Here is a 60,948-nt window from a genome sequence, read left to right as displayed (position 1 = left end):
GAGGAACAGACAGTGAGCCTGTCTCTCAACAACAATAATAAATTGTGTGACCTCCCGTCACAACCTCAGTAACAGTGAGTCTAATGCTCTATATGTTTGTATGTCTTATGATGTGTGTATTGTAAATGTCTGTAGATGTTTTAACACTGAAATGTATCAGTCGTGCCAGTAAAGCTCCTTGAATTGAGAGAGAGGGAGCAGGAGGGAGAGGGAGGGGGAGAGTAGCTCCTGTGGGGGGGTTGGCCAGGCTGCTATTGGCTGGGAACAGCAGCAGGCTCCTCCCCAGTGCTGTGGGATAGTGAGCCTGAATGGGAGAGAGAGGAGCAGGAGCACGTGTGTGTGAGAGAAAGGAGACAGACCCAAGCTGTCAAATGGTGCAGAGCTGCTGTGAGCTTAGTGCTGCAGTGTGATTCCAGGTCTGAAGGAATCTTTCCTTCCTCGCTCTGCAGACAGTGGCGGCTCTGCTGGGATCTCCTGAGGCCGGGCTGACAGTGGGATGTGCTGCTGACAGAAGGGCAGGGAGCCGATGCAGGAGACCAGCTCTTGCTCTGGCTGCTGCAGATTTCTGCTGCTTCTCTTGGGATTTTCCCTCACTGCTCTGCTGCTCGTCTCCAGCCTTTCTGCCAGCGGCTGGGCTTTCCCTCACTGCTCTGCTGACTGACTCCAGCCTGCCAGCGTTTGATCTTTCCTTCACTGCTCTGCTGCCTGACTCCAGCCTGTCTGCCAGCAGCTGATCTTTCCTTCACTGATCTGCTGACTGACTCCAGCCTGTCTGCCAGCGTTTGATCTTTCCTTCACTGCTCTGCTGCCTGACTCCAGCCTGTCTGCCAGCAGCTGATCTTTCCCTCACTGCTCTGCTGCCTGACTTCAGCTTGTCTGCCAGCGCCTGATCTTACCCTCACTGCTCTGCTGCTCGTCTCCAGCCTGTCTGCCAGCGCCTGAGCTTTCCCTCACTGCTCTGCTGCCTGACTCCAGCCTGTCTGCCAGCAGCTGGGCTTTTCCTCATTGCTCTGCTGCCTGACTCCAGCCTGTCCACCAGCATGCGCAAGTGACCTGCCCCCTGCTCTGCCGGAATATCATCTCTCTTCCTTCTCCAAACTTTCTCCTCCTGGCGCAGTGGATCCGTCTGCAGTAGTCAGCAACCTTGGCACTCAGGGAAGGGGTTGGGATGACACACTGATACTGTCTATCGTGCTGGAATTGCACTGATACACAGGGAAAGGAGAAAACGTGCTACAGAAAATCCAAATGGGATGCTTGGCCAAGCAAGAAATTGGCACATGAGCTGAGCTCACTAACACGATAAGTTAACTGAAGAATATCTCTGCCTGCATGGTATTTCGGAAGTGGGGTGTCTGGCTCACTGTACACCCAAACACATACTGTAGACACATATAGTACTGCACACAGACATCTCACACACACAGACACTCACATGCAGTCGTGCACACACACAGACACACAGACGTGCACACACACAGACACACAGTCGTGCACACACAGTCACTCACACACCCTTATACAGTTGTCACGGAAACTCACACAGTTGTTGCACATACAGACACATAATGGTTAACAGACAAATCAGTACACAGTAACAGTTGTTCACACAGCAATGAACAAGTACAAACACAACTGTAAACAGACACAAATTAGTGTACACGCACACTCACAGTAGTGCACACACAGGCACCCACAGTGAATCTGCGTCTCTGGGTCAGATCACACTTGTGTGTGCACATTCTCTTGGCCCATGGCTTGATCTCAGGTGTTTGGAAATCGGACCTTGGATGGTGCTGGAGAATCTGCCTGGAATTCTGTTGGACCTTGTGAGGATTGTGTTTGGTTCAGCTTGTCTTGTCAGAGGTTTTGAGGAGTATTTTGGTCTTGAGGTGGACCTGGCTGGTCACTCGTGTCTGGACTGTGCTCCAACTCATTGCACACCCGTGTCTGGACCGTGGTCCAGGTCATTGGTCACTCGTGTCTGGACTGTGGTCCAGCTCATTGGTCACTAGTGTCTGGGCTGCACTCCAGCTCATTGGTCACTCTGGTCTGGACCGTGGTCCAGCTCATTGGTCACTCGTGTCTGGACTGCTCTCCAGCTCATTGGTCACTCTTGCCTGGGTTTGGGCTGGACCTGTTGACCATGCGGCGCTCCAGCACGGACGAGACTCCATACCGACGCAGCCCCTCTCTGGACAGCAAGCCGGGGTCCCCACCCCCCAACCCCTTCAGGCGCTACAGCAGCAGCTATGGGAGCCCCTTCAGCTTTGGGCTCCATGCGGCCCCCGGGCCCCAGACCACCAAGGGACGCTACACCTCCCCCAAGGGCAACAAGTACGTAGTGTTCTACCTGGACCTGTCCTTCATCCTGCTGCTGGAGCTGCAGCGTTGCAGACTGGCCAGGGCCTGCCTGGGCACCGTCAAGGGTCTCATGGTGCTGTTCAACCTGCTCTTCTGGGTGAGTCAGGGAGCGCTTCTCCGTCTCTGTCTGCATCTCTGTGTGTCTGTCTGTGTTTCTGTGTCTGTGTGTGCATCTCTGTCTGCATCTGTGTGTCTGTGTGTGTCTGTGTCTGCGTCTCTGTGTGCATCTCTGTCTGCGTCTGCGTCTCTGTGTGCTTCTGTGTCTCTGAGTGCATCTGTGTCTCTGTTTGTCTCTGTGTCTGTGTCTCTGTGTGTGTCTCTGTCCATGTCTGCATCTCTGTGTGTGTCTCTGTGTGCATCTGTGTCTCTGTCTGCATCTGTGTGCATCCGTGTCTCTGTCCGCATCTGTGTTTCTGTGTCTCTGTGTGCGTCTGTGTCTCTGTCTGTGTCTGCGTCTCTGTGTGTGTCTCTGCGTCTCTGTCTGTGTCTCGATATTAAGTTTCAATTTTCAAGAAAAAATCACAATGTTATACGGTGTTAGGATTACACTGGCACATCCTCTGGACAATACTGTGGTCTTACCAGCTCCTTCACCTGACCTGTCTCTGTGTGGACAGACTGTGTGGAGTGGGGTGACTGTGTGGACAGACAGTGTGGAGTGTGGTGGCTGTAGACAGACTGTGTGGACAGACAGTGTGGATTGTGGTGACTGTGTAAAAGTTCTGTTTGAAGTTTTCCACCAGAGATGATGGGTGGTAGTGGGGTGGGCAGACAGGAGGTGGGAAGAGATGTAAACAGACAGTTCTGAGAATCAGTGTCATCCCCCGAGACTCAAGCTTTATCAACTCTCTTCTCAGAGACGCTGTGCTTCTGTAACACTGAAGAAGCTCATTTTCTCTAACCAGCACACAGCTGCTCTCATTTAAATAACCTTCCTCAGCAACCATTAGGAGAAACATCAGCCCACAACATGATTCCTACTCAAAATAATAACAATCGGGCCCTCCTGCTCCAGCCAGCCTGGAATATCTTATTGATCTTTATTAATTATTCATCTCCTGGTTGTTTATTGAGGTCAGTTCAGTTGTATGAAAAGAGGCAGCAGTATGTCCCTGTGTCCACCCTGTGTCTCTCTCTCAGTCTCAGCCCTGTGCTGTGGGCAGCGTTACTCTGTGTCCACTCTGTGTCCCTCTCTCAGTCTCGGCCCTGTGCTGTGGGCAGTGTGACTCTATATCCACCCTGTGTCCCTGTCTCAGTTTCGGCCCTGTGCTGTGGGCAGTGTGACTCTGTATCCACCCTGTGTCCCTGTCTCAGTGTCAGCCCTGTGCTGTGGGCAGTGTGACTCTATATCCACCCTGTGTCCCTCTCTCATGACTGTGCTGTGTGTCCCTGAGACTCTGTGTGATTCAGTGTGCCAATTTGTTAGTAGACCTTTTAAAGATTCATCCGCCCTGCTGTTGTAGCCACAATAAGCCACTGGTATTGTAAGATACACAGACTGTATCAGCACATGCACTCTTCCTCTGTCATGCAGCTGTGTGTCTGAGTTTCTCTGCATTAATGTGTTAAAGACCTGTGATACCCACCTTATCTCCTTTCATCGTAATTAATTAATATGAACAGGGCTCAGTGCCGTAATGTGAGACTCAGGCCTGCCTGCCTGTCCCAGATATAGTGTGTACTTGTACTGGGCTTCCCTGCTGAGAGATATTCAGCCCCACACAGGGTCGAGAGCCCCAGCTGTGTGTCAGGAGTGACAGACTGAAAGTACCTTTAAAATATCCCCCCTTCCAAACCAGCAGCTCTATCACCATGCAACTCACTGCTGGCAGCCCACTGAAGCTCAACAGGTGTGAGCCTGGTCAGTACCTGGATGGGAGACTCCTGGGAAAGCTGAGGCTGCTGCTGGAAGAGGTGTGAGTGGGGCCAGCAGGGGGCGCTCACCCTGCGGTTTGTCTGGGTCCTAATGCCCCAGTATAGTGACGGGGACACTAAACTGTAAAAAGGTGCCATCCTTTCAATGAGACTTAAAACAAAGGTCCTGACTCTCTGTGGTCAATAATAATCCCAGGGCGTCTCTCAAGAAGAGGAGGGGTGTTACCCTGGTGTCCTGGCCAAATTTCCCCCTGGCCTTTACCAGTCATGGCCTCCTAATAACCCCCCTCTCTGAACTGTCTTCATCACTGCTCTCCTCCCCACTGAGAGCTGGTGTGTGTGAGGGGACTGGAGCATCATCCAAGGGGGGCTGCACACTGGTGGTGGAGGAGGGGATCCCCATGACCTGTAAAGAGCTCTGAGTGGAGCTATCGTTATTAAAACACAGTCCTCTTCCCAGCTCAGTACTGACAGCAACTGAAACATAGATAGTGAGAGAAAGAAGGGGTGAATGGGTGAGAGAGTGAGAGGGTGGACACGAAGATCCACGTGTGAAATATGAATATGGTGTGTATTTAGAACTGAAAATGAGGATATTTCTTTGCACAAAGGGTTGAGGGTGTCTGGAACAAACTGCCCATTGATCCCAGGGTGGTCCCCAGATCAGTCAGCTACAAACAACCAAAAGAGTGGTCTCTCATTTGTAAACTCCCTGATGTTCTTGTGAACTGAGCCAGATATTAACATGAAGGATGTTCCCACTGTGCTATCCTTTGTGTGTGTCAAAGCCACACAGATCTCCTCTGATTGAAATACTTTTGACTATTTTATTGTGGACATTTGAATATTTTAGTACGAGCAAAGCATGTGATTCTTGCTCTCTGTTTAAACACCCCAACTGTTTCTTTGCCAATACCAAAATGATTATGAGGAAACGAAAGAGAGAGATGAGTGTGTCAGTGTGTTTATAGAGAGCATGCTGTGTGACATGTTTATAGAGAGTGTGCTGTGTGTCACTGTGTTTATAGAGAGTGTGCTGTGTCAGTGTGTTTATAGAGAGTGTGCTGTGTGTCACTGTGTTTATAGAGAGTGTGCTGTGTCAGTGTGTTTACAGAGAGTGTGCTGTGTCAGTGTGTTTATAGAGAGTGTGGTGTGTATCACTGTTTATAGACAGTGTGCTGTGTCTCAGTGTGTTCATAGAGAGTGTGCTGTGACAGTGTGTTTATAGAGAGCATGCTGTGTGACGTGTTTATAGAGAGTGTGCTGTGTCAGTGTGTTTATAGAGAGTGTGCTGTGTCAGTGTGTTTACAGAGAGTGTGCTGTGTCTCAGTGTGTTCATAGAGAGTGTGCTGTGTCAGTGTATTTATAGAGTGTGATCTGTGTGTCAGTGTGTTCATAGAGAGTGTGCTGTGTCAGTGTGTTTATAGAGTGTGATCTGTGTGTCAGTGTATTTATAGAGAGTGTGCTGTGCATCAGTGTGTTTATAGAGAGTGTGCTGTGTGTCAGTGTGTTTATAGAGTGTGTTCTGTGTGTCAGTGTGTTTATAGAGAGTGTGCTGTGTCTCACTATGTTCATAGAGAGTGTGCTGTGTGTCAGTGTGTTTATAGAGAGTGTGCTGTGTGTCAGTGTGTTTATAGAGAGTGTGCTGTGTGTCAGTGTGTTTATAGAGTGTGCTGTGTGTCAGTGTGTTTATAGAGAGTGTTCTGTGTGTCAGTGTGTTTATAGAGAGTGTATTGTGTGACAGCCCAACGTCAGTGTATTCACAGTGTGCTTGAAGAAAGGGCTGTGTGACAGTGTGTGTCCTCTGTGTGGGTTTGCAGTGAGTGTGATTAGCTGATTTTGAAAGAGAGGTGGTCACTACCAGCTGGTGTTTCTAGGGAGGCCGTGATGAGGACATCCTGACAGCTCGCCTCGTCTTTCTTTCTGCATGTCTCCCTCCCTTTCTCTCCTTCTGTCTCAGCGGTGTGCTGCAGTGTGCTCTCTCTCTCTCACTTGCAGCTGGGCGGCTGTGGGCTACTGGGAGTGGGCATCTGGCTGGCCGTCACCCAGGGGAGCTTCGCCACGCTCTCGTCCTCATTCCCCTCCCTGTCCGCCGCCAACCTCCTCATTGCCATGGGAACCATCGTCATGGTGGTTGGCGGTCTGGGGTGCGTTGGGGCCTTCAGGGAGAACAAGGTCCTTCTCCTGAGTGTGAGTCTCTCTCTGTCAGACAGCATCAGCGTCACCTGGTGCTGTGTTGGTATAGCAGGGTCTGTGGACTGTGGACTGGACTGTTGACTGGTCTGAGGACTGGACCGTGGACTGGACTGACTGGACTGAGGACTGGGCAGACTAGACTGAGGACTGAACTGACTGGACTGGTCAGATTGGACTGAGGACTGGGCAGACTGGATGGGACTGGGCAGACTGGACTGACTGGGCTGTGGACTTGACTGAGGACTGGACTGAATGGGGACTGAACTGAGGACTGGGCAAACGGGCCAATCCTAGTGCATGAAGAAGCTGGTGCAGGTAATTCTGTGGTGTGTATTTCCTACTGTATTGTCGCTGTGCTCCTCTGTGAGTGTCAGCCAGGCTGGCTCTGCTCAGCGTCTCTGGAGGCAGTCAGCTCTCAGCTCTCAGCTCTCAGTCACGAGCTGCAGAGTACAAAACCCGCCTCACTTCGTGATGAGGATAAGAAACCCCTCCACCCTCCTCCTCGCGGCTCTTGAACAGCTTACCTGCACATACTGCACAACTGCATTCATTCTAAGTTCCTTGAATGATTTATAAACTTGGAAAAACGGATTGATGTAGTTTCCCTCTCACTCTGACCTGCCAGGGACCCCAAGCCTTTATCTCCATCTGCAGTCTGTTATCAAAACACTGACTGTGCACTCTGTTTGCATGAGTCAGGCAGCACCTGACCCCTTTAGAGCTTTGAAGAATCACAGCCACTTCATTTCATCAATAACAACTTTCTGGGGAAAAGGGACTGTGCATTTCTATTTAGAGAAAGTTCTCTAAATAGTTCTAAACTGTTCTGAGAAAAATGTACAATGTATTGAGATTTAACTGTCATTTTCTCTCTCTCAGAACAGCAGGGCAGGCTTCATGTCCATTCAGCTTCCATCCATCAGAGAGGGGCAACAGCTGAGTGCACAGGAGCATAGTTTTCCAGGCAGTGAGAGAGAACATCTCTGTCCTTCAGACACCTGCACAGCCCCTATGTCTCTATTTCTCACCTCTGTCCCCCACACACCTGCACAGCCCCTGTGTCTCTATTTCTCACCTCTGTCCCCCAGACACCTACACAGCCCCTGTGTCTCTATTCCACACCTCTGTCCCCCAGACACCTACACAGCCCCTGTGTCTCTATTCCACACCTCTGTCCCTCAGACACCTGCACAGCCCCTGTGACTCTATTCCACACCTCTGTCCCTCAGACACCTGCACAGCCTCTGTGTCTGTATTCCACACTTCTGTCCCTCAGACACCTGCACAGCCCCTGTGACTCTATTCCACACCTCTGTCCCTCAGACACCTGCACAGCCTCTGTGTCTGTATTCCACACTTCTGTCCCCCAGACACCTACACAGCCCCTGTGTCTCTATTCCACACCTCTGTCCCTCAGACACCTGCACAGCCCCTGTGTCTCTATTCCACACCTCTGTCCCCCAGACACCTACACAGCCCCTGTGTCTCTATTCCACACCTCTGTCCCTCAGACACCTGCACAGCCCCTGTGACTCTATTCCACACCTCTGTCCCTCAGACACCTGCACAGCCTCTGTGTCTGTATTCCACACTTCTGTCCCCCAGACACCTACACAGCCCCTGTGTCTCTATTCCACACCTCTGTCCCTCAGACACCTGCACAGCCCCTGTGTCTCTATTCCACACCTCTGTCCCCCAGACACCTACACTGTGTCTCTATTCCACACCTCTGTCCCTCAGACACCTGCACAGCCCCTGTGTCTCTATTCCACACCTCTGTCCCTCAGACACCTGCACAGCCCCTGTGTCTCTATTCCACACTTCTGTCCCCCAGACACCTACACAGCCCCTGTGTCTCTATTCCACACCTCTGTCCCCCAGACACCTACACAGCCCCTGTTGTCTCTATTCCACACCTCTGTTCCCCAGACACCTCCACAGCTCCTTTGTCTCTATTCCACACCTCTGTCCCTCAGACACCTGCACAGCCCCTGTGTCTCTATTCCACACCTCTGTCCCTCAGACACCTGCACAGCCCCTGTGTCTCTATTCCACACCTCTGTTCCCCAGACACCTACACAGCCCCCGTGTCTCTATTCCACACCTCTGTCCCTCAGACACCTGCACAGCCCCTGCGTCTCTATTCCACACCTCTGTCCCTCAGACACCTGCACAGCCCCTATGTCTATCATATCTGAGCCCAGTATATCCAGAAAGATCATTTCCTGCTCCTTGCTCCCGAGAAGGGCTCCAGGAGCCTGCACAGCCCCTGCGTCTCTATTCCACACCTCTGTCCCTCAGACACCTGCACAGCCCCTATGTCTATCATATCTGAGCCCAGTATATCCAGAAAGATCATTTCCTGCTCCTTGCTCCCGAGAAGGGCTCCAGGAGTCTTAGAGAAAGCTTTGAGACTATCTGAGAGAAGAGGAGGGAGACAGAGGCAAGAGCAACAGGAGGTGCAGGGAGAGAGCTGCTTGGTGCTCAGTGTGTGTGACCCTTATAGAGACCCCCTCTCTCCCCTGTTCATCTTCCTCCAGATCACTGCTGACAATGACAGGAGAACTTGCTTCGGTCAGAGTGGTCAAGGACAGTTACAGCAGTGTTGACGAGTTCTCATGTTAGAGCTCAGTAGGATTTTAAGAAACTGATGTACGACCCTCTCCTGCCATGAGCTCACTGTACGCCTCTCTCTCTCGACAGTTCTTCGTTCTCCTGCTGCTCATCTTCCTCCTGGAGGCTCTGTCCATCATCCTCTTCTTCGCCTACAAGGATGAGGTGAGGTCACTTCTGTGTACAGGAGTTTTTCAGCTCTGTCTTCTCTCCCCTCAGCTCTGTCTCCTCTGTGTCTCCTCTCTCTCCTCTTTGCTTTGCTCAGCTCTTTCCTCCTCTCCCTCCCTAGTGAGTGTGGGATTTCTCAGTGGTGAGAAATTCAAGGTTATTTGAGGATGAAACTCCGTGTAAACATCCTCTGTTTTATTATTATTATTATTATTATTATTATTATTATTATTATTATAGAGAGAAAGGCTCACTCTCTGCCTGTGTCCAGTTTCTGTGAATTCTCCTCTCTTTGTTTCTCTCTCTGCCTCTCTCTTTTCTTCCTGCCAGTCTTTCACTCTAATTCCTTTCCAGTTGCCCTTGCATGCTGTTTGCTCTCCCTCTCTCTGAGCTGAATTATTGATGACAGTGCACTGTTAGTAGGATGACTGGGCTGAGAGGAGACAGAGGCCATTAAAACAACACAATTGATTGGAGGCATTTTGCACAGAGCGAGTAACCCCCTGGGAACTTCACAGGAAAAACCTCTGAAGTCACTGAGAGAGAGGCTGTCTGTCCTCTCTCCTCACTCTGCTCTGTAGAGACACTCAGTGTCAAATGAATACTCCATCATCAGACCTGAAGGTACCACAGTGACTGGCCAGATTCTACACCATGAACTCTAACACTAATCATCCATTTTCTCACCACTTTATGCAACATGGGGCTGGGGGTAGCCTCTGCCAGCGTACATCGCAGGACAGACACTGACACAGACACACTCATCCCAGGGCCACGTATACCACAGTTATTATGTCTTTGGACTGGAGCACCCAGAGGAAATCCACACAAACACAAGGGAGGACATACAAACTCTACGCAGATAGACTGAAGCCAGAGCACCAATCTGCTGCTCATACTTTAAAAAACAGCAGCCACATCACCCTGCAGCTCACAGCTGGCAGCCCACTGAAGCTCAGCAGGTGTGAACCTGGTCAGTACCTGGATAGGAGATGTATGGGAAAGCTAAGGCTGCTGCTGGAAGTGGTGTTAGTTGGGCCAGCAGGGGGCGCTCACCCTGCGGTCTCTGTGGGTCCTGATGCCCCAATATAGTGTGATGGGACATTATACTGTAAAAGGCACCATCCTTCAGATGAGGCATAAAACCGAGGTCCTGACACTGAGGTCATTAAAAATACCAGGGCGTCTCTCGAGAAGAGTAGGGGTGTAACTCTGGTGTCCTGGCCACATTCCCCCTGGCCTTTACCAGTCATGGCCTCCTAATTACCCCCATCTCTGAAGTGGCTCCATCACCCTGCTCTCCTCCCCACTGAGAGCTGGTGTGTGTGAGGGGAAATAGAGAGAGCTGCAGACGATTTCCAGTCGTTGCAATTAATACCTTTGAGCAAAAAACACAAAAGAAAAATTCCAATGTGCAGAGTTGGCATTAACTTCCGAGGAAACACAAAAGAGCATCATCCAGGTGGGGCCCCACACTAGTGGGGGTGGAAGGGATCCCCATTACCTGCAAGGAGCTCTGAGTGGAGAGTACAGAAAAACGCTGTGTAAGTGTGAGCAACTATTATTATTATAACCAGGACAGAACATGTCCCCCATAAGTGAGTGCTCATGACACCGCGCAGCGCTGCTCTGCTCCTGATGTGTGTTTGTGTGCAGATAGACCGCTATGCCCAGGCTGACCTGAAGAGGGGGCTGCAGTTCTTTGGCACCGAGGGGAACATTGGCCTGACAAACGCCTGGAGCATCGTCCAGACAGACGTGAGCACAGCCCTGTAGCGGCCAGTCATTGCTGTTCTTCAAGTCCGACATTAGAACTGATTCTCACTGGCGAACCTGAATACTCCCAGAGCTCACACAGGCAGGAGAGGAACCGGAAAGTATTCACCCCCTTGGACTTCTCCACAGTCCGAGTTGGAAACTCAAATAGAAATACTTTTATACACCAAGGAACACAAATGACTCTATAGTGTCTACATGGAAAGAAAGTTATCATTTCTTACATTTAATTTAAAACAAAACACTGAGAGATCTGGGTTTCATAAGGATTCGCTCCCTCACTATGACACCTCAGATTGAGCCTGGTTGCATCTAGTTTCCTTGCAAATTTACTCTAACGCTTGTATCCACTTGCGGTCAGTTCAGCTGGTTGACCTGATTTCAGAAGTGCTGCTGTCTGTAGAAGGTACCTCAATTGAGCTGCCGTATTGCTCTGAGGAGCCCCAGTTCTGGGGGGCGGGGGGGATAGTGGAAACAGATCTAGGTTGCTGAAAGCTTCCAGGAACTTAGTTAGGTGCAGATAATTCAGAACATGACCAGTGACACATCCAGAGACCAGAGACACACCCAGAGACCAGCGACTGACAAACAAAAAGTGAGCGCTATGCCAGGCTAAACTGAACCCAGCTCATCACCCTGTGAGACACACACCATCCCCACATGAAGCAGCAGGACTGGGGCTCTTATCAGCAGAGAGTGAACAATGAGTGGAGTCAAATACAGGCACATCCTTGAGGGAAACCTGTTTAAGTCAACAAAAGACCTTAGACTCACATTCCAATAGGACAATGTCCCCAAGCCTGCAGCCAGAAAGACACTGGAGTGTCCTCGGAAGAGGAGGATGTGTGCCCTTGATTGGCCCAGATCTGATCCCACTGAGCATCCATAGAAAAACCTGGAGATTGTGGTTCACTGATGCTCCCTGTCAAGATCCACAGGGAAGAGTGAGCAAAGAGCCCCTGATGCAGACACAGCTGCAGAGACTCACTGCTGTAATTGCTACAAAAGGTGCTTCTACAAAGTATCGACTGAGGGTGCTGAATACTTCAGTAAATAATATATCTTCTGTTTTCATACATTTTTCCACCAGAAAAATCACTGCCCCTATAAATGGCTACTCATGTTATGTGAACTGAGGGAAAAACAACTCATTTCATGAATTAACAATTACGGTGGGAACAGCACTTCTCATTGCTCAGGGGTGAAAACATTTAGAAAAATCTGTTCATGTGTGTGTTACAGTTCCGGTGCTGTGGCGTGTCCAATCACACAGACTGGTTCTCCGTGTATAATGACACGCGTGTGCCAGACTCCTGCTGCCTGGAGTACAGTGAGAACTGCGGACTGGAGCGTCCAGACACATGGTGGACAGCGGTGAGACCGGGGGTCCAGGGAGAGGGAGGAGGGGGGACAGAGAGGGAATGTGCAGAATCCTGACTGGTGTCTGTCTGTCTGCAGCCCTGTTACAAGCAGGTGAAGAGCTGGATGCAGCACAACCTGCTGTCTCTGTGGGTCTCCGCCCTGTGTACGGGGGTCACTCAGGTGAGCAGGACACTGCCAAGCTGTCTGTGGGGCTCCGCCCCGTGTACGGGGGTCACTCAGGTGAGCAGGACACTGCCAGGCCGTCTTTGGGTCTTCCCTACTCCTCCCTTTCTGACAGGTTCAGGCCCTCCCAGGACTCCTCCACTGCTGTTATAAAAGCCAACCATTTAACAGAAAGAGGTGCTTTTATATTTATTCCACAACACTGGATTATCCGCAACGTCAGGTCCAACAATGAAAACAAATACCCAGAACCACGAAAAACAAACACTGAGCCCACAGTGCCACCTGCTGGCCACTCTTCCTCAGAACTGGCTGCCTGGAGCTGGAGTCTGTGCTGAAACCTGCCACACATAAGCCACTTCACCTGCAGGTAAACAAGTAATCTGCACATCGGCTGCAAAGGAACAAGTAATAGGTTAATTCCATTCTAAAAAAAAGAAGAAAGAAAACACGTTTCGGCCATGGAACCTCCTTCAGGTGTGAGAAAGACAGGGCAGTAAGCAAAGGTAATGTAGCAGGAGAACAAAGGCTGGGAGAGAGGAGGAGTGAGGGGTGGGAGCAGGGGACAGAAAGAGAGGCCAATCAAGAGGTGTGAAGTCAGGAGTCAGGATAGGTGTAGAGAGGTGTGAAATGAAACTTCCAATGAATAGAGAGAATTTAGAAGAAGAGTAGTCTGTTGTTAAGAGTAGGGAGAAGGTATGATCCTAGCTGCAGGATAATTTTGGTTTCTGTAGACTTCTCTTTTATCAGCATGGAATAAACCTATTACTTGTTCCTTTGCAGCCTATGCATGCTGACGCAGTTACCCACCTGATCTACACATCGGTAATTTTTTCCTTTTCCTAAAATCTTGGTCAGGAAGCCTCTATATCCACGTGTTGTCTGGGGACAGAATGTCCAGCTGTCCTCCTAGCCTCTAGGATGCTGTTGGGCCGGGGGCACTGTCCAGCTGCTGTTCCTTTAAGAGGGGGCCTTGACCTTTGACACAGTCTGGCTACCTGTTTCTGTTGCTGGCCGTCATGGTTTCATCAGTCTTTCCTTGTCTGACACGCTGTCCGTCTCTCCGTCAGATCCTGGGCCTGGCCTTTGCCATGACCATGCTCTGCCAGGTGGCCAAATGTGACACCTTCTACGCCTAGAGCTCCCAGAGTGCAGTGCTCCTCGGGAAGAGTGTCATACTGGGATACAAGCGCGACAGTGTTGTTGGCTTGTTCCCGGACTGCTGAGCCCTGAAGTCCTGAGTCGTGGCGCCGAATTTGGGGAGTCTGTGGTCGTGGCCCTGTCTGCTTCGTTCCTGCTCTGCTGCCCCCTGTTGGAAATGCGAGCTCTCAGAGAACTCTGCTGAAACAATGGAGATTTATTTCTGCTTTGTGTCTGTGAAGCTCTGCTGTTGTCATCTTTATTTCAAGAGATATTTTGAATATCTTTCAGAGGGACTCTGAAAAGACACTGTTCAATGTCACTGTCCATCCGACTGACCACACCCTGGACCACAGCCCCACAACTGACAGACTGACCACGCCCTGGACCACAGCCCCCCCGACTGACAGACTGACCACACCCTGGACAAGGGCACCAAGCCAACAGACACTCCTTTATGATGGCTCCCTCAGATCAGACTACCCAGGGCCAGCCTGCCTGGCTGCTGCGGATGTGGTCTGGACACTGAGGGTCAGTAGGATCACTGGACACTAGCATGACCCCGACCCCAGGGCCTGGGCTCACACTCAACTGTAAACTAGAGTCTCAAAAACAATTCCAGATTATCTCCAGATAACATTGAAAAAGAATAAAAAGCCATTTCTAATGACAACAAGGTGTTGGAACGTTTGTTTAATTAACTGGACTGCAACAAGACTGTACCAACTGCACAAAGGCAGTACTGAACTACTGTCCGGACTGGACACACCACTGTCCCTGACTGTACTAACCGGACACATTGCTGTCCATCGCTGTACTGAACTACTGTACTGACAGGACACCACTGTCCCTCACTGTATTGAACTACCGTCCTGATGTGGTGAAGGCAGGAAAGAGGCACACAGAGATGCACAGAGAAGTCATGAGATCAAACCCAGGAAGCGTTACAGTTGGAGTCTGAGACAATGATCAGCCTCTCTTTCATTTTCTGGGCCCACAGTGGAGGGTCACACACATGTCAGCAAAAGCCTTTATTTGTCTGCATTAACTGCTTGGATTTCCATCCATCTATGAAATTCTGGGCTCTCAAGCTATGAGTCCGTCTTCAGGACGGACAGCAGGAGACATGGTGATTTCTGGAACAAACTGTCCAGCCATTTCGCTGAACCAACTCGCTTGGATCTGGACTGGATGAGAGTCTGGCATCGATAAGCAAGACAGGCCAAATGGAGAGATTTCACTCAACCGATATTTCTTTCTCACGTCAGCGACATAATATGTGTGGAGCAGGGGGGCACTGTCTGCAGCTATCTGCGCAGGTCCGATCCAGAGTGTCACAGCAGGTCATAGAAGTAATCCAAGCCCTGGCCAAGTTCCCATACAGACACTCCTGTCCCCAGTTCTGAAGCCAGGTCCAATCGCATCTGGATAGACTGGGGAGAGAAGAGAGTGAGACAGGTGAGGAGAGGGAGACAGGTGATGAGTACAGCAAGACAGAGTAGCAGGAGAGTGAGAGTGAAACAGATGAAGAGCCCAGTGAGACATAGGAGCAGGAGAGTGAGACAGGTGATGAGTACAGCAAGACAGAGAAGCAGGAGATTGAGACAGCTGAAGAAAGGGAGAGTGAGACAGGTCAGGAGCCCAGTGAGACAGGTGAGGAGAGGGAGAGTGGTGATGAGCACAGCGAGAAAGAGGAGCAGGGGAGTGAGACAGGTGATGAGCACAGTGAGACAGAAGAGAGGGAGAGTGAGACAGGTAAGGGGCACAGCGAGACACCTGTCTCACTCATAAATAAAAAAAACAGAAGCAGACACAGAGACTACAGACACAAAGCAGTGCCACATTCAGGCACAACAACACAAAACCTGCAGGGTGGAGGCACAGGCAGGCAGGCACAGATACAGGGTGAGGGGCAGCAGCACAGCGAGTCAGGAGGTGGCTAGGGAGTGAGATGGACATCAGGAGACTCACTTTTAGTGTGGGGTAGTAGACCACATGCTTCACCCCACTGCTCCTGAGCAAAAGAAAGAGACGAAATAACAGCATCAGGGTTTGATTATTGCTTACAAACTGGTGTCAGGAGTCAGGGAGGGGGGTGGACACAGGGAGTCGGAGATGGGGGTGGACACAGGGAGTTGGAGATGGGAGTCGGGGACAGGGTGGACACAGGGAGTCGGGGACGGGGGTGGACACAGGGAGTCGGGGACGGGGTGCAGGCGGACTGACCTCTTGTACTCAAAGTAGTGTTCAGCTGTTTGCTGATCCCACTCCATGCGCGGTTTGTACTCCTTCAGCAGCTCTATGTACCTGACTCAGAGGGACACAGAGAAGACACTGAACAATTGTTACCATCACAGTGTGTCGCAGGGGCTGTGCGTGGCCAGTGGAGGTGCTGCGTTACCTGCTCCCCAGGACTGGCTCCCCGCCCCCTTGCCGAGAGAAATCCAAGCCATAGAAATTGAGTCCCAGCAAAATTTTGTGTCTCCATACAGCCTTGGGGTCCAGCACATCCACACAAGCACGAACCCAAGGCAGTGGAGCACTAGGGCCAGGCCTGCCGGACACAGAGAGAGACACTGAGACAGTGCTGCGGTCACACGGTCATGTGCAGGTCAGGCTGTGCGCCAGAAGGAGTTCTGACCTGCTAGGAGTGGAGTAGTCATAGGTCATCAGGCTGAAGCCGTCCACAGTGGGAGCCAACTGCTCAAACTCCTGAGGACCAAACATGCCCGGCTGGTCAGAGCTGAGAGGAGAGAGAGTTCAATATCGATATCAACGAGTTGGCAGGGTTGTTGGAACAGTCTGCAGCTCCTGGTCTCACACTACACGACACAGAGATCAAGTTCCTGCTCTACACAGATGACCTGGTCCTGCTGTCGCCCACAGAACAGGGGCTGCAGCCGAGCCTGGCACTGCTGATGCAGTACTGTCAGACCTGGGCACTGCCAGCCCATCTGGACCCAGAACAGGGGCTGCAGCAGAGCCTGGCACTGCTGGAGCAGTACTGTCAGACCTGGGCACTGACAGCCCATCTGGACAAAACCAGAGTCATGGTTTTCAAGAAGAAAGCCAGACCTCAGGGAAACAGGTACAAATCCACACTCAACAACAACACATTGGAGCACACATCCAGCTACACATATCTCGTTCTCACCATCAGCTCTCCTGGGAGTTTTGACCTGGCAGTGAAGGCACTGAGGGAGAAGGCACTCAGGGCTTTCTACGCAATAAGAAGGAGGCTTTTCAACATCAACCCACCAACAAGAATCTGGCTCCAAATATGATAATAATAATAATAATAATAATAATAATAATAATCATCATAAAAAACTTTATATCTGAAAGTGCAATACAACCTATTGCCCTATACGGCAGTGAAGTGCGGGGTCCCCTCACAGACCAGAGAAAAACACCTAACAATACATGCAGGGCCAAATTAGGCCATAACTAATAAACATACAGAAGAGAGTATTAAAGTATTGGTTACACCTAAGAAACAGCGACCAAAATTCCTACCACCACAAAGCCCTGCTGAGCCAAGAACTCAGCCCAACAAAGAGCCCTCTGAGCCAGCTGGTCTTGAGGCTCACTGGCACAAACCACACCAACACCTCAGGACAGCACTGCTAGAACACCACAACTCAGAATCAACAACATCAGAGCACAGATCAAACATATTTCACATATTGGGAAACACACAGGAGGAGGAGGGAACAGTTGAACTGGCAGCCCAGTATGTGATCTCTTGTCCCAGCCTGAGGAACAGTGAGCCTGTCTCTCAATAATAATAATAATAATAATAATAATAATAATAATAATAATAATAATAATAATAATACTACAGTGTTTGATCTCCTGTCTCAGCCTGAGGAACAGTGAGCCTGTATCTCAATAATAATAATACAGTGTGTGATCTCCTGTCACAGCCTGAGGAACAGACAGTGAGCCTGCCTCTCAATAATAATAATACAGTGTGTGATCTCCTGTCACAGCCTGAGGAACAGTGAGCCTGTCTCTCAATAATAATAATACAGTGTGTGATCTCCTGTCACAGCCTGAGGAACAGTGAGCCTGTCTCTCAATAATAATAATACAGTGCGTGATCTCCTGTCCCAGCCTGAGGAACAGTGAGCCTGTCTCTCAATAATAGTAATACAGTGTGTGATCTCCTGTCACAGCCTGAGGAACAGTGAGCCTGTCTCTCAATAATAATACAGTGTGTGATCTCCTGTCCCAGCCTGAGGAACAGTGAGCCTATCTCTCAATAATGTTCCATGTGTTTGTATGTAAATGTATTACGCTGTGTCTATATTGTAAATATCTGTAGACCAATTATGTTAAATGTATTTGCTTTGGCAACACTGATTTATTCATTGGTCATGCCGATAAAGCATCTTGAATTGAGAATTGAGGAGAGAGAGGCCGGTCAGAGCTAAGGCAAAGAGAAGAGAGATTCATTATTGCAAATGAACCCTCTAACCAATTTTTTATAAGGTGGTTGTAACAAGCTGGCCCACAGGTCCAGCATCCTGATTTGTGTATCTTGTTGTTTTCTTTCTATCAGAGGTCCTTCAATGAATTAAGGATGAGACCCTCTACCAGTTTTGCATGGTTCATGAGCATAATATCCACATATCCACAGAAGTCATCCCCGTCTCTAATATGGAAATTCTTATCCCGATTAAAAGGGTGGAGTTGAGAGGATGTGGGGGCTCTCTTGTGGCTCCAGGTGGAATTACTGGTGGCTTTGCCACAGTGGTCTTTTATAGGAAAAGGAATTTGAGTAAAACATAATAATAGGAATACAATTTGTCCAGGGCACTGGAGTAACACCCCTGCTCTTTCTGAGAAACATCCTAGGATTTACATATCATCTGAAGGACGGCGCCTTTTTACAGTATAGTGTCCCCATCACTATACTGGGGCATAAGGACCCACAGAGACCGCAGGGTGAGCGCCCCCTGCTGGCCCCACAAGCACCTCTTCCAACAGCAGCTTTAGCTTTCCCAGGAGTCTCCCATCCAGGCACTGACCAGGCTCACACCAGCTGTGGGCTGAAGGGTGATTTTGTTGCTGGAAATAACTGTGGTGATATAGCAGAAATCTTTTATTTACCTGGGGACTACGCCAGGGGGGATGACCAACACACAGCCAAGCTGGCTCGACCGCAGGGTCTCACAGAGATGGGTGACCAGGTGGACCAGCTCCCTAGAGACAGAAGCCAACATGTTAAGTCAGCTCTGCCGTGAAACAAGGAGAAAGACAGACGATAAAGATACAGACTGACGGAAAGCCAGTGACAGTCTAAGTTCCTCACACTCTCCTGTGTCCTCCCAGCTGACTCCACATCTCCAGCACAAAGCCATCGTACCCCTCTGCCTGTCGAGACACAAGGGAACCCCCAGAGGTTAGTCTGACAAGGCTACAGAATCCTTACAGGTGTTCTTTACGATGTGCAATGCTGCCTCATTCTGGCCAGGTTAAGAATTACACATTGCTGGCCATCTTAAATAAAGTACTGGACTGGACTGTATAATCTTCTACTCCCCCACTCTCCTCATTTCTCTGCTCCAGGTTAAAACAATTTAACAGGAATGGACATAATAACACTTTATTACAGTACAGACAAAAAGCTCTCTCCCCTCCCCTTCTCCCCTATGTACCTTTGCCACCTCCACTGCTTCCTCGGCCAGCTCCTCGATCTCGTCTTCGCTGGACAGCACGCTCTCGTAGTCCTGGTAGGACCAGCCATCGAACAGCAGGCGGGGCCCTGCCAGAGCGAGAGGGAGGCCAGTGAGCCTCAAGTCTCGAGGGGTGAGAGAGGTGAAGAGGGAGAGAGAGTCTGCACAAGCTCCACGCTGAGATCTGTCATTTCCAGGGGCAGGGAAAGGCGCTGCTGTATGGAGACCTCAATGCACAAACAGGCACAGTGGAAGACTGCACCAGTACACAGGGAAACACTCAAATATCCAGACAATCTGCACAACAATAATTACAATTTGTGCCATCTGTCACAATCTGTCACAGCCTGAGGAACAGACGGTGAGCCTGTCTCTCAATAATAATACAGTGTGTGATCTCCTGTCCCAGCCTGAGGAACAGACAGTGAGCCTGTCTCTCAATAATAATAATACAGTGTGTGATCTCCTGTCCCAGCCTGAGGAACAGACAGTGAGCCTGTCTCTCAATAATAATAATACAGTGTGTGATCTCCTGTCCCAGCCTGAGGAACATTGAGCCTGTCTCTCAATAATAATACAGTGTGTGATCTCCTGTCACAGCCTGAGGAACAGACAGTGAGCCTGTCTCTCAATAATAATAATACAGTGTGTGATCTCCTGTCACAGCCTGAGGAACAGACAGTGAGCCTGTCTCTCAATAATAATACAGTGTGTGATTTCCTGTCACAGCCTGAGGAACAGACAGTGAGCCTGTCTCTCAATTATAATACAGTGTGTGATCTCCTGTCACAGCCTGAGGAACAGACAGTGAGCCTGTCTCTCAATAATAATACAGTGTGTGATCTCCTGTCACAGCCTGAGGAACAGTGAGCCTGTCTCTCAGTAATAATAATACAGTGTGTGATCTCCTGTCACAGCCTGAGGAACATTGAGCCTGTCTCTCAATAATAATACAGTGTGTGATCTCCTGTCACAGCCTGAGGAACAGACAGTGAGCCTGTCTCTCAATAATAATAATACAGTGTGTGACCTCCTGTCACAGCCTGAGGAACAGACAGTGAGCCTGTCTCTCAATAATAATACAGTGTGTGATTTCCTGTCACAGCCTGAGGAACAGACAGTGAGCCTGTCTCTCAATTATAATACAGTGTGTGATCTCCTGTCACAGCCTGAGGAACAGACAGTGAGCCTGTCTCTCAATAATAATAATACAGTGTGTGATCTCCTGTCCCAGCCTGAGGAACAGACAGTGAGCCTGTCTCTCAATAATAATAATACAGTGTGTGATCTCCTGTCCCAGCCTGAGGAACATTGAGCCTGTCTCTCAATAATAATACAGTGTGTGATCTCCTGTCACAGCCTGAGGAACATTGAGCCTGTCTCTCAATAATAATACAGTGTGTGATCTCCTGTCACAGCCTGAGGAACAGACAGTGAGCCTGTCTCTCAATAATAATAATACAGTGTGTGATCTCCTGTCACAGCCTGAGGAACAGACAGTGAGCCTGTCTCTCAATAATAATACAGTGTGTGATTTCCTGTCACAGCCTGAGGAACAGACAGTGAGCCTGTCTCTCAATAATAATAATACAGTGTGTGATCTCCTGTCCCAGCCTGAGGAACATTGAGCCTGTCTCTCAATAATAATACAGTGTGTGATCTCCTGTCACAGCCTGAGGAACAGACAGTGAGCCCGTCTCTCAATATTAATAATACAGTGTGTGATCTCCTGTCACACCCTTAGGAATTGAGAGTAAGCCTCTCTTTCAAAATTGTTTTATGTAATATAACTGTCCAAAAATATGTATGAAATGTAAAATTTTCTTATTCTACAGTATTCACTTGGCAACACAGTAATTCATCAGTAATGCCAATAAAGCTTGCTGATCGTGGATTTGAGAGAAGAGCAGAAGAGTGAGAAAGGAGAGAGGTGAAGGGGAGAAAGAGACTGATGGAGGGAGAGGTGAAGGGGAGAGGGAAAGAGAGGAAGATGGAGGGGGGTGAAATAGAAAAAGGGAGAGGAGGCAGATGTCCAAACTCACAGATCTTGATCTTTCTGTTACTCTTCCTCACAGCTCTCATCCACCCTGTTGAGAGAGAGACGTTACCCCTGACTCATCGTTGCTGCTGTGCTCTTTTACACCTGTTTCGACGGGCAGCTTGTGATGTTGGAGCTCCCTGTGCTGCTGAATCACACTGCGAGTGTGAGTCCTGTGGGTTTTCAGTGTGTAGCGTTGTGTAGCAATATCTAGTGCTGTGTACTTTTGTGCAACTGCATGTCACCCTGGTCAGAGTCATGCAGGCCCGCAATGTCGTGCTGTGTAGCAGTGTGTACTGTTGTGTAGTGTTGTGCAGCGGTGTGTCACCCTGGTCAGATGCGGGCCTGCACGATGTGTTGTGTAGCAGCGTGCAGTGTTGTATACTTGTGTGCAGCGGTGTGTCACCCTGGTCAGAGTCGTGCAGGCCCGTGATGTTGTGTTGTGTAGCAATGTGTAGTGTTGTGTACTGGTGTGTCACCCTGGTCAGAGTCGTGCAGGCCTGTGATGTTGTGTTGTGTAGCAGTGTGTAGTGGTGTCACCCTGGTCAGAGTCGTGCAGGCCTGTGATGTTGTGTTGTGTTGTGTAGCAGTGTGTAGTGGTGTCACCCTGGTCAGAGTTGTGCAGGCCTGTGATGTGGAAGCTGTCTCGCCCTCGGCGTCGCAGCTGCAGCCACACCGGAGACACAGAGGTCAGCTTTGCCCCAAACTGCTTCGCCACATCGTAGCCATGAGAGTTCCACTGAGAGAGACAGAGAGAGAGCTGAGTCTCAGCACTGCAGTCTCAAACACACACACACACACTCCTCAGGAAGAACAAGAGCACAGAGACCTGACTTCAGCTGAGCTGCCTGAGCCTTCGCACTGCTCAGACAGACGGAGAACAGAGTGAAAGCATGAAGAGCAGATGAATGTGAAACAGCCTGCAGCAGGGCACTCACCCTGCAGAGAGGAACATATTCACTGTGTGTATTTTATCACTTTGTCTTATGGATCAACATTTTAGCACGACTTCCAAGGCAAGAATTGCCAATAATGTCTGTGAGGGGGAGGAGCTGAGAACAAACCAGAGGGGCCACATGGCCCATCAGCTTGTTCGGTAGTTAAAAGCTGATTGATTATTAAATTGATTACATTTGATTGTTAAATTTAAGCTGATCGATCCCATGATCTTGTCTAGTCATTTGCTGGAAGGAACCGGGATATCAGCTTCAACATGTCTGGGCAGCGTGTCCACAGCTCCCCCACCCTTTGTGTAAGGGCACAGTGTAAACTGTGCCTCCTGTGCGTTCCCCATGCTGTATGGCACAGCTGACCACGAAGATGTCCTCTTGATGGACTTTGTTGACAGAGGGGGAAGGATTGGCACAAGAACAAGCAGCCCTCTCCCTTACCGGAGTGATGTAGCCGAGCACAGCTCCCCCGAACACTGGCTGACCTGCCGTCTGGGCGCAGAACCGCTGGTGCTCACGAACGATGTCCTTCGCCTTGGGGTCTGACACCACCAGCCCGCGCTCCTGCACTGGCCTGTCCGCCGGGGCCTGATCAACACAGCCAAGCGGGCATGATGACGGACCGGCAGGATGCGAGAACACGCGTGTGCACAGCAGGGCAAAGACACGCTGACCTCTGCCACACCAACAGGCTCAGACCCACCTGCTTCTCGGGGGCTTTCAAGGACGGTTTCAAATCAGATTTGGAGAGCGTGGCGTCCACCAGCAGAACACGCAGCAGGATGGACAGCAGAGAGAGCACAGCTGTCATCTCAACACTGCTCAACCCTGCACAGAGGGGAGACATGCAAGTTAGCAGCGCACTGAGACAACGGGACAGGGCAATACAGAGACACACTGTACAGAGACGCACTGGGCAGGTGTATATACACACGGGACAGGTGTATATAACCACACCTGAAGAAGGCTCCACGGCCGAAACGTTGTGTTCTCTTTCTTCTTTTTTTCAGCATGGAATAAACCTATTACTTGTATATAACCACATATAATAATAATTGCTTACACTTATATAGCACTTTTCTGGACACTTCACTCAAAGTGCTTTACAGGTAATGGGGATCCCCTCCACCCCCACCACCAATGTGCAGCCCCACCTGGATGATGTGACGGCAGCCATAGTGATCCAGAACGCTCACCACACACGAGCTCTCAGTAGGGAGAAAAGCAATATTCATAGATGGTGTTTAGGAGGCCATTATCTGTAAAGGTCAATGGGAAATTTGGCCAGGACACCGGGGTTACACCCCTACTCTTTTCAATAAATGCCCTGGGATTTTTAATGACCACAGAGAGTCAGGACCTTGGTTTTACGTCTCATCCAAAGGACAGCACCTGTTTACAGTATAGTGTCCCCGTCACTATGCTGGGGCATTAGAACCCACATGGACCACAGGGTGAGCGCACCCTGCTGGCCCCACTAACACCTCTTCCAGCAGCAACCTTAGTTTTTCCCAGGAGTCTCCCATCCAGGTACTGACCAGGCTCACACCTGCTGAGCTCCAGTGGGCTGCCAGTTGTGAGTGGCAGAGTGATATGGCTGCTGGCGAGACGGACGGGACAGGTGTATATACACATATATACAAAGACGCACTGGACTGGTGTATATATACATATACTGTATACAGAAACGCACAGGACGAGTATATAAAAACAGATGGGTATTTGCAGGTCTAAAGCTTAACAAGATGCAAAACCAGCTCTAGGGTTAGAGCACGGTGGCACAGTAAATGGTTCACACTCTTAAGCGAAGTACAAGAACTCCCCTCCAGCTATAGAAACGAGACACGTACCGCGGTTTGGCGGCAGCAGCAACAACCGACTTAGCGCCCTCGCTTCACTTGACCGATACGGAGTTCACAGGGGTAAATCACTCTCCGCAGGTGCCGCTGTCAGTGCATTCCCTGTGTTTAAATTGGTATTTTAGAAGTGTTCGTGTGAACCGACCTGCACCGAGTAACGTAAGGCTAGCTAGCCCGCAGCCAGGAAACTCTCGCTACTCTGTCTCCACCGCCCGCTCGCTAGTGCAGGAGGCGCAGGCCGGAAGCGCTCGCCATTGGCTGCTCTGTGGAGAGAGCCCGCCTCTTAAAGGCACAGAGCAACTTTGAGGTTTACGCTTGTGTTCCCCGACACTAATTGAAAGAACCCGGAATTAAGTGTTACCGAAGCGAGAAGATTTATTTAAAAGAAACGCATCACATATTTATATTTTGTAATATGTTGTGACGGGGCCATCCGAGTGGATTGTTAATATCGGACGCTGCGCAGGCCTGTGCCCCGGACAGCGGTTAGGCTGCACTGTTACAGACCCTGCTGGGACAGACTAAACTGCGACATCTTCACCGCAGCACTGGCGCGCTGTTTGGGTTAATCATTGCCGCAGTGGAGCAGAGTTTTCTTTTACGCTTCACACGCTGTGCACACCTCCTGCTTCTACAGCCTCTTCCTGCTGAGCAGGTCTGCGGGCCGGGCGTTGCTCGGCCTCCGCCGCGCCAGGGGGCGCTGTGCCGCGGTCTGTCCTGCTGCGGGCACAAGCGCGCAGATTAGCGGTAGTTTGCCTTCGCTTCGGTGTGTGTTACCTCTTTGCTCAGCACCATGTCGTACAACTACGTGGTGACGGCTCAGAAACCCACTGCAGTTAATGCCTGCATTACCGGTAATTGTCTATATTTCTGCTTTCGAAGTGTCCGGTTGTGGCCTCGGTGCTACCGTCATCGTGCTGCTCCTGCGCGGCGTGGCGCGCCTAATTGAGCCCCCGGCTCAGGTGGAGGCCTGCGGTGTTATTGTCCTGCTGGCTTCTTATTTCCTGCGTTCTGCCCGCCTGCCCTGGCGAAACGGGAGTAAATTTCTGAGATGAAAAGGGTCGAAGGGTCGTTTTTCTAGCGGGATTATTTCTGAAAGGGTGTTGATAATCAGCGGTGCCTTCGGTGTCGCGACCTGACCCCGGGACTTGGGGCTCCCAGTCCGGGTTGTCGCCGCTGACCGAATGAGCCTGACTGGACAGCGTTCAGTGTCCTTGGGTGCCGGGATCCCGGTCACCCCGAGACAACGGCTATCGTTCCCTAATTGAATAATATTGATTTTTATTTTGTGACTTTTAAATCGACTCGAATCCCTTCTGCCTTCCAGCCTGGGTTGACGGAGCCTGTGGAGCTGTGGGTCGCAGCTGCAGTGTCGTGTCGCTCGGGTTGTAGCAGCTCTGGGAGGTGGTGGCTCAGGCTAGAGAGAGGGGAGCCGCAGGGCTGCCGGTGCCCCAGCCCTGACCTGCTCCTTCACCACTCTCCTTTCCTCTCCCCTGTTCCTCCTGCCTCAGGACACTTCACCTCTGCAGACGACCTCAACCTGCTGATCGCCAAGAACACGCGGCTGGAGATCTATGTGGTGACTGCGGAGGGGCTGCGGCCCGTCAAGGAGGTGGGGATGTACGGCAAGATCGCAGTGATGGAGCTGTTCCGACCCAAGGTGAGCAGGAGAGAGACGGAGGGAGACACCTGGGCGCTGCCAGCCCATCTGGACCCAGAGTGGGGCTGCGGCAGAGCCTGGCACTGCTGGAGCAGTACTGTCAGTCCTGGGCACTGCCAGTCAATCTGGACCCAGAACAGGGGCTGCGGCAGAGCCTGGCACTGCTGGAGCAGTACTGTCAGACCTGGGCACTGCCAGTCAATCTGGACCCAGAACAGGGGCTGCCGCAGAGCCTGGCACTGCTGGAGCAGTACTGTCAGACCTGGGCACTGCCAGCCCATCTGGACAAGACCAGAGTCATGGTTTTCCAAAAGAAAAGTTTCAGGGAAATGGGTAGAACTTTACACTGAGCAACAACCGATTGGAGCACACATCCAGCTACACACAACTCGGTCTGACTATCAGCTCATCTGGGAGTTTTGACCTGGCAGCGAAGGCACTGAAGGAGAATACATCCAGGGCTTTCTATGCCATTAGATGGAGGCTCTAGCAATGCATCCATAAACATTTTGCTGCAAAATTTGAAAGTGTAAGCCAACCCATGCCCTATATGGCATGATAGGTGATATGGCAGGGTTATTCTACACACGTTGGCAAGACTGTAATTTACCCATCATGCCAATAAAGCCGTTTGTATTTGAGAGGGGAAGTGAAGGACCAGAGTGGGAGAGTGAAGAAGAGACAGGAAGGAGGGGGGATAGAGGGGAGAGAGTCTGCTTGGATTCATTTCTCCTGACATGAGAAGCTTTGCTGCCATACAGATTTAGTTCCACTTTAGATTTTCAGGAGGTTTGAATTCTAAACATCCCACTTCTTGGTACCTGTGTTGCTGCAGAAAAGATTGGCTTCTTCATGCAGTCTCTCTAGCTCTGGACTAGCAGGTGCAGGTGGAAGATGCCCTCTTCTTTGTCTGCATGATGTTTCTTTGTTGGTTCTGCAGGGGGAGAGTAAGGATCTGCTTTTCATTCTGACGGCCAAATACAACGCCTGTATTTTGGAGTACAAGCAGAATGGTGACAGCATCGATATAATCACCAGAGCCCATGGCAATGTACAGGTACAGTACACACACACACCTGCTCCCCAGAGCCCATGGCAGTGTGCAGGTACAGTACACACACACACCTGCTCCCCAGAGCCCATGGCAGTGTGCAGGTACAGTACACACACACACCTGCTCCCCAGAGCCCATGGCAGTGTGCAGGTACAGTACACACACACACCTGCTCCCCAGAGCCCATGGCAGTGTGCAGGTACAGTACACACACACACCTGCTCCCCAGAGCCCATGGCAGTGTGCAGGTACAGTACACACACACACCTGCTCCCCAGAGCCCATGGCAGTGTGCAGGTACAGTACACACACACACCTGCTCCCCAGAGCCCATGGCAGTGTACAGGTACAGTACACACACACACCTGCTCCCCAGAGCCCATGGCAGTGTGCAGGTACGGTACACACACACACACCTGCTCCCCAGAGCCCATGGCAGTGTGCAGGTACGGTACACACACACACCTGCTCCCCAGAGCCCATGGCAGTGTGCAGGTACGGTACACACACACACCTGCTCCCCAGAGCCCATGGCAGTGTACAGGTACGGTACACACACACACCTGCTCCCCAGAGCCCATGGCAGTGTACAGGTACGGTACACACACACACCTGCTCCCCAGAGCCCATGGCAGTGTGCAGGTACGGTACACACACACACCTGCTCCCCAGAGCCCATGGCAATGTGCAGGTACAGTACACACACACACCTGCTCCCCAGAGCCCATGGCAGTGTGCAGGTACGGTACACACACACACCTGCTCCCCAGAGCCCATGGCAGTGTGCAGGTACGGTACACACACACCTGCTCCCCAGAGCCCATGGCAGTGTGCAGGTACGGTACACACACACCTGCTCCCCAGAGCCCATGGCAGTGTGCAGGTACGGTACACACACACACCTGCTCCCCAGAGCCCATGGCAGTGTGCAGGTACGGTACACACACACCTGCTCCCCAGAGCCCATGGCAGTGTGCAGGTACGGTACACACACACACCTGCTCCCCAGAGCCCATGGCAGTGTGCAGGTACGGTACACACACACACCTGCTCCCCAGAGCCCATGGCAGTGTGCAGGTACGGTACACACACACACCTGCTCCCCAGAGCCCATGGCAGTGTGCAGGTACGGTACACACACACACCTGCTCCCCAGAGCCCATGGCAGTGTACAGGTACGGTACACACACACACCTGCTCCCCAGAGCCCATGGCAGTGTGCAGGTACGGTACACACACACACCTGCTCCCCAGAGCCCATGGCAGTGTGCAGGTACGGTACACACACACACCTGCTCCCCAGAGCCCATGGCAGTGTACAGGTACGGTACACACACACACCTGCTCCCCAGAGCCCATGGCAGTGTACAGGTACGGTACACACACACACCTGCTCCCCAGAGCCCATGGCAGTGTGCAGGTACGGTACACACACACACCTGGTCCCCAGAGCCCATGGCAGTGTGCAGGTACAGTACACACAGTACAGTACACGCACACACACATACGGACACAGTACATACGTGCCCACACAGTACACACACAACATACATGGAACAGGAAGCATGCAGAGGTAGAGGGGTTGAAGGGACGGGAGGCCTGCAGAGGGAGAGGGGTTGAAGGGACGGGAGGCCTGCAGAGGGAGAGGGGTTGAAGGGACGGGAGGCCTGCAGAGGGAGAGGGGTTGAAGGGACGGGAGGCCTGCAGAGGGAGAGGGGTTGAAGGGACGGGAGGACTGCAGAGGGAGAGGGGTTGAAGGGATGGGAGGCCTGCAGAGGGAGAGGGGTTGAAGGGACGGGAGGTCTGCAGAGGGAGAGGGGTTGAAGGGACGGGAGGCCTGCAGAGGGAGAGGGGTTGAAGGGACGGGAGGCCTGCAGAGGGAGAGGGGTTGAAGGGACGGGAGGCCTGCAGAGGGAGAGGGGTTGAAGGGACGGGAGGACTGCAGAGGGAGAGGGGTTGAAGGGACGGGAGGACTGCAGAGGGAGAGGGGTTGAAGGGACGGGAGGCCTGCAGAGGGAGAGGGGTTGAAGGGACGGGAGGCGTGCAGAGGGAGAGCTGGAGAGTGCGAACAGGTGGCTCACTCTCTTCCCGTGTCAGGACCGGATTGGCCGGCCCTCGGAGACCGGGATCATCGGGATCATCGACCCGGAGTGTCGGATGATCGGGCTGCGGTTGTATGACGGCCTGTTCAAGGTCATCCCGCTGGACCGTGACAACCGGGAGCTGAAGGCCTTCAACATCCGGCTGGAGGAGCTGCAAGTCATCGACGTGCACTTCCTGTATGGCTGCCCCGCGCCCACCATCTGCTTCATCTACCAGGTACTGCCCGGACCGGCGCCCCCGTGTGGCGGGGTGTGTGGTGTGGTGTGCCTGTGCCAAAGGTCTGAGCCGGTGTCTCCTTCTGGCTCCTGATCTGCTCTGTTGTTCCAGGACCCCCAGGGCCGCCATGTCAAAACCTATGAGGTCTCCCTGCGGGAGAAAGAGTTCAACAAGGGGCCCTGGAAACAGGAGAACGTGGAAGCTGAGGCGTCTATGGTCATCACAGGTAGGGGAGAACTGCTCTCTGGGAGAGACGGGAGGCGCGCGCTCTGTGCGGGAGAGGGGGATGGGAGGCGCGCGCTCTGTGCGGGAGAGGGGGATGGGAGGCGCGCGCTCTGTGCGGGAGAGGGGGATGGGAGGCGCGCGCTCTGTGCGGGAGAGGGGGATGGGAGGCGCGCGCTCTGTGCGGGAGAGGGGGATGGGAGGCGCGCGCTCTGTGCGGGAGAGGGGGATGGGAGGCGCGCGCTCTGTGCGGGAGAGGGGGATGGGGATGGGAGGCGTGGGCTGAGGGCAGGGGCAGTGTGTAACTTGTGTGTTCTCTTAGTGCCTGAGCCGTTCGGAGGAGCCATCATCATCGGGCAGGAGTCCATCACTTACCACAACGGAGACAAGTACCTGGCCATAGCGCCCCCTACCATCAAGGTGAGGCCGTGCAGGGTCCCGTGGGCCGCCTCCCTGGCACCGGCACTGCCCCACTGACTCTGCTCCTGCTGTGTCCCCCCAGCAAAGCACCATCGTGTGTCACAACCGCGTTGACCCCAACGGCTCGCGCTACCTGCTGGGCGACATGGAGGGCCGGCTGTTCATGCTGTTGCTGGAGAGGGAGGAGCTTATGGACGGCACTGTGGCGCTGAAGGACCTGCGCGTGGAGCTGCTGGGAGAGGTACCGGGGGAGCGCCCTGGGGCGGGGTCATAGGGGTGCAGGGGCAGAGCGGCACTGACTTTCTGCCCGTCCCTTTCCCCAGACCTCCATTGCTGAGTGCCTGACCTACCTGGACAACGGCGTGGTGTTTGTGGGGTCCCGGCTTGGAGACTCGCAGCTCGTGAAGGTACATGTCTGCCCCCGTGCAGTCCAGCCCCAGGGGGGGGCCGTCCGCGCCGCCCTGACGCTGGCCCTCTGTGTTGCAGCTGAATGTGGACAGCAATGACCAGGGCTCCTACGTGGCCGTGATGGAGACCTTCACCAACCTGGGCCCCATCGTGGACATGTGTGTGGTGGACCTGGAGAGGCAGGGGCAGGGCCAGGTATGTCCGCCGGCGCCCTGGGCTCAGCGGGGAGGTTCGGCTGAGGGCGTGCTTGACCTTCGGCTCTCGGTGTCGTTGCAGCTCGTCACCTGCTCGGGAGCATTTAAGGAAGGCTCCCTTCGGATCATCCGGAATGGCATCGGCATCCACGAGCACGCGAGCATCGACCTTCCGGGAATCAAAGGTCGGCTATCGATTGCGAGACTGGGATGCGGGAGCTCTGGGCGCCCGTCTGCCCGTCTGCCCGCAGCACACCCTGCTCCTCCTGCTCCAGTGAAGTAACTCTTGCTCTCTGCCTTGCTGCCAGGCCTGTGGCCCCTGCGCTCGGAGGCCGGTCGCGAGACGGACGACATGCTGGTCCTGTCCTTCGTGGGTCAGACCAGGTGAGGCGGGGTGAAGGGCGCAGGTTCGGAAGGGGGGGCGCCAAGCGAAGCGCGGTTTGGTTCTTACGCGGCATGCCGTCCGCAGGGTGCTGATGCTCAGCGGGGAGGAGGTGGAGGAGACCGAGCTGCCCGGGTTCGTGGACAATCAGCAGACCTTCTACTGCGGCAACGTGGCCCATCAGCAGCTCATCCAGGTGCTGGCCGGTGGGCGTTGGACCCGGAGCTTGAGAGAGCTTCGCTGCGCGGCTGGGCGCGGTGGGTTTGGCCTCGCCGGTCCCGTGCGTGACCATGCTGAAGTCGCGTGTCTGTGTGGCAGATCACCTCGGGCTCCGTGCGGCTGGTGACGCAGGACAGCAAGGCCCTGGCCAGCGAGTGGCAGGAGCCCAGGGGGCGCAACATCAGCGTGGCCGCCTGCAACGCGGGCCAGGTGGTGCTGGCCGTGGGCCGGGTGCTGTACTACCTGGAGATACACCGAGGAGAACTGAAGCAGATCAGGTACTGACATACGAGAACACAAGGGTTACAGACGAGCGTCGGACATCTGGCCCTGATGCTTGGGTCTCATCCAGCTGTATCTTGAACGCGGGCAGGGTCTCATGTTAAAACAACATGGCTGGCCAGCTTGTTCCACACTCCCACATCGCTTTGTCTAAAGATGTGCCCCCCCCCCCGTTGTAAGAGCATTTTAAAGTTTCATATAGCCTCAATTTCATTGTGTATTTTGTCAAATTTGACTGGTTTGACTTTTAATTATTTTGGATACAGTTGTTTCTTCTGTAATGCACTTTTACATTGTGCGAATTGGATCTAGTGACTATTAAAGAAGGACGTGTGTTGGATATAGTGCGGTCTTATTCTGGAATGAGCTCTTCAGGTGTAGGAGGACAGGAGATGCAGCTCAGTGGGCATTGTGAGTTTGTCTGCAAGTGGTGGTTGAGCTTTGCTGTATCATTTAATTATTTTGAGCTTTCCTAACATGTTGTGCCTTCTTGATTGTCATTTTGAGTGACCAAAAGGCCACAGGCCTGTATAGAAAGTGCTGGTGGAGATTGAAAAAGAAAGGATGTAAGAAAGGTCTTTGAACGAAGTGAAATCGTGATGGTGTTCATGCCGCAGGTCTTTAGAGAGTGCTGCTGAGATAAAGCTTTCTTGCTGGAACAAATAGAACTGCTGGCAAAATGGCAAGGTCTGAAAAGTTCATTATTTTTTATTAATTTCAGTCTTATATGTACTGTATTGTGTATTAGTTTTTAAATTTATTTTGGTTAAGGATATATTTTTTCTGGATCTCCTATGAAATATTATAGTGGCAGCTCTCAAGCGGACAGTGGCCTGCTGTCTTACTGACAGCGAATCGCACTGACTGACACACCTGCTAGTAAAACTTGCAGAGTCTGACCTCTTGGTTCTCTCTCTCCATTCTTTCATCTAATTACTCTCTCTGCCCCTTCTGTCTCTGTCCTGCCCTCTCTGTCCTCCTTCTCCCTGTCTCTGCTCCCTTTGTGTCTCTACCTGTTCTGTTCCTGGCTTAATCTCTCCCTGTTTTGTCCCTTTCCTCCTGTTTCCATCCATACATTTCCTGCTCTCCTTCCTGTTTTCTTTCTCCCTCTGCCTTGTTGCTCTTCTGCTCTCTGCCCCCCCTCTCTTCGTCTTTCTGTCCCCCTTTCTGTCTCTCAGCTCCACAGAGATGGATCACGAGGTGGCGTGTGTGGACATCACAGCGCTGGGTGAGGGGACCGAGTCCCGGCTGTGTGCTGTGGGCCTGTGGACCGACATCTCGGCCCGGGTCCTGCGGCTGCCGGACTTCAGCCCCCTGCACAGAGAGATGCTGGGTGGAGGTGAGGGGCATCGAGCGTCGGCTGAAACACAAACTGGAGCACGAGGACGTAGGGCTGGCATTGCCGGTGCTTTGAAATAGATCTCAACTGTTTGGCTATTTTTCTTTTTTCTTCCGTTTCTGAAAATGCTTCACCTGCGTGTGTTGGAATTTGGGTAGAATAATTTATTCCTGGAGCTGCTCCCACAAGAAAGATTAGAGATGAGCTATTGGAACATTAAATTGTTTTTGCTTTTCGCAAACAAATTGAGCATATCCTGTCAGTGACATCGCTACCTCTCGTCCTCTGTGTGAGCAGAGATCATTCCTCGTTCCATCCTGATGACCACATTTGAGGGCAGCCATTACCTGCTGTGCGCGCTGGGAGACGGTGCACTCTTCTACTTCGGTCTGGACATTGAGACAGGTGTGCTGGGAGTGTGGTCTGGGTGTGTCTCCTTGGTGCTCTGGAGGAGGGTGGGGGTGTGTGTGTGTGTTGCTCTGGAGGAGGGTGGGGGTGTGTGTGGGGGGGGCTCTGGAGGAGGGTGGGGGTGTGTGTTGGGGGGGCTCTGGAGGAGGGTGGGGGTGTGTGTTGGGGGGGCTCTGGAGGAGGGTGGGGGTGTGTGTTGGGGGGGCTCTGGAGGAGGGTGGGGGTGTGGGGGGGGCTCTGGAGGAGTGTCTGTGTGGGGGGGGGGCTCTGGAGGAGGGGGAGTGTCTGTGCCGCTCAGGTGTCTAAGCCTGCTGCTCCCTGCCCAGGTGCGCTCAGTGAGCGGAAGAAGGTGACCCTGGGCACTCAGCCCACAGTGCTGCGCACCTTCCGTTCGCTCTCCACCTCCAACGTGTTCGCCTGCTCCGACCGGCCCACCGTCATCTACAGCAGCAACCACAAGCTCGTCTTCTCCAACGTCAACCTGAAGGAGGTGAACTACATGTGTCCTCTCAACTCAGAGGGGTACCCCGACAGGTGAGCTCCTCTGCACGTGCTCTAGAATCTGGGGTGAGCTGTGATAGTGGGGTATCCCCACATCATCCTCCTTTGTTTATTCTCAGACTTTTTCTGGTTCATTTCTCTTAACTTTCTGTCCTACTGCTTCCTGGGTGTTCATTTGTCTCCCATAACCCCTCTGTCTCTCTCTCCCTCTGTCTTCCTCTCTCTCCTCTGTTCTTAGAATCTCCTCTCCTTATTCCTTACAATCTCCTCTCTTCTCTCTCCTTACAATTGCCTCTCTCCTCGCAGATCTCATAAGAGCTTCCCCATGTTGTATGGTCTGTGTGTGTGAGCGTTCCCGGACCGGACCGGACTGGGTCCGGTCTGTGTGTGTGTGAGCGTCCCCGGACCGCACCGGGTCTGGTCTGTGTGTGAGAGTGTCCCCGGACCGGACTAGGCCTGGAATTAATCTTTTGCTTTGCAGTTGTTAAAAAGTTTTCTTTTTATTATCACATTTTATCTGATGATATGTCTAGTTAAGATTGGGTTCTTTCAGATTGTGAGAATTGTACTTGAACAAGTTGTGTACATTTCTGATGTAAAATTCAGGAACTGTCCCTAACAGTGCTTTCCTCTCTCTCTCATCGGGCTGTTTGTTCGCTTTGTTGCTGTCTCTGTCAGTTTGGCTCTGGCCAATAACAGCACTCTGACCATTGGCACCATTGATGAGATTCAGAAGCTGCACATTCGCACTGTCCCACTGTACGAGAGTCCCAGGTGAGAGACGACACGCTTACTCTCTGACACTGTCGGAACGCTGACTGCTCCGCAATGCTGACGCTCTGCATCTCTCTCCCAGGCGGATCTGTTACCAGGAGTCCTCGCAGTGCTTCGGAGTGCTGTCCAGCAGGGTTGAGGTGCAGGACGCCAGTGGGGCTACAGCAGCTGTGCGCCCCAGCGCAAGTACTCAGGTACGCAGGCTGGTTTGTGAGGCGTCTGCTTCCTTGTGTTCGCAGCAATTTGGCCACTCAATTGAATAATTAACATCTCTGTCCATCTGTCTCTTAGTCTGTCCAACCATGTCAGTAATGTTCTTGTCTCACGCTTTGTCCAACACTGTGGGCTCCAGTCATGTTTGTTCTGGTCTCGGGCTCTGTCCACCAGTGTCAGCTCCAGTCATGTTTGTTCTGGTCACGGGCCCTGTCCACCAGTGTCAGCTCCAGTCATGTTTGTTCTGGTCTCGGGCTCGGTCCACCAGTGTCAGCTCCAGTCATGTTTGTTCTGGTCTCGGGCTCGGTCCACCAGTGTCAGCTCCGGTCATGTTTGTTCTGGTCTCGGGCTCGGTCCACCAGTGTCAGCTCCGGTCATGTTTGTTCTGGTCACAGGCCCGGTCCACCAGTGTCAGCTCCGGTCATGTTTGTTCTGGTCTCGGGCTCGGTCCACCAGTGTCAGCTCCGGTCATGTTTGTTCTGGTCTCGGGCTCGGTCCACCAGTGTCAGCTCCGGTCATGTTTGTTCTGGTCACAGGCCCTGTCCACCAGTGTCAGCTCCGGTCATGTTTGTTCTGGTCACGGGCCCTGTCCACCAGTGTCAGCTCCAGTCATGTTTGTTCTGGTCTCGGGCTCGGTCCACCAGTGTCAGCTCCAGTCATGTTTGTTCTGGTCTCGGGCTCGGTCCACCAGTGTCAGCTCCAGTCATGTTTGTTCTGGTCTCGGGCTCGGTCCACCAGTGTCAGCTCCGGTCATGTTTGTTCTGGTCTCGGGCTCGGTCCACCAGTGTCAGCTCCGGTCATGTTTGTTCTGGTCTCGGGCTCGGTCCACCAGTGTCAGCTCCGGTCATGTTTGTTCTGGTCACGGGCCCGGTCCACCAGTGTCAGCTCCGGTCATGTTTGTTCTGGTCTCGGGCTCGGTCCACCAGTGTCAGCTCCGGTCATGTTTGTTCTGGTCACAGGCCCGGTCCACCAGTGTCAGCTCCGGTCATGTTTGTTCTGGTCTCGGGCTCGGTCCACCAGTGTCAGCTCCAGTCATGTTTGTTCTGGTCACAGGCCCTGTCCACCAGTGTCAGCTCCAGTCATGTTTGTTCTGGTCACAGGCCCTGTCCACCAGTGTCAGCTCCAGTAAGCTGTTTCCCAGCAGCACGTCGCCCCACGAGACTTCATTTGGTGAGGAGATGGAAGTTCACAGCCTGCTGATTGTAGACCAACACACTTTTGAAGGTGAGGGTTTTGCCCCATTGTTAAAAGTCAAGTGAACCTCCCCCATAAAAGAAAAGCACAGTCACTATGCTCCCCCTCCTGTGCCGCGAGAGCGGGGTCACTGCGCCTCCCCCCCTGTACCTGGACAGCAGGGTCACTGTGGAGGTGATGAAGGCAGTGAGGGTCTGACCTGTTTCCCCGGCAGCAGGGAGAGTCTGCAGAGGTTTAATTTTCTGAAGTGGCTTCTTAGGCGGTATGCCTGTGTCAGGGCAGGGTTTGCTCTCCCTGAGGCTGACTGCTCTGCTCTTCCCGCCAGTTCTGCACGCTCACCAGTTCCTGCCCAGCGAGTACGCCCTCAGCATGGTGTCCTGCCGTCTAGGCCGAGACCCTGCCGTGTACTTCGTCGTGGGGACGGCCATGGTGTACCCCGAGGAGGCTGAGCCCAAGCAGGGGCGCATCATTGTCTTCCACTACACTGACGGTGAGGCAGCGTGCAGGCAGTGCCCTGTGGAAGCGCTGTAAAGCTTCTTTACACAAAGGGGGTTGGGGGTCTGGAACGAGCCACCCTGCCAGGTTGTGGATGGCTGGGTGGGATCCTGGGTTTTCGCCAGGCAGGATGAGCTGACGTTGCTGTCTCTGTCCCACAGGAAAGCTGCAGACTGTGGCGGAGAAGGAGGTGAAGGGAGCTGTGTACTCCATGGTGGAGTTCAATGGCAAACTGCTTGCCAGCATCAACAGCACCGTAAGCATCTGTCTGCCAGATCTGTTGCTGTCAGTTTTGCTTGTCTGAGTTCAGTCTAGAGAAGAGCAACCAGAAGGTTTGTCCCGCACGGGTGAAGGACAGTGTCCCACACTAACAGGCTGGAGGAACTGAGTCTCTTTAGTCTGAAGGGAGTGTCCCACACTGACAGGCTGGAGGAACTGAGTCTCTTCAGTCTGATGGGCATCTGTTACCTCTCTTAGTTTGTGACATCTGCCAGTGTGACTTGTGTGCTTGTCACTGTAACTCTCTCCTGGTCTTCCTGCTTGCCTGTCTTTCTCCTCTCGTGTCTCACAGCTGTCTGTCCGCAGGTGCGTCTGTACGAGTGGACTGCGGAGAAGGAGCTCCGCACCGAATGCAATCACTATAACAACATCATGGCCCTGTACCTAAAGACTAAGGGTGACTTCATCCTGGTGGGGGACCTGATGAGGTCAGTGCTGCTGCTGGCTTACAAACCCATGGAGGGCAACTTTGAGGAGGTAAAAGTGGGAGGAAAAAGCCTATAAACGTGTCAGTTGAAAATATCACAGGCTGTTCGTCTGCTGTACTAATTGTGATCTTTGATCCTTTAGATTGCTCGTGACTTCAACCCCAACTGGATGAGCGCGGTGGAGATCTTGGATGATGACAACTTCCTGGGGGCAGAGAATGCCTTCAACCTCTTTGTGTGCCAGAAAGACAGGTAACTGCAGTCGCGCCCCTCCAGCCCGAGCTCTCTCTTCGCTTCCTCCTGCCGCCCGGCTCTGTGCTTGACTGTCTCCCTCCTCGCCCGCCCAGCGCCGCCACCACGGACGAGGAGCGGCAGCACCTGCAGGAGGTGGGCGTGTTCCACCTGGGCGAGTTCGTCAACGTGTTCTGCCACGGCTCGCTGGTCATGCAGAACCTGGGCGAGAGCTCCACGCCCACGCAGGGCTCCGTGCTGTTCGGCACCGTCAATGGCATGATAGGTGAGGAGAGGTGTGGGGTAGGGGGTAGCTTGGGTGTCCATTCTGGAGCCGGGTGACCCTCCTCTCTCTGTCATTGTCCCTCTCGCAGGGTTGGTGACCTCTCTGTCGGAGGGCTGGTACAGTCTGCTGATGGACCTGCAGAACAGACTCAACAAGGTTATCAAGAGTGTAGGCAAGATTGAGCACACCTTATATCCTTTTGCACTCTTATTGTTGGGTAAAAAATGTAAAAATGTTATTGCTGTTACGAATACTGTAGCCTTATTCCGCTCACTATGGCGCAGCCTGCTGTGCAGTCCTGTCAACAGCTACACGTCCTTAATCTTTCTCACCTGGAGGTCATTCCACACGGAGCGCAAGACAGAACAGGCGACCGGCTTCATCGATGGCGACCTCATTGAGAGCTTTCTGGACCTTGGCCGTGCCAAGATGCAGGAGGTGGTCAGTGGCCTGCAGGTCAGTGCAGCTACAGAACCATCTACGGAAGAGCTGGCGGCTGTTCTGGATGGGATGTAAATTTTTTTTTATATTGTTTACGATCTCTTAGTAGCCTGGGGTGTCTATTTTGTGCATTTTGTGCAGTCTAACGTCTTAGTTAGGCCACTTTTCAAGAAGCAGTGGGAGGAAATGGGAATGACAAACAGCCCCGAGCTCTAAAATGAAGTAAGAGCTCTAACCTGCTGGTCACAAAAGACTGGTTTCTAGAAAAAACACAGGGTCCTGGACAGGAAGCCGGGTCTCCGGGAGGTGGTAGCTGGGGCGAGGGTGTTTCAGGCTGAGGGGGTGTCATGCTGCTTTCCTTGTTTCAGATTGACGATGGGAGCGGGATGAAGAGGGAAGCCGCAGTGGATGAGGTCATCAAGATCGTGGAGGAGCTGACCAGAATCCACTAGCAGAGCTGCTAGGAGGAAGATGGGGGCCTGATGTGTAAATAAGTATAAATAGAGTGACGAGGTGTGAACTGACTGGCTTCTCTACAGGGAGCAGTGGAAGGTGCTGGGAGGTGCTGTACCAACAGATAGGCTGCAGCCTGATTGGAAAACCTCAGTGAGCAGAGCAGTCAAGAGCCAGACCCGTCACTCCACTCCACTGGCGATTTCTACACAGGCAGCAGTTCTTTGTGTGGACAGTTCACGGTTAAGCAGCTGTTGGCCTGGGATGTACTCAAGTTGCGGACAGCAGTGTCAAGTGTATGGGAAGGTATGTTGTCCAGTGTCCACAGCTAGGACGCAGCCGGGCTAGTCTGTCCGAGGGGAGCAGTGTCCTCGGCAGGAGCTGTGGGGCGTCGGCGTGAACCCGTGTTTCTATTGTGAGCCATTGGCTTGTAGTTATTAATAAAGTTTGACAGCTGTACCCTGGTGCTTGTGATTTTTACTGTCTTGGCTGTTGGGGGTGGTGGAGACATCGTTTGTGGAAGTGAGGGCAGGGCAGCCCTCCAGTCCTGCAGGCAGCAGCCTGGCCTCTCAATTCTGACCCTCTTTTCCTAGCTCTTTCAATATTCCCCCTTTTTCTTCATTCAGTCTTGATACTGTCATGACTGCTTTATTGTATTTGAGAATTAAAAGCCAAAAAACAATTGTTTACTGTACATTGTCTGTCTACCCTTTATTGTATATTTGGATCTGCCCAGTGACAGCAGCTATTGTCAAAGTGGGATGAGCAGTTGTCAGTGGGCATTGCTATGGACCTGAGCACACTGCTCTCGTACTGTCAAAGCCCCTGAGGACCTCGCAGACTTCTCCAGAGGCACTTCCAAAGCTCCAGCAAGTTCCTCTGCTGCACGTTCTGAAACCTGGTGTTCGATTTCATGGATATGCAAGTGACACTCAGGTTTACATTTCAACCTGGTTGCTTATCTCTTGACTCCACTTATCTCTTCTCTGTGTAACATCAGACTCTGGTTGACATTGAGTTCCTTGAAGTGAAATAGTGACAAAACGGGAATTTTACGGGTGGGCAGCAAAGGTCTTGTAGAAGCTGGACAGCTTCCCTGTAATGGTGGTAATTCCCCATTCAGAGTCGGCCATAGTTGGGAATCTGGGAGTTACAGAGAATCCTCTTCTGTTGAGCCCCTTGTGGATTTTTTTTTCACTTTGAGAATATTTCCAGCCTTAGGCGGTTTTTAACAGTGAAATTGAGTGCCAGATTTGTGCATTTATAACATCAAGGCCTGATTTTTGCAACTCTTTACTCTTTGGCTCCTTAACATTCTTCTCAACAAGTTGCAGTGTCCCCAAAACTTTGCAGCTAGACTTACTTGCGTCCTCTGCTCACTGTCCCCAGGACTAATGCTCGGACTTCTGGTGAAAGTGCCTCCTCTGGCGCTGCTCCATGGTTATGGAACGTCCGTCCTCCAGAGAAATCCTTCGGATATCTTGAAATCTAAATTCTAAAAAGGGTCTGATTGCTATAAAGTTTATCCTTGTATGTTCTTATTTGCTTTTTGTTGATTTTTTTAGGGTGTTTTAGAAATTGTTAAAATCTATTTTAAAAAAGTTCTTGCTTTCCTCTCATGTACTGACAGAATGCTGAGTATAGCACTCTGGTTTTCTTTTAAAGCAAATTTTATACATAGGCATGTTAAAGTGTTTTAAAGTAAACTTCCTTTCCTGGTTTTTATAAAATGATTTTAACATTGTGAATGAAAATACTTTAGCTGTCCCAGAGCGTTGCAGATTGGGAAGTATAATTGCTGTCGTGAACCACTGGAATCTGTAAGCTGCGTCTCCATCCCGAAGTCACCACTCCTGTATGATGTTAGCTGTCATTTGTGCTTATACAAAAATAACTATTTACAAAGCACCCTTCCTAAGCCAAGTGATAAAGAAGAAAATGGGAAAAAATGTACAAGAATAAACTTGAAGGCAATAAGACTTGGGCCCTAGTGAAAAGAAACATGGGAGTGGACGTGAGAGAGGAAGGCTGCAGTTCCCCACGGTTGTACAAACATCCCTGAGGCCAGATGTGGTGGTGTGGTCCCCAGAGGCACTGAAGATCATCCTCCCTGAGCTGACAGTGCTGTGGGAGGAAGGAGGAAAGATGCCAAATAAGATCTAGTATAAGAGCGCAGAGGCAGGTGTGGCTGTTCCCATGGGTACAGAAGGGTACAGAGGATTCCCTGTACAGTCAGTGTGCAGAGAGCTGGCAGCTGTGAGGCTGACTGGGAGGGACAGGAAGACAGCTGTCTGGGGGCTGGGAGAGGCAGCAGAGAGAGTGCCTCATACTGGCTCTGGAACAGGAGACAGAAGAGAGGAGCTGCTGTAGGCTGGGACTGGCTATCACCTCTGCCCCATCAGGAGGAGAGGGCGTTATGGATGAGGGTGGAAATGCCTGATGAATTGGGTTCCACCTGGTGGCAGTGATTCCTGGCCAACAGCAATAGTCAAAGCAAGTATTGACTAAGGAGAGCAGCAGTAGATGTATACAAGAAGCAATTCTCTGGATACCAAGTGACTCCTGGGAATGGCTGTACGGCAGCCAAGGAACATCAGTGACGCTGGAAAGACATATGACCTCCAGGAAAGATTGGCTCGGGTGTGTGGAGCCCAGGAGCCGGAGTTTGAGCAATACCCCTGGAGTCTCCCAAGGGGGGGGGGGGGGTGTCTGAAACAAAGTCATTGCAGGGTAAGGACATCGCAGGACTGAGGATAGATCAAGCAAGGACCAGCTGTGGCAAAGCAGAGGCCCAGGTGCAGCAGTAACTGGTGAGACTCCAGACAGGAAGCACCCCACAGTATTGGAGAGCTCCCAGCACCCACGCCACCCCTGAACCATGAAAGAGGGTCGACTGTTGCTACTCCAGAATCCCCAGAAGGGATCACTTTGGGAAGACAAGAGCACACTGGCCATATTTGGAAATACATGGGAGCATTTTGGAAAACGTGGAACGTTAGGTGGTTATGAATAATTATCTTTGAAAATATTTTTGATTTATAGAATGAAGATGTAAATCGATTAAAAAGGAGCACGAAAAAGAAAAGGTCTAGATCTTTGGGGGAGTTTGTATTCAACTGAGGGAGTAACGGACTGAGTTTGAGCAGAAAGGGATTCAGCCTGTTTCAAAGTCATTTTATACTTATGAACAGGATTTATAAAATATATATTTGGATTTACTGTTTATCAAGGGATATTGGACTTTGCCTCTTGTGTATCTGTTTTGGTGGACATGAATTGAAAGGAAAATCCTAGAAACAACAATCTACAGACCAGTGATGGAAGCACTTTGACAGATAGGGACTCTTAGATAAGTGAACTTTTGTGTCTTTTCTTTACTTATTATAATTATTGGTTTGTTATTGTAAATACATTTGTAACTGTAAAACAATTCACTGACTGCTTTTATTTTTCTGTATCGTAACAGGTGACATTTGGGCAGATTTTATTACGGTTAGGAAGAATAGAGCTCACTGGGGACATTTGGAAGCATTTTGGTAAACTTGGAACGTTAGAAAACATTTGGGAATGCTTGTTATGGTAAGGATTAGGCTGTGGCCATTCGGGTATATTTGGGACTGAAAGAGCACTGTGGAGTACCCTGAGAAGTTTGGCAGAAGTTTTTTGTGTACTGTATATTTAGAAAATAATGGAACTTTTTAGAATATATGGAAACAATAAGAGGTATTTCCAAACATTTGACAGAATTAGGAGACATGTATTCATATGTAGCTAAATTTGGAGCATTTCCAAATATTTGAAACGTACTGGAACATTTTCCAAAACATTTGGATAGCTTTGGAACACTGGGAACAAATTGGAGCGTTTGGGAAGAATACATCACACTGGGGACATTTGTAAACATTCCAGAAAATGTCAGTAAACATGGGAACATTTAGATAGATTTGCAACTTTGGGAAAGAAATTGGAACATTTGGGAAGAAGTACCTCTGTGGTATTGGAATTATTTTAGCTTTTAAAGAGAATTGGACATACTGGGGCCTTGCTGTAGCTTTTGGTTCATTAGAAGCATGAGGGAACAGTTGAGAACACTGGGAACTTTTGGGAACATTTCACAAAATGTAGGAGCATATGGGGACAGTTGAGATCATTTGGGAACAATGGGAACTTTTGGGAACATTTGGTAGTATAGCTACATTTAATAGCATTTACATTCATTTGGAAATATTTGGAATCTTACAAGATCCGTGTGGAACAGTGGTAACTTATGGGAACATTCGAGAGCATTTGAGAACATATGGGAGGGTTTGGGAAGACTGGCCCCATTTAGGAGATTTTGGGTCCATGGCCATCAGCCATGTCAGCCTGCAACTCACAGCTGGCAGCCCCCTGAAGCTCAGCAGTGTGAGCTGGTCAGTACCTGGATGGGAGACTCCTGGGAAAACTGAGGCTGCTGCTGGAAGTGGTGTTAGTGGGGCCTGTAGGGGGCGGTCACGCTGCAGTCTGTGCGGGTCCTAATGCCTCAGTACAGAGATGCGGTCACTATACTGTGAAAAGGCGCCGTCCTTCAGATGAGACGTAAAACAGAGGTCCTGACTCTCTGTGGTCATTAAAAATCTCAGGGCGTCTCTCAAGAAGAGTAGAGGTGTTACCCCGGTGTCCTGGCCAAATTTCCCCTTGGCCTTTACCAGTCATGGCCTCCTAATAACCCCCATCTCTGAACTGGCTCCATCACTCTGCTCTCCTCCCCACTGAGAGCTGGTGTGTGTGAGAGGACTGGAGCATCATCCGGGGGGAGGGGGGGCTCCCCATTACTTGTAAAGAGCTCTGTGTGGAGAGTCCGGAAAAGCGCTATTATTATTATTATTATTATTATTATTATTATTACTACTACTACATTGGAAGCATGAAGGAGCAGTTGAGAACACATGAGAGCAGTTTAGATCATTTTGAACATAGCTTTTGCAAACATTTCAGAACACAGGATCAGTATCAGCAAATGGGAACAGTATAGTTCATTTTGGAATAGTTCTAATTTTAGGGAATGTATTAACCCCTCTCTCTCCCAGTGCAGTGTTAATGTACTGGAGTGTCCTGTCAGTGTGTCTGTATTAACCCCTCTCTCTCAGTGCAGTGTTAATGTACTGTAGTGTCCTGTCAGTGTGTCTGTATTAACCCCTCTCTCTCAGTGCAGTGTTAATGTACTGGAGTGTCCAGTCAGTGTGTCTGTATTAACCCTTCTCTCTCCCAGTGCAGTGTTAATGTACTGTAGTGTCCTGTCAGTGTGTCTGTATTAACCCCTCTCTCGCCCAGTGCAGTGTTAATGTACTGTAGTGTCCTGTCAGTGTGTCTGTATTAACCCATCTCTCTCCCAGTGCAGTGTTAATGTACTGGACTGTCCAGTCAGTGTGTCTGTATTAACCCCCCTCTCTCCCAGTGCAGTGTAAATGAACTGGAGTGTCCAGTCAGTGTGTCTGTATTAACCCCCCTCTCTCCCAGAGCAGTGTTAATGTACTGGAGTGTCCAGTCAGTGTGTCTGTATGAACCCCCCTCTCTCTCTCTCAGTGCAGTGTTAATGTACTGGAGTGTCCAGTCAGTGTGTCTGTATTAACCCCTCTCTCTCCCAGTGCAGTGTTAATGTACTGGAGTGTCCAGTCAGTGTGTCTGTATTAACCCTTCTCTCTCCCAGTGCAGTGTTAATATACTGGAGTGTCCAGTCAGTGTGTCTGTATTAACCCCTCTCTCTCCCAGTGAAGTGTTAATGTACTGGAGTGTCCAGTCAGTGTGTCTGTATTAACCCCTCTCTCTCAGTGCATTGTTAATGTACTTGAGTGTCAAGTCAGTGTGTCTGTATTAACCCTTCTCTCTCAGTGCAGTGTTAATGAACTGGAGTGTCCTGTCAGTGTGTCTGTATTAACCCCTCTCTCTCCCAGTGCAGTGTTAATGTACTGGAGTGTCCAGTCAGTGTGTATGTATTAACCCCTCTCTCTCTCCCAGTGCAGTGTTAATGTACTGGAGTGTCCTGTCAGTGTGTCTGTATTAACCCCTCTCTCAGTGCAGTGTTAATGTACTGTAGTGTCTAGTCAGTGTGTCTGTATTAACCCCTCTTTCTCTCAGTGCACTGTTAATATACTGGAGTGTCCAGTCAGTGTGCCTGGATTAACCCCCCTCTCTCTCAGTGCAGTGTTAATGTACTGTACTGTCCAGTCAGTGTGTCTGTATTAACCCCTCTCTCTCTCAGTGCACTGTTAATATACTGGAGTGTCCAGTCAGTGTGCCTGTATTAACCCCTCTCTCTCTCAGTGCAGTGCTAATGTACTGCAGTGTCCAGTAAGTGTGCCTGTATTAAATAGTTCAGGTTTGTAGCTGCGTCAGCACGTGTAGGTTGCAAAGGAACAAGTAATAGGTTTATTCCATGCTGTAAAAAGAAGAAATAAAACACGACATTTCGGCCGTGGAGCCTTCTTCAGGTGTGAGAAAGACAGGGCAGTAAGCAAAGGTAATGTAGTAGGAGAACAAAGGCTGGGAGAGAGGAGGAATAAGGGGTGGGAGCAGGGGACAGAAAGAGAGGCCAATCAAGAGGTGTGAAGTCAGGAGTCAGGATAGGTGTAGAGAGGTGTGAAATGAAACCTACACTGAATAGAGAGAATTTAGAAGAAGAGTAGTCTGCCGTTAAGAGAAGGGGGAAGGTGTGATCCTAGCTGCAGGATAATTTTGGTTTCTGTAGTCTTTCTGATGTATGAGTTTAGAAAACCATCTTTGAGAACACAGACGGAGAGTTTAGAGTGGTCATGGCCGTCAGAGCTGAAATGAGAAACAATGGGGTTGGAGAGATCTTTAATCTTCACAGCTCTAACATGTTCTCTGAAGCGGTCTCCGAGTCTCCTTCCTGTTTCTCCAATGTAGATGGCTGGGCATTTACTGCAAGAGATACAGTAAATAAGGTTGCTGGAGGTACAAGATGCCATCTGGGTGATCCGGAATTGTCCTGAGGGGCCTTGAATGAGTGTGGTGTTGGATGTGTACTTGTACTGGTGATACAGCGAGCTCTGTTGCAGGGGAACATACCTGGTGTGGATGGTTGCTGAGGGCGGTCAAGGGAGCTGTGAACAAGAAGGTTGCGCAAATTAGTTGGTCTGCGATATGAGATGATGGGGCAGTCAGAAAAGAGGGCCCCAATGGAGGGATCACCTGTAGGATGGAAAAGTTATTGTTAATAGTCCTTGGGATAGGAAGTGTGTTGGGGTGGTAGGGAAGCACCAAAGGAATGCGGTTTTTACGGTGGGAGTTGCTGATTGAGCTGATGGTCTGGGGGGTGTTTTTGGCTCAGGCAAGGACCCTGTCGCATCCCTGCCTGACGAGCTGAACCACTTCTATGCACGCTTTGATGCTCTGAACACGGGCAATGCTGAGAAGACCCCAAGTGTGCAGGGCGAGTTTGTTCTGAAACTCTCAGAGCAGGACGTGCAGAAGACTCTGAGCAGGGTGAAAATCCGTAAGGCTGCAGGGCCTGATGGGATACCACCTCGCGTCCTGAGGACATGTGCAGCCCAGCTGACCACAGTGTTTACGGACATCTTTAACTCCTCCCTGTCACAGTCCATGGTCCCCACCTGCTTTAAAAAAAACACTATTGTTCCAACCCCCAAAAAGACAAAAGTGACATGCCTGAATGATTACCGACCAGTAGCATTAACATCTGTGGTGATGAAATGCCTGGAGAAGCTGGTGTTGTCACACATCAACTCCTCCATCACAGAGTCCCTGGACCCCTTGCAGTTCGCCTACCAGAACAACAGATCAGTGGATGATGCTGTCTCCCTGGCTCTGCATACAGCCTTGGAACACCTGGACACTAAGAACTCGTATGTGAGAATGCTGTTTGTGGACTACAGTTCAGCATTCAATTCCATCATACCCAGTCAACTGGTGGCAAAGCTCAGGGGATTAGGGCTGTGCAACTCTGTCTGCAACTGGCTGCTGGACTTTCTTATCGAGAGACCACAGGTGGTGCGGATAGGCAATAAAACATCAACACCACTCACCCTGAGCACTGGAACCCCACAAGGCTGCTGTCTGAGTCCAAGGTTGTACTCCCTATTTACTCACGACTGCACAGCAAGACAAGGCAACAACCGCATCATTAAGTTTGCCGATGACACCACTATAATAGGACTGATCAGTGATGATGACGAGTCCACTTACAGGGATGATGTTGTACAGCTGCTTAGGTGGTGTCATAGCAATAACCTGGACTTGAACATAAAGAAAACGAAAGAGCTAATAGTGGACTTTCGGAGACACAGGCCATACACTCACAGCCCACTCAGTATTGACAGAACAGAAGTGGAAACAGTCACCAGCTTTAGGTTTTTGGGAATTCACATCTCTAAAGACCTAACCTGGACTGTGAACACTGACTCTATCATGAAGAAGGCTCAGCGGCACCTTTATTTCTTGAGGTGCCTCAAGCGATGGGGGATGCCAATACATGTGTTGGTGAACTTCTACCGCTGCACCATCGACAGCGTCCTCACCAACGGGATCACCGTGTGGTATGGCAACACCTCTTCGCGAGAAAGAAAGGCACTGCAGAGAATGGTCAATATGGCCCAGAAGATCATCGGCTGCGGTCTCACCGAGATTAAACAGCTCTATGAGGACCGCTGCTGTGGTAGAATTCTGGCCATCAGAGAGGACAGTCACCACCCCGGGCATGAGCTCTTCACCCCACTGCCCTCAGGCAAGAGATATAAGAGCATACGGACACTTACCACTAGATTCTTCAATAGCTTCTATCCACAAGCAGTGAGACTGGCGAACACATTTAGCCATCCCCCTCAGACCACACCTACACCATCACCATCTACCTCTTTATGATTTCTTATTTATTGCACATCTCCAGTCATTGTTTACACGTCTGTATTGTTTACATTCAAACTGTCTACATCTTTACTTGCACATTGTCTATTGTTTGTTTGTAGATTGTCTTGATGCACTGTTTGCACTTTGTCTTGTTTTTTACACTCGTTTTACAATCGAGAGACTTCCTGTCAGTAAGAATTCCATTGTACCAGTACCGGTTACATATGGCAATAAAGTTCAAGTTCAAGTTCTGTCAATCACACTGCTGGGGTATCCTCTGTTAATGAAAAAGGGGTACATTTTGAGGGCTTGGTTCTCGAAGTCGATGTCGTCGCTGCATAATCGTCTTAGCCGAAGGAACTGTGAAAAAGGGAGAGTTTTTAGTGTATTTGGGGTGAAATGAGCTATACAGGAGATAGCAATGTGAATCCGTGGGTTTGTAATAGACAGAAGTGGAGAGTCGGGGGTAGTTGATAGAGAGGTTGATGTCTAGAAACGAAAGAGTAGTGGAAGATATGTTAACTGTATATTTGAGGGACGGGTGGAAGTTGGTGAAATGATGCAGAAAGTGCTCAAGCTGGTCGTTAGAGCATGTGGCGGCACCGGTGCAGTCATCAATGTATCGCTTGTAGAGGTCAGGGACATAGCCAGTGTAGGAAGCAAAGAAGCGTTCTTCTCCCCAGCCGACAAAAATATTTGCATAGTTGGGTCCCATTCTGGTGCCCATGGCAACTCCACTCACCTGTTGGTAAAAAAGGTTATTGAATGAGAATGCATTCAGTATAAGAACTAATTCTGCAAGGCATACCAGGGTGTGGGTGGGTGGATCAAGCACTGTGCGTTTGTCCAGCGTGTGCTTGAGGGCTGTAAGGCCGTCATTATGGGGAATGACGTTGTGATGTTCATGGTAAAAATGTAGCTTTCGGGGCCCTGAAATTGGAAATCATTAAAAGGTTGGAGCGTGTGGTTGGTGTCCTTGATGTATGAGGGAAGACCTTCAACCAGCGGTCTCATGAGGCTGCTTTCCAACAGGGGGCAGCAGAGCAGGAACGAAGCAGACAGGGCCATGACCACAGACTCCCCAGAAGTGGCGCCACAACTCAGGACTTCAGGGCTCAGCGGTCCCGGAACGAGCTCTGCACCAGAGCCAACAACACTGTCGCGCTTGTATCCCAGCATGCCACTCTTCCCAAGGAGCACTGCACTCTGGGAGCTCTAGGCGTAGAAGGTGTCACATTTGGCCACCTGGCAGAGCATGGTCATGGCAAAGGCCAGGCCCAGGATCTGACGGAGAGACGGACAGCGTGTCAGACAAGGCTGATGAAACCATGACGGCCAGCAACAGAAACAGGTAGTCAGACTGTGTCAAAGGTCAAGGCCCCCTCTTAAAGGAACAGCAGCTGGACAGTGCCCCCGGCTCCACAGCATCCTAGAGGCTAGGAGGACAGCTGGACATTCTGTCCCCAGACAACACGTGGATATAGAGGCTTCCTGACCGAGATTTTAGGAAAAGGAAAAAAATCACCGATGTGTAGATAAGGTGGGTAACTGCGTCAGCATGCATAGGCTGCAAAGGAACACGTAATAGGTTTATTCCATGCTGATAAAAGTAATAGGTTTATTCCATGCTGAAAAAAGAGAAGACTACAGAAACCAAAATTATCCTGCATCTAGGATCACACCTTCCCCCTTCTCTTAACGACAGACTACTTTTCTTCTAAATTTTCTCCATTCATTGGAAGTTTCATTTCACACCTCTCTATACCTATCCTGACTCCTGACTTCACACCTCTTGATTGGCCTCTCTTTCTGTCCCCTGCTCCCACCCCTTATTCCTCCTCTCTCCCAGCTTTTGTTCTCCCGCTACATTACCTTTGCTTACTGCCCTGTCTTTCTCACACCTGAAGAAGGCTCCATGGCTGAAATGTTGTGTTTTAATTCTGTTTTTTTAGCATGGAATAAACCTATTACTTGTGTCTGTATTAACCCCCCTCTCTCTCCGTGCAGTGTTGATGTACTGTAGTGTCCAGTCAGTGTGTCAGTATTAACCCCTCTCTCTCCCAGTGCAGTGTTAATGTACTGGAGTGTCCAGTCAGTCTGTCTGTATTAACCCATCTCTCTCCCAGTGCAGTGTTAATGTACTGGAGTGTCCAGTCAGTGTGTGTGTATTAACCCTTCTCTCTCAGTGCAGTGTTAATGTACTGGAGTGTCCTGTCAGTGTGTCTGTATTAACCCCTCTCTCTCCCAGTGCAGTGTTAATATACTGGAGTGTCCAGTCAGTGTGTCTGTATTAACCCCTCTCTCTCAGTGCAGTGTTAATGTACTGGAGTGTCCAGTCAGTGTGTCTGTATTAACCCCTCTCTCTCCCAGTGCAGTGTTAATGTACTGGAGTGTCCTGTCAGTGTGTCTGTATTAACCCCTCTCTCTCCCAGTGCAGTGTTAATATACTGGAGTGTCCAGTCAGTGTGTCTGTATTAACCCTTCTCTCTCAGTGCAGTGTTAATGTACTGGAGTGTCCTGTCAGTGTGTCTGTATGAACCCCTCTCTCTCTCAGTGCAGTGTTAATGTACCGGAGTGTCCAGTCAGTGTGTCTGTATGAACCCCTCTCTCTCAGTGCAGTGTTCATGTACTGGAGTGTCCAATCAGTGTGTCTGTATTAACCCCTCTCTCTCTCAGTGCAGTGTTCATGTACTGGAGTGTCCAGTCAGTGTGTCTGTATGAACCCCTCTCTCTCAGTGCAGTGTTAATGTACTGGTCAAGGGAGCTGTGAACAAGAAGGTTGCGCAGATTAGTTGGTCTGCGATATGTCACAGTCCATGGTCCCCACCTGCTTTAAAAAAAACACTATTGTTCCAACCCCCAAAAAGACAAAAGTGACATGCCTGAATGATTACCGACCAGTAGCATTAACATCTGTGGTGATGAAATGCCTGGAGAAGCTGGTGTTGTCACACATCAACTCCTCCATCACAGAGTCCCTGGACCCCTTGCAGTTCGCCTACCAGAACAACAGATCAGTGGATGATGCTGTCTCCCTGGCTCTGCATACAGCCTTGGAACACCTGGACACTAAGAACTCGTATGTGAGAATGCTGTTTGTGGACTACAGTTCAGCATTCAATTCCATCATACCCAGTCAACTGGTGGCAAAGCTCAGGGGATTAGGGCTGTGCAACTCTGTCTGCAACTGGCTGCTGGACTTTCTTATCGAGAGACCACAGGTGGTGCGGATAGGCAATAAAACATCAACACCACTCACCCTGAGCACTGGAACCCCACAAGGCTGCTGTCTGAGTCCAAGGTTGTACTCCCTATTTACTCACGACTGCACAGCAAGACAAGGCAACAACCGCATCATTAAGTTTGCCGATGACACCACTATAATAGGACTGATCAGTGATGATGACGAGTCCACTTACAGGGATGATGTTGTACAGCTGCTTAGGTGGTGTCATAGCAATAACCTGGACTTGAACATAAAGAAAACGAAAGAGCTAATAGTGGACTTTCGGAGACACAGGCCATACACTCACAGCCCACTCAGTATTGACAGAACAGAAGTGGAAACAGTCACCAGCTTTAGGTTTTTGGGAATTCACATCTCTAAAGACCTAACCTGGACTGTGAACACTGACTCTATCATGAAGAAGGCTCAGCGGCACCTTTATTTCTTGAGGTGCCTCAAGCGATGGGGGATGCCAATACATGTGTTGGTGAACTTCTACCGCTGCACCATCGACAGCGTCCTCACCAACGGGATCACCGTGTGGTATGGCAACACCTCTTCGCGAGAAAGAAAGGCACTGCAGAGAATGGTCAATATGGCCCAGAAGATCATCGGCTGCGGTCTCACCGAGATTAAACAGCTCTATGAGGACCGCTGCTGTGGTAGAATTCTGGCCATCAGAGAGGACAGTCACCACCCCGGGCATGAGCTCTTCACCCCACTGCCCTCAGGCAAGAGATATAAGAGCATACGGACACTTACCACTAGATTCTTCAATAGCTTCTATCCACAAGCAGTGAGACTGGCGAACACATTTAGCCATCCCCCTCAGACCACACCTACACCATCACCATCTACCTCTTTATGATTTCTTATTTATTGCACATCTCCAGTCATTGTTTACACGTCTGTATTGTTTACATTCAAACTGTCTACATCTTTACTTGCACATTGTCTATTGTTTGTTTGTAGATTGTCTTGATGCACTGTTTGCACTTTGTCTTGTTTTTTACACTCGTTTTACAATCGAGAGACTTCCTGTCAGTAAGAATTCCATTGTACCAGTACCGGTTACATATGGCAATAAAGTTCAAGTTCAAGTTCTGTCAATCACACTGCTGGGGTATCCTCTGTTAATGAAAAAGGGGTACATTTTGAGGGCTTGGTTCTCGAAGTCGATGTCGTCGCTGCATAATCGTCTTAGCCGAAGGAACTGTGAAAAAGGGAGAGTTTTTAGTGTATTTGGGGTGAAATGAGCTATACAGGAGATAGCAATGTGAATCCGTGGGTTTGTAATAGACAGAAGTGGAGAGTCGGGGGTAGTTGATAGAGAGGTTGATGTCTAGAAACGAAAGAGTAGTGGAAGATATGTTAACTGTATATTTGAGGGACGGGTGGAAGTTGGTGAAATGATGCAGAAAGTGCTCAAGCTGGTCGTTAGAGCATGTGGCGGCACCGGTGCAGTCATCAATGTATCGCTTGTAGAGGTCAGGGACATAGCCAGTGTAGGAAGCAAAGAAGCGTTCTTCTCCCCAGCCGACAAAAATATTTGCATAGTTGGGTCCCATTCTGGTGCCCATGGCAACTCCACTCACCTGTTGGTAAAAAAGGTTATTGAATGAGAATGCATTCAGTATAAGAACTAATTCTGCAAGGCATACCAGGGTGTGGGTGGGTGGATCAAGCACTGTGCGTTTGTCCAGCGTGTGCTTGAGGGCTGTAAGGCCGTCATTATGGGGAATGACGTTGTGATGTTCATGGTAAAAATGTAGCTTTCGGGGCCCTGAAATTGGAAATCATTAAAAGGTTGGAGCGTGTGGTTGGTGTCCTTGATGTATGAGGGAAGACCTTCAACCAGCGGTCTCATGAGGCTGCTTTCCAACAGGGGGCAGCAGAGCAGGAACGAAGCAGACAGGGCCATGACCACAGACTCCCCAGAAGTGGGGCCACAACTCAGGACTTCAGGGCTCAGCGGTCCCGGAACGAGCTCTGCACCAGAGCCAACAACACTGTCGCGCTTGTATCCCAGCATGCCACTCTTCCCAAGGAGCACTGCACTCTGGGAGCTCTAGGCGTAGAAGGTGTCACATTTGGCCACCTGGCAGAGCATGGTCATGGCAAAGGCCAGGCCCAGGATCTGACGGAGAGACGGACAGCGTGTCAGACAAGGCTGATGAAACCATGACGGCCAGCAACAGAAACAGGTAGTCAGACTGTGTCAAAGGTCAAGGCCCCCTCTTAAAGGAACAGCAGCTGGACAGTGCCCCCGGCTCCACAGCATCCTAGAGGCTAGGAGGACAGCTGGACATTCTGTCCCCAGACAACACGTGGATATAGAGGCTTCCTGACCGAGATTTTAGGAAAAGGAAAAAAATCACCGATGTGTAGATAAGGTGGGTAACTGCGTCAGCATGCATAGGCTGCAAAGGAACACGTAATAGGTTTATTCCATGCTGATAAAAGTAATAGGTTTATTCCATGCTGAAAAAAGAGAAGACTACAGAAACCAAAATTATCCTGCATCTAGGATCACACCTTCCCCCTTCTCTTAACGACAGACTACTTTTCTTCTAAATTTTCTCCATTCATTGGAAGTTTCATTTCACACCTCTCTACACCTATCCTGACTCCTGACTTCACACCTCTTGATTGGCCTCTCTTTCTGTCCCCTGCTCCCACCCCTTATTCCTCCTCTCTCCCAGCTTTTGTTCTCCCGCTACATTACCTTTGCTTACTGCCCTGTCTTTCTCACACCTGAAGAAGGCTCCATGGCTGAAATGTTGTGTTTTAATTCTGTTTTTTTAGCATGGAATAAACCTATTACTTGTGTCTGTATTAACCCCCCTCTCTCTCCGTGCAGTGTTGATGTACTGTAGTGTCCAGTCAGTGTGTCAGTATTAACCCCTCTCTCTCCCAGTGCAGTGTTAATGTACTGGAGTGTCCAGTCAGTCTGTCTGTATTAACCCATCTCTCTCCCAGTGCAGTGTTAATGTACTGGAGTGTCCAGTCAGTGTGTGTGTATTAACCCTTCTCTCTCAGTGCAGTGTTAATGTACTGGAGTGTCCTGTCAGTGTGTCTGTATTAACCCCTCTCTCTCCCAGTGCAGTGTTAATATACTGGAGTGTCCAGTCAGTGTGTCTGTATTAACCCCTCTCTCTCAGTGCAGTGTTAATGTACTGGAGTGTCCAGTCAGTGTGTCTGTATTAACCCCTCTCTCTCCCAGTGCAGTGTTAATATACTGGAGTGTCCAGTCAGTGTGTCTGTATTAACCCCTCTCTCTCAGTGCAGTGTTAATGTACTGGAGTGTCCAGTCAGTGTGTCTGTATTAACCCCTCTCTCTCCCAGTGCAGTGTTAATGTACTGGAGTGTCCAGTCAGTGTGTCTGTATGAACCCCTCTCTCTCTCAGTGCAGTGTTAATGTACTGGAGTGTCCAGTCAGTCTGTCTGTATGAACCCCCTCTCTCTCAGTGCAGTGTTAATGTACTGGAGCGTCAAGTCAGTGTGTCTGTATTAACCCCTATCTCCCAGGGCAGTTTAAAAAGCTGGAGTGTCCAAAATATTAAAACAATGTGTTTTTTGTTATTTTGTCCATGATTTGGGTTATATATATTAAATATTCGAATTCAGAAAAAACATTTTTTAAGATAATGTGTCTAAGATGTCTACTGGGTTCACATACTGTCAAGCAGCACTATAACTGAACCCTAGATGTCACAGTGGGGGCTCGTTCATCTTTCAATCATTGTTCACTCCAGACATCTAGTGATGACTAACTAGACGCATTTGATGATGGACTGGACCCACTGCTGGATTTGTAAGTATAATTGTATCATCTACACCATCAATATCTTTATTATTAGTTTTAAAGTTTTATTGTGTAATTCATGTTCCTTGGTCAGCTGTCAATAAAGTACAAATAACAGATCTTTGACGCTTGCAATTACAGGCAGGCAATCATTACACATTCAGAGTGCTCTTAGTTACTTGTAAATAAAGTGCTGATCGCTGACCTATGATAGTTGCAATTACAGGCAGGCAGATTAAGCTCTTTCTCCGGGGCCTTGGTCTGTAGTTGAGTGTTGAGGTCAGAGTGTTGTACTATTGTCTTCACTTTATCACCCAACATTTAAGTGGGGAATTGGGTGTGAAAAAAGTAACTCTGATGTTATTCTGCCAGATGATTGTCCGCAATTTCATTGCCTGCTGCTCAGTGATAAACATAAAATTTTATTCTTATATTCAATTTCAATTTATTTTTATATAGTGCCTTTCACAACAAGGTTACCCCAAGGCACTTAACAAAGCTGTGTGATATTACATGACATGACAATACAGAAAGAGAAATAGCCAGAAGACAACGGAGGAGAGAAACCAAAAAATCTTATCCTTATCCGCTCTGCCAAGAGCAGAGAACCTATTGCTGTGTTGGATTGGTGACTGATGTGCAGGAGGTCTTGTCTTTGAGCTCTTAGACCCCCGTCTGACTGTGACCCAGGGCTCGCGTGTGGTTGCTGCTGGTGCTGGTGCTGAACTGGAAGCTGAGCCGGGAGGGACTACAGCCAACTCTGAGTTGACTGAGTGCTCAGACTGAGCCGAATCTATCCATCCCTCAATCTGTGTCATTTAAAATTTGTGTGCTAATGCGCCCCTCCAGAATGCGAATTCTGTCCTCCAACTCTACTATAACTAAACATTTCTGGCATCTACATTGCTGGTGGAACAGTATACGCTGTACATGGCGCAGGACTCGCAAAACACAATTGTGCTCCCAGTGGAAGACATAATCACAACTCACCCTTTGTTAGATGCACTTTCGGAAATCGTCCTTGTCCAGGGCCAATGGTCAGTTGGCCAGTTTTAGGAGTTTTCTTGCGAGGAGAAGCCAAGTGCCTAAGCCGGTCACTGAAAACCGTGGCATAGTTGTGCGATGACACAAAGTAAAACTTTATTAAACTTTTTATAATGAGTTGTGTAATATATTTAATTGTCTATGTAATTACTGTATATGAGTAGATATTATAGTTAATTATAGATATATTATTAAATTTTTTGTATTCAGCAGTAGCGGCGTGCATGGTCTCTCTCTGACGTCACCGGAAATGTACAATCTATTAATCTATGTTTCTAAATTCTGTATTTTATTTTTAGTGAGGACATTGAAGAACCCTCCAGCCCTTCAACAAGTCAGCGCAGTCAGAGTACTCATGGTCCTCAGTCTAAGAGAGGGCACCTGATTCCCACCCCGCCTCCCCAGCCTGCTAGAACAGTCCAGTTCCGCTTCTGTCTGGCAAAAACACCCGGTGCCCAACTGACGCCTCCAAGAAATACTCCCCCCTTGATCGGTTTCAGCTCTTTTTTAGTGTGAGTGCTGTACAGAACCTTTGTACAAACATCAACAAAAATGCTGAAAAGCGAAGGGCCCAAGGTATAAAATATGAGTGGCATCCAGTGTCTATAAAGGACATGTACCAGTTTATGGGAATTCAAATTTTTATGGGTCTTCTGACATCTCACAACATGAGAGAATACTGGAGTTGTCAGGTGCCCTAAAATGTTCCTTTCTGTTACTCCACCATGACCCAGAAAAGATTTGAGGCTATTTGCTAGACACTGCACATCGGTGACCCGAAGGAGGACAGGGAAAACGATAAGAGAAAAGGGGAACCCCTAAACACGACCCTGTTTTCCAGCTCAGACCCTTCTTAGACCCCCTGCTGCTGGCCTGTCAGTCTTTCTATCGTCCCCGCCAGAATCTCTCTGTTGATGAGAGGATGGTGGCCTCAAAGTCCAGAATCGGCTTCAGGTGGTACATGAAGAGGAAGCCCACGAAATGGGGCATCAAGCTGTTTTTACTGACTGATGCCTCCACTGGCTACACTTGCAATTTCAGCATCTACACGGGCAGATCCCAGTTTGTGTCAGGAAAAGGGCTGAGCTATGACTCCGTCATGAACCTCCTCAAGGTGTCATATCTGGGCACCGGGTATCATGTTTATGTCTACAGTTTTTACTCCATTTCTGCCCTTTTCTGTGACCTCTGCAGACTGAAATTTGGCACCTGTGGCACGATTAGGGAAAACCGTCCAGGGTTCCCCAGCACAATGGAGAATGCCCTCCCCAAAAGGGCTGAGAGGGGGTCCCTGTGCTGGATTGGATGTGACGAGCTGCTGTTTACTCGACAGGGTAAACGTGTCATGAATCCCACACAGGCATGCAAACGCTCCTACATTTCCACGAGCTCTACTCTCTCTAAACGCCCGTGCACCAATTTACGCAACACTACTTAAACCCTCACTTGTCTTCTTTACCTCACTCACGATTTAGGTTTCCTCCCTGAGCTCCATACTTGTACGTTTCCAGCCCTTCTTTGATGATTACTACTCTCCCAGTATATCGACTCATCGCTCTTCCTCGAGTACAACTTTGCCTCCCAATTTGGTACCTTCAAGCTCTCGGAACCTTCCTGGCTTTTGACCCAAGCACCCGTCCTCGACTACGACTTTCCCTAGTGCCTATTGCTCTTGGAACCTTCCTGGCTTTTGACCACGACCACGTCTTCACCTTCTGTTTCGGCACAAAACCACCGATACCTGAAGTGCCTCACATTGGGTCCAGCCTCCCGTAGCCTGGTTATGCGTGACAGTGCCAGGTGTGTGCTCTGTGCATGGAGAGGAAGCAGAAAGTGAAGTCCCCCTGGAGGTGTGAGCAATGCAACGTTTCCTTGTGTCTTATTGTAGACAGAAACTGTTTCAAGGAGTGGCACCTGCGGGTGATGAACTAGGGCTCCTTTTAACACAATCTACAATCCTGTGTACTCTTTGTTGGGTATGTATGTAAATAGTTTGAATTTCATTTTGCACATTTAGTTTTTTTTCACTCTTTATTTGGTTTTGGTTTAAACTAATATGAAAGAGCCTATGTTTTTTTTCTGATATTTTTACTCTTTCTAGCAAGTCAGGGAAAAAATTGCAGTTTTTTTACTTGTGATGTAGGAGGCGTCTCCTTGAACACTGAAAAACTGAAGAAAGGAACAGAAGTGCTCTTTTCAGAGGACAGCGCAATATTAGAATCACTGTGTTTTTGATTGATTAAGAGCATTTCTGTTGAGAAGACAAAATAAGGCTTTTTTCTGCCTTGATGTGAAGCTCACAAAGTTTTCACCAAATGTGTTTCAAATCAGTGGAAGCATACTCTTAACCCAGAAGCACTCAGCAGCAGGATTGGAACCCACACCCCCAAAGACAGCAGTGCCTTAGGCCACTCAGCCACACTACCCACTACAGGGTGTCCAGTCCTCACATTGCTGGCTCGGAGAATGCTCTTGTTGTCCAATAGAGTGGTTATATGATGCATGTCTGTAAAGTAGTGTTTGTTTGCATTGCTTATGTGGAGCAGCGCACCAATTCGATGAACTTTTGCAGTACGTACATAGTTTTCTCCACAATATTCAAATACAATATATGAAAATACTCTCTTGTCTTGGGCTGCCATGACCCAGCTTCAAAGCAGGGCTATTGTGGCCACAGCACAAGATAATAACCACTGTATCATTATGGCACACTGCTGATAAATACACTTCTTTGTCATGGCTGCGTGGAAGTGAGTGTGATTTCATCTTGTAACAGGAATCATCAAAGCTGTAATTGCTTGATAAAAGCCATTTCTCATCCTTCCTCTTAGTGTCGTTGCTCCTATTGCATGTAAAGGAAGCAACATGCTCAACAAACAGGCTCAGCACACACTGAACTCAGATGTCTCAGACCAGTGTGTCCAAGAGGCTGTAAAAAGGCTATGCTCTGCCAGCTCCGTAGTTTAGTTGGTTAAAGTGCCTCTCTAGCAAACAGGAGATCCTGGGTCTGAATCCTATGGTGTTTTTTTTGCCTTAATCAAATACTTATGAATGGAGAAAGGTAATACATATGAGTCTCTGTGGAAAAATTAGTGCAGTTGGCTGTTAATTGAAAGATTGCACACCCAGGAATGGAATTGTTGTTTTAAAACTTACTTTAAATGCAAAATAAACTCTACTCCCACCTTATACAAATCAAGCCATTCAAAATTCTTGATGAATGATTTGTCATAATGCATCAAACACGTTTTTATAATATTCTGTACTTTGTTAAAACAATTAAAAAACACATATTCACTCGTTTTGCCATCCATATGGTACTTTATGGAGTTTGTTTCTGCAGTGAGCTGACATTTTCGAAATCAAAAGGTTAAAGAGCTACAGTACATTCCTGTACAGGCAATTGAACCCAGGCTACATGGGTAAAAACTAAGATTTCTAATCACTAGACCATACTGGGCATTCCTGTTCTGTGCATGGTGTAAGCAAAGTGTAATTCCTGTCTTTATAGCATGCTTTTTAGAGAGCTAGCTGGCACCCAGAGCACTGCAGGGTCTATCTACTGAGATTTAGTTGATGTACAACGTCAGGACGTATCAGATCCCTGGCACACGATGAGATCACTGAGGTGTCCATGTAGGGATACCAAGGCCAAGGTAGATCTCGGCAGCTTGCTGTGATCATATAATGGTCAGTACTTTGCTTTGTGGCTGCGACAACCCCAGTTCAAATCGGGGTCATGGTAGGAAAAGACTGGAGAGTCCCCTTCTGATATTTGTTTGAATGAAAAGGTGCTGCAAAGTATTATTAAATTGATGTGCTGCCCCATGTAAGTGATATGAATGAACACTGCTTTACAGAGATGCACCGCCTGAGTTTGTCATTGATAATCTGAAGACCAGACTGATAAATTTGATAGCAAAAGCTAAAGGACAACACACGCTAAATGTTAAATGTTAAAAAGTTAAATGTTATTTCTTTAACCTTGTTTGTCAGACAGTGGGCTGTCCAAGCTAATTATATTTACACATATTGAACTCCAGAAGGAAATACAGGGAGGAATGAGGCAGGGGTTACACAGATGTGATTATTATTGTATTTCTTATCTTTCATTTCCACACCATCCAAGAAAAGATTAACTGTAAACTCAGGTAGGTCAGTACTGACACAGTGACCTTCTCATGCATAACATCAGAGACTATGGCATATTCCCGAGAGGTAACTGGAATCTGGAATCTGTCCAACAATTCAACACAATTCAACAACCCACTCTCTTTGTTTAACAATTGTGCCACTAACTAAATTTTTATTATAGCATGTCTGACAGAATATTATTTTATTCTTGTACTTTATTTTTTATTTTGCACTTAATGTCTTTGTTTTTACATACAGTGGGTGTAGAAAGTCACCACCCCTTTTCAAAATGTTCACCTTTTGTTGCTCTGAAGTCCAAAAAGAAGACAAATAAAACCAGACTTTTCCAGTTTTATTTACAAATTGTACCCTGCAACATCCAAATGAAAAAAGAAAGCAAAAATTCTAAAAAAAAAGAATAACTGGGTTGGATAAGAGAACACCCCTGAGTTAATACTTGGTGGAAGCACCTTTTGCTTGAATTACAGCCTTGAGTTTTTTTTTGGATACATCTCTACCAACTTTACACACCTAGAGGGAGAAATATTTGCCCGTTCCTTCTTACAGAATTGTTCAAGCTCAGTCAAACTGCGTGGTGACAGTTGATGGGCTGCCCTCTTCAAGTCATGCCACAGATTTTTGATGGGATTGAGGTTGGGGCTCTGGCTAGGCCACTCAAGAACATTCACCTTCCTGTCCTTCAGGCACTGTACGGTTGCTTTGGTGGTGTGCTTTGGGTCATTGTCATGTTGACAGGCTGGCTGAGGGCTGCAGGTTATCTTCAAGAATTTGCCTGTATTTTCAACCATCCATCTTCCCTTCTATCCTGACTGACTGATCCCAATCCCAGCTGAAGAGTTGTGGAGTGCTTGTGATATTGTCACATGCACACAATGACAAGTCTTTGCCATAAAGGCCTGTAGCTCTTTTGACCTCTTGGTAGCCTCTCTGGTCATTCTCCTTCTTGCTCGGTCATCCACTTTGGACGGACAGCCTGATCTAGACAAGGTCTGGGTGGTGCAATACGTCTTCCACGTCTTAATGATGGTCTTAACTATGTTCCAACTGATACTTAAAGCCTTTTAAATCTTTTTATACCCATCTCCTGATTTGTGCCTTTCCACAACTTTATCTCAAAGCTCTTTTGAAAGCACTTTAATAGTGTGGGATTTTTCTGGCTGCCTTTTTCACCGACGGACCTCTAGTCCAGGTACAGAGCTGACGTGTTGTCACTGAGTAGTGTTCTTGTTGCCCGCAAGTATTAATGAAATTGTATGAATCTACGTGAAATAGGAGATTTCTCTGAGAGGATGAGCGGGTGTCCGCAGTCCGACGACTGGTGCCATGGTTCTGAGGGGAACACGGTGATATTACGAGAGAATGTTATATAGGGTTTCTAATGTTAGCTAATGAAGACCCAGGTGGCAATGATATACATTCTCATGCGAAACTGATTAGAGAGAGAGC

The 60,948-nt window shown here is 49.7% G+C and overlaps 3 protein-coding genes across 5 annotated transcripts; 2 read left to right on the top strand and 1 right to left on the bottom strand.

Annotated features, from left to right (window-relative positions):
• The first annotated feature begins 319 nt into the window (after window positions 1–319).
• Window positions 320–14,740, top strand: tspan4a (tetraspanin 4a). Its single transcript, XM_069181620.1, has 7 exons — window positions 320–2,461; window positions 6,238–6,429; window positions 9,139–9,213; window positions 10,873–10,974; window positions 12,235–12,366; window positions 12,451–12,534; window positions 13,608–14,740. Exons 1-7 carry the CDS (start codon window positions 2,147–2,149, stop codon window positions 13,674–13,676), a joined length of 969 nt encoding a protein of 322 aa, XP_069037721.1. The 5' UTR covers window positions 320–2,146; the 3' UTR covers window positions 13,677–14,740.
• chid1 (chitinase domain containing 1) lies at window positions 14,696–24,884 on the bottom strand. Of its 3 annotated transcripts, none has more exons than XM_069181619.1 (13): window positions 24,828–24,884; window positions 23,050–23,174; window positions 22,788–22,934; window positions 22,003–22,135; window positions 21,401–21,445; window positions 19,341–19,447; window positions 18,995–19,056; window positions 18,793–18,885; window positions 16,319–16,420; window positions 16,079–16,231; window positions 15,904–15,984; window positions 15,649–15,691; window positions 14,696–15,110 (listed from the first exon to the last, which is right to left on the bottom strand). In XM_069181619.1, exons 2-13 carry the CDS (start codon window positions 23,155–23,157, stop codon window positions 15,012–15,014), a joined length of 1,173 nt encoding a protein of 390 aa, XP_069037720.1. In that variant the 5' UTR covers window positions 23,158–23,174; window positions 24,828–24,884; the 3' UTR covers window positions 14,696–15,011. The 3 variants fall into 3 exon arrangements, with proteins under 3 accessions (XP_069037720.1, XP_006643324.2, XP_015195099.2); XM_006643261.3 differs by lacking the exon at window positions 24,828–24,884 and adding an exon at window positions 24,197–24,494; XM_015339613.2 differs by lacking the exon at window positions 24,828–24,884 and adding an exon at window positions 24,351–24,494.
• Window positions 24,821–38,866, top strand: ddb1 (damage-specific DNA binding protein 1). Its single transcript, XM_069181618.1, has 27 exons — window positions 24,821–25,059; window positions 25,717–25,865; window positions 26,806–26,922; window positions 29,017–29,238; window positions 29,350–29,464; window positions 29,783–29,880; window positions 29,963–30,121; window positions 30,204–30,287; window positions 30,367–30,483; window positions 30,565–30,667; window positions 30,791–30,866; window positions 30,952–31,060; window positions 31,183–31,361; window positions 32,544–32,704; window positions 33,002–33,109; window positions 33,439–33,646; window positions 34,292–34,387; window positions 34,470–34,581; window positions 35,701–35,824; window positions 36,120–36,284; window positions 36,451–36,545; window positions 36,875–37,045; window positions 37,139–37,248; window positions 37,344–37,513; window positions 37,602–37,704; window positions 37,846–37,969; window positions 38,323–38,866. The coding sequence occupies exons 1-27, from the start codon at window positions 24,999–25,001 to the stop codon at window positions 38,404–38,406; spliced, it is 3,420 nt and encodes a 1,139-aa protein (XP_069037719.1). The 5' UTR covers window positions 24,821–24,998; the 3' UTR covers window positions 38,407–38,866.
• Window positions 38,867–60,948: the final 22,082 nt, after the last annotated feature.

Source organism: Lepisosteus oculatus, chromosome 21 (genome assembly GCF_040954835.1).
Source record: "Lepisosteus oculatus isolate fLepOcu1 chromosome 21, fLepOcu1.hap2, whole genome shotgun sequence".
Lineage (NCBI taxonomy): Eukaryota > Metazoa > Chordata > Actinopteri > Semionotiformes > Lepisosteidae > Lepisosteus > Lepisosteus oculatus.
Note: the sequence above shows the minus strand (reverse complement) of the source record. Positions and strands in the feature narration are given on the sequence as shown.

What these genes read in the sequence shown, in the direction of transcription:
- ddb1 (XM_069181618.1), top strand. Translation starts at nt 24,999, where the DNA reads ATGTCGTACAACTACGTGGTGACGGCTCAGAAACCCACTGCAGTTAAT. An exon ending in CAGAGAGATGCTGGGTGGAG is followed by an intron (nt 32,705 to 33,001) that starts GTGAGGGGCATC and finishes CTGTGTGAGCAG; the next exon opens with AGATCATTCCTCGTTCCATC. An exon ending in CGGTCTGGACATTGAGACAG is followed by an intron (nt 33,110 to 33,438) that starts GTGTGCTGGGAG and finishes CTCCCTGCCCAG; the next exon opens with GTGCGCTCAGTGAGCGGAAG.
- tspan4a (XM_069181620.1), top strand. Translation starts at nt 2,147, where the DNA reads ATGCGGCGCTCCAGCACGGACGAGACTCCATACCGACGCAGCCCCTCT. An exon ending in ACAAGGTCCTTCTCCTGAGT is followed by an intron (nt 6,430 to 9,138) that starts GTGAGTCTCTCT and finishes CTCTCTCGACAG; the next exon opens with TTCTTCGTTCTCCTGCTGCT. An exon ending in TCTTCGCCTACAAGGATGAG is followed by an intron (nt 9,214 to 10,872) that starts GTGAGGTCACTT and finishes GTTTGTGTGCAG; the next exon opens with ATAGACCGCTATGCCCAGGC.
- chid1 (XM_069181619.1), bottom strand. Translation starts at nt 23,157, where the DNA reads ATGACAGCTGTGCTCTCTCTGCTGTCCATCCTGCTGCGTGTTCTGCTG. An exon ending in CCTGCACAACTCTGACCAGG is followed by an intron (nt 21,446 to 22,002) that starts GTGACACCACTA and finishes CTCTCTCAACAG; the next exon opens with GGTGGATGAGAGCTGTGAGG. An exon ending in GACTACTCCACTCCTAGCAG is followed by an intron (nt 16,232 to 16,318) that starts GTCAGAACTCCT and finishes TGTGTCCGGCAG; the next exon opens with GCCTGGCCCTAGTGCTCCAC.